Consider the following 72,089-nt stretch of genomic DNA (forward strand, 5'->3'; position numbering starts at 1 on the left):
CCGGAAGGCAAAATATGAATCGATTTGATGAACTTCAGCAATGGTATTCAGATGGGTTATAATAACTCGTGCCAAAGTTTGTGCATATCAATGCCAAATCTCAGGGATTACGTTCTTATAACTGTAAGATTTATCTTAATAGTTTTGTTTTTATGGAAGCGAAATTTTGGCACAAATATATGTTTTATGCATTAAGCGTTATGTTCGAGTATGGGCTGTATAGGACTCTCCTATACAGCTCCTAAGCTCCTAGGACTCTCCTAAGGCGTATTCAATGTCCGATTTTATTAAAGTTTGTTAAAATATACCATCGCAGTTTATATATTGATATAGCTACCATATAGATTCGGAGGCCACCTTAGCGCAGAGGTTAGTATGTCCGCCTATGACGCTGAACGCATGGGTTCGAATCCTGGCGAGACCATCAGAAAAAATTTTCAGCGGTGGTTTTCCCCTCCTAATGCCGCAGTGCGACACCCTCCAAAGAGTTGTCGCACTGCGGCACGCCGTTCGCACTCGGCTATAAAAAGGAGGTCCCTTATCATTGAGCTTAAAACTTAAATCGGACTGCACTCATTGATATGTGAGAACTTTGCCCCTGTTCCTTAGTGGAATGTTCATGGGCAAAATTTGCAATTTACCACATAGATTCATCTTCAGATTAATCATTTTTAGCCTATAAAATGCCAACATATCGAATATGGTCCATACCGGCCCAACTTTAGGTGTTTTCTCTAATTTACGATATTTTTGCTCTAAAACACACATTTCCAATTTGTCCAAAATTTGACAAGCGATTTTTCTAGACCTGACGAAAGTCTATTCCCATCCATGAACGAATCGACCAGTATTTTATAATAGCTCCCATTTGAGGGCACATTTCGTAAATAGAGATTTTTACACTGAATTTACCTTAGTCAAGATGGAATTTAGAATAGATAGACTCCGATTTGGGCTGGGCGGTCTCTCTCCATGTTCAATAGTGAAAAAAATACCCATATGAGCTTTAAGATAGCGGCGTGGTTTGGTATAAAAATTTGTCAATTTTGCACTTAAAAATTTTTCCTAATACCTCCCCTTTATGAAAACACAAAGAAATGATTATATCATGATGACAAAAGTTTACGAAAACGTGTAGGATATAGAAGTATCTTATTTAGAAAATTTTGCAAATGTTTCATAAAAAGTCGAAACGTCTACTGTTTGCACTAGTCGAAAAGACAACACTTTGATAAAATCGACTTTTGTCATTCTGATATAAGTCGACGTCTCGCCCCAAACTGGGATCCCTATACCACATATGGCATTGCATTCACACATAAGGATGCATAAGTAAAAACCAATGACATTTTGCACTGTTTCTGCTTCTTCTTCTTTTACTGAACACTAATTCCTCATTTTCAGTGCTTGTCTTTTCGGAAAATTTGTTTTCATACATCTTCTTCACATCTCTAAAACATATCTTTCGATTAATGCCAATTTCGTTAAAATTCATTCAACCATTTCGCCGTTATATATACCACAAACTCGCCTTCAAAAAACCCTTAACCGTTTAAAAATATACAGTGGGAAGCAAAACCGAGTGGATGTTCCACTTTTTGCACTCCTTTAGAATACTAACCAGCAAAGAAAGGCTAAAGTCGGGCACAGCGGACTTTATAATAGCCTACACCATCAAGTCTATCAACTTCTTTTGATAAATAACCTATGTTTAAATATTGTCAAACTTTAATTTTGTACATTTTCTGAAATATCGAATAAAACTGCAAGATGTGTTTGGAATAAGATCCAAATTCCGCAGTTTTAAAGGCAAATACAACACATACAAATCTGGACCGATTTTGATGCAATTTGACACACATATTAGCACCTCAAATTAAACACCTTATGCTAAATTTTGTAGAGAAAGAACAAAAAAAAATAATTGTTTGTGAACAAAGTATCAAATACAACCTATTTTCTTAAATTTATTGAATAGTGCAAAACTGAGTGCATATACCATTTTTGTTTCAGGTGTTTACGAGACCGTGTGCAAAATCAAGGCCGTAGGTGGTCCAGGCATCTTAAAATTGGTTACCGTGGCATTTTCAAAAATTGTTCAGGCTGTCGAATATATAAAAGAGTCTTTAAAACACCAAAAATAAATTCTGCCCGAAATTTTATACATATTAAAGTGAATCTTAATAAATACCAATCAAGCATTTTGCGCACAATACCACGAAATCTAGATCCACATGAAGGAATACTGCATTTGTTATTTTCCGTCATCAACGCCGTTTTCCTCGTCTTCCTTCTACCATGTCCTCAAATTTGTTTCGTTTGGAATGTTTCTTATATCATTTGTTCACATCCCAATTTTTCTGCTTTACAATATTCCAACATTTTCACTTTAAAATTATTATTTAATAAATTATTTTTATTTTATTGAGAGATAAATAAAAACAACCCATTTTATTTTTCTTTTGTATCTTTTGTCTACCCACGCCATAATGTGTTTGTCTACGATAGAAACCAGTATGCCTTCTATACCAATCACTTGCCATGATACAAAAACAAATCGGATTTCAATGTTAAAAATAAAAATAAAGCAATTAAAAGCTTGTTTGACATTTTTATAAGTCAATACCATGTTTAATCGATCAAAATTGAGGATTTTTGTCTTTAACGGGGGATTTTGCTTTGCGACCTATACTTTAATTTAACTCACTTTATATTTAAGGACACCAAACTTCCATTTCTAATTTCAATTGCTGACAGATCCTTGTTTATTTCAAAGATGACTCACAATTTAATTTGTTTGCAAAGATCTATTATTTAACTCAGAATTTTCACCTAGATAGAAAAAAATCCTCCTATTTGTAAGACTTTCTGTGTCCATTCATTCACCAAGTGAAATGTTTCCCTAAACAAATTTTAAATGATTAAGTTCGCCATTTCTGACTTAAATCTTTAAAGCTAGGACAATTTTGTGTTGGGTGTAATCTGTTCGATCTATTGTACAATGGATATTATTATCAGTCAGTCTTGAAACGTGTGTCTCTTACGAACATTACCGGATTGCTTGACCTTTTTGGAACACACGTATACATTTCAATTATTTTTCTCGTTTGTAATAGATCATCAGTTCTAATCACTTTTCAGAGTATTTTCCATGCGTCGGTTAAGTTACTGAGTCGACCCATACAAAAAATGCAAATTGTGCCCATGAACATTCCTCTAAGGAACAGGGGCAAACTTCTCACATGTCATGGAGTGCAGTCCGATTCAAGTTTAAGCTCAATGATAACGGGCCTCCTTTTTATAGACGAGTCCGAATGGCGTGTTGCAGTGCGACACCTCTTTGGAGAGAAGTTTTACATGGCGTAGTACTTCACAAATGTTGCCAGCATTAGTGGGGGAAAACCACTGCTGAAAATTTTTTCCGATGGTCTCGCCAGGATTCGAACCCATGCGTTTAGCGTCATAGGCGGACATGCTAACCTCTACGCTACGGTGACCTCCGACCCATACAGTACTTGAATAAAGCTGCCATGTAGATCGATCTCCTACGACATAATTTTTTAAAATGGTCCACATCGGACCATATGTGCATTAGCTGTCACATAGATCGGTCAACAGACATGAAAGGGGAATTTTTTTGCCCGATATGACTGAATTTCGGAGCAGTAAGTGGTTTGAGACTTGCTGAATTAAGTCCAGATCGGAACGAAAAATTCCTCAGTTCATTCCTCAGTACATTTTTCGTCCTTCGGGGAGGTAGACGACCAAAGTTCGGCCTGGATGAATGTTAAGCAGAACTAAGTACATTCATTGTTGTATTGTATCGACTTCGACTAAAATTTTTTTATGTAAGTGGAACCTCAAGTGACATCAAACCATATTTGAAGAAGACTTTGAACAAATAGGCAAGCAATTTTCTTTTCTTGCGATCGTTGCATACTTTTATCCTTATCCAATTAAAACACTCAAACATCTTTGATTTTGAAATATTTAATTAAATTTTATTTTGTTTATTTCATTGTTTGTGATGATTATTATTTTTTTTTTTTTTTTGTATTTTTTGTTTTCATTTTAAAGTTAATTATACAATTCGATATTACTTAGGTACAATATAACTACTAATTACAATGGTATTGTTGATGAGACATGAATTATGCTTCTTACTCTTATGCTTACGCTTAATAGGTAGTCAGTTAATAGCATTTTCTTAAACTTCGGTTCGATTTGAACTAAGCACAGCGGTTAGCCCCAGGGGCTGCACCACAAAGCGAAATAAGTGTTTGGCATTGGGATAATCTACAACCGGTGACGGTTGGAGGGAGGGGGGAGTAAGAGGAATAGTTGCATATGGATAGGGATGGGTAAGAGGGGTAGTTATTATCAGTCAGTCTTGAAACGTGTGTCTCTTACGAACATTACCGGATTGCTTGACCTTTTTGGAACACACGTAGACATTTCGCAAAATGTGACATTTGTTTCGTTTCGTTTCTTTGCGTTACATTACGTTACATACTAATTTGTATTTTTAGTTTCTGAAGAGTTGCATTTTACCGTACCTGTTAGTGGCTGTATTTACACTGTACCGCACAGACCAGTACTAAGTTGAACTAAATAAATGCTAATGTCCTACGTCGACACTATTGCTAGAGGGATGTTCAGGCGTGACATTTCGTCACATTTCTAATTTTACAAATACGTATTCTGCGAATATCTTTTGCTAATTGGAAGATATTTTTGATTTCTTTCATGGGCTTAGTTTATACAGGAGAAGCCGGCAAACAGAACCAACCAAATGCAAAATAAGCTGCGATTGGAGTAAAAATAAAAATAGTTGGAGAGCGTCCATCTCTCCCTTCCAGCACTGAACATCGGAGGAGTATAGGGTTGCTTAAATTAACAAACGAAAACTAAATCACATTCGTGCTCTCTGGATTAAGGAGTCATTCATCATTCATTCGCGCCAGCATTCACACCAAATGGACTAGATTCCTTATAGTCTAGTTTACACACTGAAGTCTCACTCACAAATTCGATGAAGTCGAGCCGGAGACCATTCCGAATCCTATGTTGGCTACACTTAAAATAAATCAACAAAAAGCTATAGGTATTCGCGTTCAAGTTAGCGCTGTCAGGTAACATGGGCAACAAGTTTGGCCCACTTCATTGTGCATTACACTTTACACGCCCTCGACGAATTGAAAGCAAACGCAATATTTACACAGGACTTAGGGGATAGGTATTTACAGGTGACCGCAGCGGGTTCACCGAGCTTATTTACATTTTGTACAGGGTTGCATTTAGCGTTCGTGCGCTGGCGAACACTTACACATGAAGAGTTGAGCGCTGGTCTGGAACAGCGGGCTTCGTCGCCGCTGGAGAGGATTGGTGCACTGGCGCAGGCTGCAAAGCCACTTGGTGTGGCAGGATTTCTGTGTGGATCAAAACCTGCTTGTCAATGGGACACACTACCTGAGGTACTTGTTTGCGGGCGGGACGCATTATCAGATACAGCGCGGCCAAGGCCATGGCCACAATTACAGCTCCTATGGCAGCCATAATTAAGGAGTGACTAGCAAAACTTAGAGAATCGCTACTCGTGGGCGCTGCTACCAGCTTGGTGCGTAATACGCTGTCATGGGGTGCCACTTCGTTCTCTTCGGCGTCAATTGTGCGCTGTTGTTGATTCACACTGTCAGTCGTTTTCACTTTAGCGTTTGCGCTGGGATTGTAGGGTGTCAGAAAATCTTTGGAGCTGTCTTTTAGAATGCGCAACCTCGATTCTGCTTCGCTTGGTGACGTCGGCATATTTTCGGCTCCGTAGACAACGGGCAGGTGCTTGTTGCCGAATTGGCTTTCCATGGAAATGGCCTGCATGCTCGTAGCTGAGCTGTCGCCCAGTTTGTGGGTATCGACGATTAATTTGAATGAACGTCGCATGCCACCGGTTTCCTGAAACGATACAATAACAACAACAAAAACAAAATTTCAATTATTATCAATCGTGTATGATTTGGAGCGGTCAAAGTCGCTAATCAAATTTGATTTGTGGAAAATATCAATTAGCGCTGACAAGGCCAAATGATTGTTTCGTTTCCACTTACATCGGGAGAGACCATAACAGCCACCTGTATTGCATCGTCTAGCCATGCCTGCGATGAGTCTCAGCTTACTAAATCATATGGGTAAACGGTTGCGTGTTCTTGTCTCAGACGTCAGCTCGCCAATCTAAAGCACGCATCCAACGGACGGACAGATGGATTCTCTGCCAACCACACTGAAGGTGATACTGATGTGGTAGCCTCAAACCTGGGATTAGCGTAAGCTACACCGGTCGAACATATCTGGCTCATATGATTGCATGCCATCATGCAATGTGGCTGGCCCAGCCTTTCATAGCAGGCCTTTTGTTGTTAGACCAGCTGTCCAGAATCATGTTATCCTTGGTTACTAACAAAATTGTCAACAGTTAGCGAAACATTGGTGTAATTAGGCAATTACTTGGACTTTCACACTAACTGTGCAATGAACGCGGCATGGGTGAGGAGAGGAGAAGTCCCATACGCCTCCTCGCCATTTCAATCAAAGCATGAACATCACGAAGTTGTGTTTCCGTGGACACACCCCACACACACCAAATTGCAGGGGACAAAAAGGTTTGCGATTGGCGTAGAGATGATCACGATCATCCGGCGGACAGACGGACAAATGGATAAGACAAGGCTAAGGGGATTTCAATCTGAGATTTCAATACATCAGCAATATCACATTTTGTTGCCTGGTGTCACTTGTACAACTTAGTGCGAATGCGAGTGTGAGCGTCCCAAGCTCAGCGCTGGGTGATGGGACGTCTATTCCAATGGAGCTGCCATTGCCGAAAACGAAACAACCTTATGACGTCCCTGTTGGCGCTTAGAGTGGATTTGCAAAATCCACATCCATTTCACAGAGGCCTGCTCTTGTCAATCTTTAAGAGTATGGTCAGCAGTTGGTTCGACCATATACGGACATAAGTGCGAGTGAGTGTGTGGTTTTGCGATAACTTACCTTGTGCTTGCACGTAACTTGTACGTGATAGACCGTATCTGACCAGAGGGATAATTCAACAGTAGAACTATCAGTCAATAGGTTGCCCATTAGACCGCCTCCAGAGACCTCCCAAGTAACCAAACATTGCTTGGATGCATTCGTGATGGCTTGATCCCAGGCAATGTCAGTTATCACAAGCGAACCTTGGCGCAGTGCTGAGTTGATATTCAAGGGAAAAGGACCCAATTGTTGATCGCAGTTGTTCCAGCACTGAAATTAAACCAAACGAAGAAATAGGGAGCATTCATAAATAAATCAATCATCAATCATTAGTAGAATAACTTCAAAATCACAAGCATAAGGCAAAAATATACTCCACGCATTAGGCTAACGAACTGAGTATGGTTAGAATGCAACGAAATCAGCCATAACCAAGTCTACCTTTTTAATGGCAACTGGATGGAAGTTAAAGGAACACGCACACATTCGCTCATTCGCATTCAGTGTCGACCCACCCCCACCCATCTAATGAGAAAATCAATGCCTGAGCCACTGGGCGACTGGGTGGCTCGGTACCTTGCACCACCATCAACTTCTCGACAACATTATTTATATTCACAATTTGGAAAGTTTGTTATTATTCCTTCACCGGCGGCAGAGTTTTCGTTTCATAAATATGCATGCATTTAGTGGCTGTTGTTGGCGTTGACGTCGCCGATGCCGATGCTATTGCCACTGCCGAGATGGAGAAGATGTCACCATTGAAAATGCGCATAATTTGAAAATCAGCAAACACTCCGCTCTACAAGACAGCACACAAATGGAATAATCCTTAATATTCAGAGCGACCCAAACTGCCACCCTCAACCCGCAGCGTATCCACTTTGAACATAGTCCACGCACACTTGTGTAGCAGATGCCTCATCGCTCTTCCTACTCTACCTCGTCAGCAGCACTTCAGCTGTCTGCCTGCTAGCCGACACAAACCATAAAAAAACAGATGAAGTACCCAAAATGTAATATTCCATAAGCTTGCAAGTGTACGTCTCACATCGAACGTTCGAAGCAGTTCCAAGGCAATCCTGTTGTCCCAGAAAAACAGCATCGCAAGGTGGTGGCTGTGCTACCTCCAACACTCCACCAACTCGACAGATATGCCCCAACACGCCCAAATAACATGATTTGGTCTATGTCTGAGCATCTGCAGCATACTCTTCCTTTCGACAATGTTCCATGGTGGCAACAGTTGTTTGTGATACCAAACACGGAGCATATTAAACTTCGATGATTCTTGGTTACATGGCTTACATTTACATGGGGCAGAATTATTCTTTTTTTTCCTCTTTCGGGGTTCTATGCAAATGAGAGTAGCCACCAACTAACAACTACGATTTGTTACCTCTACTAACTATAGCTAAATACCCATTCGGTCCTACTTGTACTTTTACCCTTCACCATAGAGTGGGCAGGGCGATGCAAACTGTGTCAGTTCCATTGAAGTAGCACCATAAGTTAATTCTGATCATTGTCTAGAAGTCTATGGGGTCACTGTAGCGCAAGCAGGCATGCCTGACAATAGCTTCGTATGCATGGGTTCAAACTCCATTGAGAAAATTTAATGCAGCCAATATTTTAAAGTCTTACGCAAGGTGCTTGAATCGACCAGCAATCAGTTTGCTTAGAGGCAATCTTTCCTAAATTTGGCTGCATATTTGCATGTTAATTATAAATCATGAAACAAGTTTTTTGTCAGTATGACTCTGAAAGGACTTAGGAAGTCTACATCGGACCCCATATATACTCGGATCTTTGGAATAAACTGTTATTTTTTACTCTGTGTTGGTCGCCTCAACATCTTAGACGATAGTACCATATCTTGATATAGATGCTACGTAGAACGTAGGAGTATTTGGGAATTAAGTAAAGTGAGATATATATAAAACCCTTGAACATCCATGGGAGCTATGATTCAAATAGTTCAACATATGCATATAACTGCAACATAAGTGATTTCAAGACCTAATTTCTCGAGCTCCTCAAAGGCTTTCATATGTGGTTATTGGTATGCTGTAATTTACGAACTGCATTCAAATTCAGACGAGAAGATCACCAAATTTCAGCGGTGGTTATCTCCTCCTATACTGGCGACATTAAAAGCTTCTCCCCAAAGACGTATCGCACTGCGGCACGCCGTTTAGAACTTCAATTGGACAGCAATCATTGATATGTGAGAAGCTTGCTCCTGTTCCTTAATGGATTGGTCATGGAAAAGTTGCAACTATACGGAATTAGTATTATATCCGTGGTGATGGGTAACAAACTTATTTTATATTTATGATATGTTCATCAGCATTTAGCATGGTTCGCAATGCGTGGGTTATGTGGAAATATGAAAACTAACGCCTTCGACATTTTAGCCCATTGTGATACTGTAGGAACAATATAAGGGATATAGATGCCTTAAGAAAAATCTGAAACCATTAGATTAGGTCGAGTAATCTTGAAACGTTCGCAGGCCACAAATGACAAGAAGAAGTCTACATATCTACAGAATTAATAAGAGCCAAACATTTAGTTTTCCTTAAGTTAGGCCTTATATTTCGTATAGTTGCACAGTTTAGAGGGAGCATGAGTATAATATGGAATTGTATGTACGCATATATATCCTCATTTTAAACGCTATTTGGACTCAATATATTTTTTATTACATGTTTCTCAATTTGGGAAAGCTTTAATTTTCATATGTAAATAACTCTAAGAGAACACAGCTAATTTGATACTTGTTTGTATCAACTGCAGCTATTTAAATTACAGAGGATATCGTAATTTGATATTCCTATACATTTGGATAAGTGTTACAGCATAGGCAGTTATACAAGAAAAACGTTGGTGTTGGGATATTCTTTGCCTAGGACATGGTTTTTGCGGTTCCCATGCCGATTTGTGACTATCGTCTATCAGTGTATTTATATGTTTGTGTGATTTTGGGTGGAGGGTGGTACTACTTGACGCTGTCATTTAAAATAAGGCCATTCAATGTGCTGGCAATCAAACAATGTCATGAATTGAGTTGGATTGAAAGATGAGATGGTGGAGGTGGTCTTTGTAATGCTTAAAGCTCTCTATCACCAAAACTTCGCGTGGCGACAGTTGTGTTTGGCATGGTTGCACATTGGGAATTTTTCGGGAAGGGAAGTAGGAAACGAAAATGGATGCTAGTTTTCAATATGGTACTCTTATTGTGACACTCACCAGAAAACTGAATGCTTCTGGGATATAACTATTGATATTTGGTGGCGTGATGCACATCTGTAACGTAAAAAAGAAGAATTGATTGTTTTGGTTGGTTAAGTCGTTTTCTTGTATATGAAAAAGGCTAAAGGATATTTAGTGCTATGTATTTTGGATTGTAACACATTCACACACATCCACACACTCACAAGCACACACACACACAAACTCACACAGAATAGGGAGAGGTGGGTGAGAGATGCAGAAAACTAAACAATAACAAAAACAAACACTTACAAACATAGACGTTAAACAACATAAACTCGTACACATGTGCAAAAGGAAACGGTTATTTGTTGTGTGGCTACCAACGAACCGAAAAATAATGTCGAACCATGAAAAGAGGATACCACAAACACCAAACAACACACACACACACACTCCCTTTTGCTCACATGCATATGTAGGCAAACAAGTCATGCTAATCTAGGGAAACATAAAAATTGAAAATCATTTTACACCAACACCAACAACAACCACAAAGGCACAGCAAGAAAATATCGAATAAATATCGGCAAATCTGACAGCCCGACTGATAAAGAGAACATCGAGCAAGCAATCATTCTTAGCTGACGATATGAGCCACTTTGAACATTTCATTTTATTTTATTTTCTTTCGTTTCTATTCGTTTTATTTTATTTTATAGCGTGTACCACATGTCAACACATCATAGTAATTTTGTTGGGACCCTTGTGCTTTGTCTCGAGCAGCATCTTCCCTGTATGTAAATCAATTTGGACGAATTAGAAATTGTGCCCCTTTGCCGCAGCTATCCACTCTTTCCCTCTCTCTCTATCTCTCTCCCTCTCTTTCTGTTGCTTTCGGTCTTTGGCCATGTCAGCAAATGGCCAATGTCAAATATTGGACGTGAGGCGATAATAAATACAAAATATCGGCAATCATGTAAAGCCGAACGACATCTCGAAATGGAATCGGTTCCAATCTATCTGTGTCGGAGGTCGACAGAAGCGTTTCCCACCATCTCTCATCTAAGGGCATTTTGTGATGTGATGTGATGTGATGTTGTTGATGTCGTTATTAGGGAGGGCTCTTGGGTATTTTGTAGCAATAATTTATGCAAATTTGATGGGGATTTGATCGTGTTTTCCAATAATTAACATGCTCGATAATCGATGCGTATGAATGTTGTTTTAAGAGTGTGCCTCAGTGTGCGTGTGTGTGTGTGTGTGTGTGTAAAGAATCGTACATGCGAGTGAGTGCGTCAACGAATGCTACGCATAAATGAAATGCGACAAATAGATACAAATACAGTATTGCCCAATAAATAGATGTGAATTGTTCAAGGAAATTAACATAACTGAGCGGGCGCTGTGGTTGTTGGACTGTTGTTGAAAAACATTAGAAAGTTTATAAAGCGAAAATAGCCGCAGTACTTGAATTTCTCAACAATTCATTGCGAACGAAGGAAAAATCTCTTCCAAACAGCAGCAAGTGACATCAATAAGCTACAATGAACAAAAATGTCAACGATGTCGTTGGTCACAAATGGTGCCAAATAATTTCCTATGCAGATGGTCAAACTATTTAAACATTATTGTAATACACACCGAGAAAAATGCTGAAAATGCATGGCTTGTGACAATTACGACTTACAAATAGTTCCACATTATTGGTGAAATTAGATAAAAACAATTAAGAAGACGCAAAGTCATTTTGATCAAATGGATGATAATATGGGGCCTATATTTAAAACTGAAGAATGTATGGCGTATGACAATTACAACTTATAAATAGTTCCACATTATTGGTGGATTTAGATAAAAACAATTAGGAAGACGCAAAGTCAATTGATCGAATGGATGATAATATGGGGCCTATATTTAAAACTGTTCAGATATTGACGCCTGATTTTGGCTACTTACAAAGATATCGGACACAAAATTTGGATAGGACTGCAATCAAATTGTGTGAGATATAAGAACATCAGATATTGTTTAGATAGAAGTTTAAAATTTTTATCGAGAACAAAAAGTGGAAACAGCACATGAGAATGTCACAATGTGCCGTTTGAAAATTACACAAATAAGAGAAATCTTATACAAGGAATGAATGTTAGGGAGGAGAAAGTTGACATCCTCAATGGCAACTACTGTTGAAAATTCAAAACAAAATGCATGTCGGCTGGCTGCTTTCCGTAACCCCTATACAAGCTTACGACAGGTTGTGAAATCAAACACAATTTTTTTTTTGTTTTTTTGCAAATTTGCCCATGAACATTCCATTAGGGAAAAGGGGCAAACGTCTCAGATATCAATGGGTGTTGTCCTATTCAAGTTTGAGCTCAATGATAATGGTCCTCATTTTTATAGCTGAGTCCGAACGGTGTGTCGCAGTGTGACTCCTCTTTGGGGGGAAGTCTTTGCGTGGCAAAAGTCGCCAGCCTTAGTAGGGGATAGCCACCGCAACAAATTTTTTCTGATGTTCTCGCCAGGAATCGAACCCAGACGACTTTTTTTAATTATTTAATATTGTAAGACCGCAGTAGCGATTTCCATATTTTTGTGTAGATCGTACCAAAAATGTGGGTACTACTGCATGGCGCATATCGGAAGAGAGATATGCATATAAGAGAGGCATATCCTAAACTGAACCCATGGTTTTTTAAGCAATTGCTCCTGTTTCTAAATGGAATGTTCAGGTTAAATTTGCATTTGCCCATGGGCCAATTTAATTTGCTACATTAAAACTTCTCCCCAAAGAGGTGTCACACTGCTGCACCTCGTTCGGACTCGGCCATAAAAAGGAGATTAAACTTAAATCGGAGAAAACTCAAATTTGCATTTGCAATCAAATGCAACCTACATCATGATTACAAGAATACCTGTATCGACCGACATACGTAAATACTTGCTGGCGTTACAAGCAAATGCCATGAATGCCTCTCCTTTTTAGCACAAATAATTGTTCCAAATGTTGGCTAAAAAGGATAAAGTAAATTAATTCCGTGAAATTTAATCCACTAATTGTCCTGTTACTTTTTATACAGTTTGTGTCGAAGTATAATTCAAAGCGAAAAATCATACATGCATTTGAAGTTTGCATTTGAATCGAGTGATTGGTCTATGATTGAGCTGTACCGAAAAGAGTGGTTAGATAACATTTCGTCTTCACATCTTTTATGAGCTCAAGAAGTTTAATCGTGAGATTGTGTTATCAGCAGGCTATATGGAGGATATAAGGTTTTAAATGTAGTCTGATAAACATCATCTTGGAACTTAGCCGGTCCATAGACGAAAAATTTACTCAAAAACGAAATGAACAGAAATATCCAAGAATTTACTAATTGCCACTACAACACCCAATGCAGAGATATGAATATGTAGTGCAAACGATTGGTCAAATATGTGTTTTTATAAAGGGTGATTTTTGAAGAGCTATGCGAAAGTTTTTCAAAAAAAAGAAAACACATAAAAATCAGAAAAATTCATGATATCTTTATTTGAATCGATAGTACGGGCCATATAATTTAATCGTTGAAGATTATTTCATGCAAATGTTGACCGTGACTGCGCCTCAAATGGCCCATCCGCTTAGTCCAATTTTGGCATACTCTTTCCAACATTTCGGCCGGTATCACACGAATAAATGCTTCAATGTTGTCTTCCAATGCGTTAATTGAAACGGGCTTGTCTGAATAGAAATGAGCTTTAACAAAGCCCGAACTCGCCTCTCAATAAGTCTATTATTACGTGTGCTGTGTGGCATGTGGCACCGTCTTGTTAAAACCACATGTCATGCAAGTCAAGCTCTTGCATTTTGGCCAAAAAAAAGTTGAATATCATCTCGCGGTAGCACTCACCATTCACAATTACGTTGCGATTCGCATCATCTTCGAAGAAGTACGGTCCATTGATGCCACCAGCTCATAAACCGCAACAAATTGTGGCCTTTTCTGGATGCATTGGTGGCTCTTCCAATGCTTCTGGCTGATTTCCACTCTAGAATCGACAATTCTGCTTATTTACGTACCCATTGAGCCAAAACTAAGCTTTGTCGCTCAATGGAAGAAGCGCGCGATGAACTCTCATAACAGAACACGTATTTTGAAAAAAAAATCAATAATTTTGATAATAAAACTCAATAATTTGTTTGTAAGGCGATTCATGGTTAAATAGACTAAACTGAAGATGTTTAACAGGAAACAAAGCACGTATCGTGAGGAAGCTGTTTAAACCAGAGTTGCCAAAAAGATAATAGCTAAAAAATCACCCTTATCAAATACGCAATATCATTGCTTTTGTGTGTTTTACATCTTTTGTTCCTTTATGTTTTTAACTATTTATGCTATCGAAGGCATATTAGGCAAGTTTTTTGTTTGGATGACATATTGTTTTCTGCAAGCGGTAATTCGTTATGTTGTCGAGACGGGTGTGCGAGAAAATTCAATTGTTGACTTGAATGAGAGTAGCTGAAATTTTTGAAAGTCAGTTTTTTTTTAATTTTGAGTAATCGCCTTTGTGGGCAACTTTAATGGGATATTTCGAATAAATTCCCAATTGATATCTTTGCAATCGAAAGGAGCTTTTCCCATTTTGTCGTCTCTTGCCGAAAAGAAATGCTTAAAAGCAAATTATCTAACAAGTTTTTGATAACAGGGCTGTTAAGTATCTGCTCCCATTAACTTTTATTCCGATATTTTTGATGTGGATTAATTTTGCTGTGTAGATGATGACAGCGACGAAAGTGATTTCATATGTGTCCACAAAAACAAAATAGCCGCAGCTCATTTGTAGTCGCCATAAGGGCACAATTTTACAGACCGTACCGCCCTGGAAAATTAAAAACAGTTCAGCGGTAATGGCCGCCACACCATGATGGGCATTTCCTTATGGTCCCACCTCCGCCAGAGTAAGAACAACGAAAATGCAAAGAAAGCATTTGTGTTTTGTTGTGACCAAACATGAGACCAGCAAAATGTTACACTTCTAATGTTACACTCTTGTCTGGCAATTTGTCAGTTTGTTGTTCAACTTTGAACTATTCCTCAAGTGTTCATTATTGTCTCTATTGTCTAAGCGCACGTAGGCAAGGAAACAAAAGGGAGAGTTGTTCTCCTACCATTTGGAAGGTGTCATCTTGCAGATATGTATGTATGTATGTGTGTGAATGGTAACATGTGGTCGACCATATGTCGGTGACTATCTAAATATGGGCACGACATCTTGAAATGTGACGTCCCTATTTGTGGCTGGCGTGGGGAAAGCCCGAAACTCCCATGGATGAAGAAAAACAAAAGGAAAAATTTATTCAAAGACAGATTTCGGTGCAAGGAAGTTTTTTTTTCGGTTTCCCCTCCGCCAAAGTTTGGTTTTCCATGTCGTCAGAGGTTAATATCACCGAGTTGCTTTAATTATGATGCCCTGCTATTGACAGATATCTCTCGGTAAGTGCCAGCTTCTCGTCTCGAGGGGACACCATCATTTAAAAGCTCATTAATAATTATGGGGCCGCAGCCATTAGAAAGCATGCATGCTCCATTATTGATGATGACTAGATACTCAACTTGAGTCGCAATGGGTCTAGGCTTCAGATAGAATACAAGTAAATAACTGTGTGTGTGTATGATGTTAACCCTTTTGCATGTATGGGGAAATCGATAAATTAGTAACCTCTCCCCTTCAAATACTGCATTGGGGAAGTGCCTAAAATCTTGTAACACATGAAAATAATAAGTGCTTCGCAATGATGGCCTTCCAAGAAATCCTCGTCTTCCACCCGGGCCACCACTTTGTGACAAATTTGTTTACAAAACAACCAAGCCAGCACACACGTACGCCCCCACACATGCACTTTCGCATACACTCCCAGGGAGAATTCAAGAGAAAATCCATCAGCAGGACCAAAAATTAAAAACCCAATGATGAAGCAATCGAATTTCGACTGGCACAACACTCCATGGGGGTTGTTGGCTGATGGAGAAAGAAGACATTCATCGCCGACATTGGCTGCGTGAATGTTTCACTTGCAATTGTGCGTTTAAAATTTGTTTATATCAGCCTTTAATAGTTCTTTCTCTCTCCCTCGATGCGATAATGGATCTGCTAGGAATTTTATGGCTTCCAAAAAAGGGGTGCTTGCCAAGGCATTTGTCGAACTATCGAGTGCAAATATTGACGCACGTACACCAATCCACCAATCTGTCTGTCAGTGGAGCTGATAATAAAACTCGTGTTTGTTTTGTACCACCCATATATGAATGTTTAAATGCCAAAGTAGTATTTGTATAAGTCAGTCTGTCTGTCTGCCTACCAGTAGATATCATCACCATCGCCATCGCCATCATCATCACCGTCAATAGGAGTTTATTAAAAACAATGATGCCTTGTGCGTGTGTGTGTGTGTGTGTGAATGTGTTAAGCAAATACACATATAGATATATTTTGGAAAGGCTCGCTGCGTATGCTCTTTGATTACGAATTCCCGTCACAGTGTCTAGTGCGTCGAGTTGGCAGTTGGGTCCGGGGCAATAAAGGTTTTTCGGAGAAGGAAAGTCAATATTTGTTAAATGTGACAGGGGCTTTGCTGTAAATCATTTTATCTGCCTTTCCCCAAAATTACAAAAATACTTTCGATTAATGACAAACAAAAGAATCCCAATAATTTAATCAATTTGCCAACGGGAAAGTCACGCGTCAATGGGGGCTAGACGGGGCGCTAGTCAGGCATAGATACAGCGGTGGACAGTGGCTCCGTCCCCCCAACCCACTCTCGCTGCCTGGCCGATTAAAATCTCGGACACATGTCAAAGCAAGAGTTTCTGGTCCGTCGATGGATGCCCGCATACGCCCAGATGCCTACGGCCGATTATGGTCCGTGATTAAGAGGAAGAAGAAACATTTTCATGATTGCTTTCTGGAAACTGCAATTTGATATTTTCAATAAAGCAATCGTTATTGGACACCAAACACCCAAGGAAAGGCCAAACGCTGAAAGGGGAGGGAGGGAGATGGCGATATCTTCGAACAGAACGGAGATAGTATCTGTCAATATGGCCTCGAGAGGAGCAACGCCAAGCAAAGCAAATGTAAAGTAACCAACATCAACGGTTTCCATTACCATTTAGCTATGACTTGGAGCCATACCGAGCCAGCCATATAACTATATTCGAAACGGGTGAGTAGCCATTATTGAAGCGAGTGGGCCTGTGTGTGTGTGTGTGATGAGGCCAATGCAAGGAATTTTAAATTTAAGCTGCTCGCTCGATTTGCTCTAGAAACGGAAAAGAAGAAACATAAAAAACAGAAAACAATCAAAGCAATGCCTAAAAAAGGTAGTTTATAGTTTCCTTTTGTGTGTTTGCGCCAGCAAAAGTCTTTCCTGTTACTCTTTTGTGCATAGTTAGCATTGGTGTGCTGCCCGGTGCTAGCTTTCGGTGCCTTTCCTTGGCATTGCGATGAATGCGACTCTCTTTTTCGTTCGTCCTTTCGCTGCAGCAATGTGTGTGAGTGTTGGTATGGCAAGGCACAGTACAATGCAGAGCTCATTTTTTTCGATTTCATCGATAAATTTTCAATTGACCCAAATTTATTTCCACGCTATTCGCCTTTGGCAGTCTTTGTTGCAATGCCAAACTTAAAGCCATTTTCATATTTGAGACAAATTGTTGGTTGTTCGTACTACAGATAGAATAAAATTCAGAAAGGCTATTCTTCCAACTTAGTCCCCCATATCCCGGCTCCTATGGAATTTAACGCATTGTCCCCCCCTCCCCCCACCCCGTGTAATTACACTTGCAAACACTCACACAACCATGATCTCCATTTTACATTAACATACAAATTGTGCACTGTGGGATGTTTGAATTTGTGGTTCTATTTTCTAGTTGTGCATTTGGTGGGGAGGGATGGGGTGGGGGGAGCGAGGCAAATGCTCGACCGATACAAATCTATTGTAAATCTACACAAAAGGATTTAGGATGCCATGCTCCCTGATTACCTAATCAGGGTCGATTTACGACGCATTTATTGCTGGTAGTAGGTAGTGGGTCCACAAGTGCGAGAGTGTGGGGAATGGGAGAGAGGCGGGCCGTGGTGTTGGTGATGTAGGAGCAGGATTAAAAACGAAAACCATGGGAGTAGGAAAACAACTAATGGGACAAAGGCAGACATTTAATTGTGGACAAATACTTACATTTTTACAATCCTCGAAATCCATGCAATGATGCCAATCTTGGACAAACTGAAACGAGAAAAACAGAAAAGAACAAAAGCCGTATAAATCATGTTGCCGTAACCTTTTCAAATCGTTTCAATGGAGCAGATAAGATAGACTAACACCAGCTGCTAAACATATTGTCAGTAAAAGTCATTGGGATGGCAGGGAGGACGTTGGAGGCTACCCCACTCCTCCCTCCGCCCACCCACTCACTCCTCCATCTGAAAGTAGGCCCACATTTACAAATTCCACAGCAGCACACTTTCGATGAAATGGAATTTGGAACAACTTGATATATGCCGAGTGGAGGAGCTCTTGCTCTCTATAAATACACGCATACGCTCACGCATATACACACACAGCGCTTTTATTTTATTATTATATTTTGTTTTGTGGAAAATATTAACCAAATGCGTTTATTTTGGGCATCCATGCTGCCGTCGCCGCCTGCGGGCGATGTCAACCCCACTTACCCCAGTGTGAGGCCTGCCACTTGGGCTAAAGAATAATATTTTCATTTTTATTTATTTTCGAGATGCCAGAAGTTAATGTGGTGATTATTTAGCCTCTTAATTGGTTGAGAGCAAACATTTGCATAACTTATCACTTCACTTTGATTAGAACACACCCTCCATGCGCTCCAAATGGAATTTGTAGCCTTCCTATGCACCCTGTATTAGGTTTATTCATAATGGGCTTACCATTTTGATGCATTTTTGCAGTCATCGACACCGCAAACCACATGACACCCCTTCGTTTCTATGAAATACGCTGACGATATACCGTCCGCCAGGATCGTCAACGATATTCTCCATCAGCATATTATTCAGTGTTTGTACCAGACACAACTTTCCCAACGGCACTTGTATTTGACTACTAGCATTTTAGGAATGTTTTATTTTAAATCTAAAAGAGACATTTGAGTCAGGATTCCTCTGGATAGTATTTCTGGCAATATCATCCTAGTTTTGCTGGTGGGGTGGCTAAACAATTGACCAATTGAATTTTTACAGTTAATAGAGGTTATTAATATTTTATAAACATTCATTTTTGTCCGGAATATTGGTCAGGTTTTGCGATGGCATTTAATGGTGAAGTTTTGCGATAAGCTGCATGGAACATCTGAATTCATTCCAGAGTTCGAATAAATATAAAAACCTTGACTTTAGATGATTGGAAGCGTTTCGACCCCTTGTTAAGGGAGGCCAAATCTTTGGTTGTGGAGGGCCTCGAAAGTCGTACTTTGGCAGGTTGTATTTATCTCAAGGGAATTTCAAAAGTGCATCTATTAAATGAATGCAAAACTAACCAATTTCGACAATTCGTCTTATTATCTGTCACTTTTCCAAATGCATGTTTTTGTTGTAGCGATGGATTTCTTGTCCACACATATACAATTGCTTGCAGCAAGTTGTGGTGATTGTTTTGAATGCTTGGAACCGCCCACATCAGCCCGAACGTTCTCAAGTGAATTGTTTTATTCTCAATTTGTTTGACTGTTGGGGCAAGGATTATCTTTCGAGATGAGCTTAATGATCACAAATGTGTATGCATTCGAAAAATGAAAGCCTTAGCGCACATCAATGTTCTTTGCGAGCAGAATGGGAACTATGCAGAACCGTTAAGCGAATTGCGGTATATCAAGGATGAGCAAACTAGGTGCCACGTTCTTTTTCACTCAGCAGCTTACACGGTTTTGGTGATTGCGAAAGCTATTTTGGTAGTTTCGCATGTTTGATTTGCCAAAAAACAGTTCTCTTGACAAATCAAAACACAATTCAATATCCAAAAGGAAGCAAACATTAAAACATACATACTTTGTAGCCGTTGCCCTTGCTAAAAATGTTTATTGTTTTACAATAAATTACGCAATTAGCATATATGAAACCAAATTTGAAGAAGAAAATATTTCCGTACTGTTTTGCTTTTTTTCATGTGTACAACAAAATAATTTTATTCGCAGTCGGCAGCTTTCGTATTGTATTATGCCGTCACCGATAGCACTATAATTCTAAGTGTACAATATTTCTGTCATGGATACATGCTGTCGTTATCGGAAAGTGCGTTATAGCTCGTGCAGTCTTGGTAATATTCCTTTAGATAGACTGTTTGGTGCAATACTAACGATTATGGGACATTTACTGCGATTTTAGTTGTCAGATTCATAATATTCTGGGAGAAATACCTAATGTTTGGTTGCTGATACGCAGTTCAGCTTTATTTCGTTTAACCAGTTTTTGTGTTGTCATTTCTCTGAGTGTATAAACAATGAAACCATCTGTTATTCATTTGGATTATGAGACGAAGATCCCAGGAAAGATTAGGATTTCCCTGTTCTATGGCTAAGGGTTAATGAATTCAGGCATTTCATTGACAAAATCTGACAAGCGGCATTAATAAGGACCTACCGCATTGCTCGCTCTCTCCCTCTGCAGCGAGAAGAAGAAACCTTGAATGACTGGTCGATCTATTGTTTGCTGTCGCCTTTGGCTTCGTTCGTTATGTGCTTGGCTCATTTCGAGTTCTCAGGATTTCTGGTTTTATTTTTAATTTATTGTCATCATATCCGCAGAGTGACAGAGTTTTTCATAACCAATTCAATTGAATTGAATCATTACAACAGCCAACAGCCGAAACAAACAAAAGAGATGCGAGGACAAAAAAAGACACACTCACACAAAGGAAACACATTTTGTCATTATGCTATTGTGCGAACAAGAGGACACAGCCGCTTGAAGCGTCTTTCCTTAAGGTGTTACAGCGGTGAATGAAGGGATCGGCTGCCTGCTGCCGCCAAACAGTAGCTTCACATGTAGCACTTATTACAGAGCCAAGACGATAGGACCCAGTCAGTCAGCCATCCAGCCAGCCAGCCATTTTGCACCACGGTGACCTTATTCATTCGATAAAAGGTTCCCTGTCTTTGTTGGCCGACAATCACCACCCTTGGCTTAATTCAGCAAAATGACAGCATTCTAGATTTCACAGCTCACGGTTGGGCCACATTGATTAGCTAGCTAGTGCTGCCGACGCTCCTGCTATCCATCCTTTCCTAATCGAAGAAAATTTGTTTTCATCCATCGTATGATCCATGTCCCTTTGTCGTTTGTCGTTTGTTTTTTTTTTGTTTTTTTTTTTGCTATGGCCCTTTTTTGCTGGTCGTCCCGATGCCAATGAAGCATCCCCGGAGCTAAATGCTGAAATTGCCTTTTTGCACAGAAAATTAATCATTCGCTATGGCTGACATTCATTTAAAGTAGGTCTCATTTTTATCATTTACAAGGGTAAATTGTTTTGTCGATCTGTCGTTTTGGCTTTGTTGTCATTATTATTTTAAAATATGGCTTTGTAATTAATGACTTGATAAGTCGTAATGTTTCAATTTTTTGCCTGCCTGCCTGCCTGACTGCTTGCTTTGGCTTGCTTGTACAAACAGAGCCCAATAACCTAGGGGCCTCTCGAAAACGTCAAAGAGTCCCAGGCACAGAGTCTTTTTGTGTTGTTTTGTTGTTGTATTACTTTAGTTTGTACCATATTGGGGAGCCTAATTATGGGGGGCCAACAACATCGCCATTGTCAGATAAAATACAGCCCAAGCAAGTACATACATACGTATGTACACTTATACTTGTGTGTGTGTGTGTGTGTGTGTGTGTATGTGGACTCTACAAGGGTCATCATTTGGTATAATTATCATCGTAAAATATGACTGCTGATTTACCAGACATCGAAACAACTCCAAAATCGGCAGTACAGACTTTCAATGTTTGCCCTTAACTAAAACAAACGACGGTCATGTAAAACATTTTCGGCATAGAAATGGGAAAGCTGCCGGCTCCCATGGAACATATGCCAAGTGTACATATAATTTGTAAATACACACACTCATGTGCACATATGTATACTTCAATGTGTATACACATCGCCATTCGCACACATTTGTGTACATACATTCGAACTGAGTATGAAATCAGATTTGTCGATTATTGATTTGTCCTGGTTTCTACTGTCCATGTCAATACAACGAGCAGTAATCATAAATAGTGGCATAATCTGTTCGTGCTCCATCTTATCTGTTCTTTGAAAGCACTGGCGTGGGTATGAGACACGTTTGCTCCTGCTGACATCATGACGGCACAGTGGGATACATTTGTTGTTGCTGCGTGTGGGAGCAGAGAAAATGTGTTAGGCAGGATTTAAAGTCTGTTTTATGTTAGCGCAACTGGATCCGTTTATTCTCTACTTCATGGAATCTATGGGAAACGGTATGCTCTTTAACCACGCTTAAAATTTATCAATTTAATCTTCTTTTGTTATGCGCTTTTATTTGTTTGCTCCCAATTTTTTTTTTTTTTTATACCCTCCACCATAGAATGAGGTATACTAATTTCGTCAATCATTTGTAAGAACTCCAAATATGCATCTAAGGCTGCTTAAAGTATATATATTCTTCATTGTCTTGACATTTTTAGTTGGTGTGCAGTTCTTATCCGACTTGGCTGAAATTTGCACGCGGTGTTTCGCTATCACTTCCAACCAGCGTTGCCGTTATGTGCCTTTTCTATATGATAGGATTTACATTCAATTTTAAGGATTTGGTCGGATAGACGCCCCATTCCGATTTTGATAGATTTTTAGCAAATATTTGCAATACATCAAAATATCCATTTCCGACCCTACACAATATATATACTCTATATCGTCGTAAAATTCTAAGACGATTTAACGATGTCCGCGTGCCTGCCCGTCCGCTGGTGTGTCCGTCTGTTGTAATCGCGCTGGAGCCTTGAGATACTGAGCTAAATTTTGCAACAGATCCATATGTTATCCAGGTTAAGTTCTTACATGAGCCCAATCAGATTATTTTGGATATAGCATCCACATAGACCGATATGCCGAGTAGTGTCCATAACAGCCGCATTTATTATGCGATTTTGCTGAAATTTGGAACAATGAATTGCAATAGGCCCCATATTGATATTCGGACTGAATATGATCAACATCGGACTATATATAAATATAGCTGATATAAAAACGGATCTACGGCGTTAAGCCCAAAAAGCCTATTTTTACCCAATTTTGCTGCAATTTGGTACAGTTAGTTGCAATAGGCCCCTCGGTACCTGTGCCGAGTATGGTCAATATCGGATTATAGTTGGATATACAAATATTGTATTAGACCCTAAGTGTTGTGTTAGACCCTCATAAGGTCATGGGCACAAAACGGCCTCTGTTATTTCCTGAAAATAATATAACTATGAATAGTGAGTATATATATGGGCTAGACCTAGGGGTCTCAATGTTAACCCAGGGAAGACTGAACTCTGCCTGTTCACGAGGAAGACGAAGTTGGACAAATTTGACGAACCACGTTTGCTTTATAGACCAATTTCGATATCTGCGAAGGTCAAATATTTCGGTGTATTCTTGGACAGGAAACTGAATTGGAAGTGTCACATTCAGGAGGGTACTCAGAAACCTCACAGATGTTGGGCACTATGTAGAATGGCCGTAGGCTCTCAATGGTGCTTGAATCCGAGGATAGTCCACTGACTCTACAGGAGTGTGATTAGGATAGGATGCAACGTAAGGATAATACACTAAGTTCAGAAAACATGTTGTCTTAGCATGGACGGATCGATGAGGACCACGCCCACTCGAGCACTGGAGACTATTCTAGATATCCGACCTATTGACATAAATTAGAGATTAAGTGCAAGGCAGCCACTGCGGCTATGAGACTTTAGGCGATGGGAAAATGGATTGGGGATAGAAGCAGCTCAAACATGGATCCATGGGTACTTGTGAAAGCAAACGAGACAGAGCTTGGAGTGTGTGAGAGAAAGATTGTTCGTAAAATATGAGCTGTATGACGACGTTAGCATAGTTAAACGTATCAAAATACAATGGTTCCGATGGCTAGGTCATGTTGTCAGAATGAATGAAGAAGCTCCAGCAGAAAAACTCTTTTGAAGGCGATCACGATGGTACACCCATATCGGGACGACTAAAAGCCGGATAGAAAGATCAACTGCTGAGAGACACCTCGAAACTTGGTGTCAGAGATTATAGAAGGAGAGCAGAAGATCGAGGCGCTTGGGACGCTATTCTAAATTCCCCTAATGGGAAAACTGTTCTGTCATAGCCAATTAAAGTAAGGTCGTTTCCAAAATAAAAAAGATTCTAAAATAAAATGAAAACTATTTTTGACCTAGGGTTGGTATTCTATTCTGCTTTCGGAATAATCGCGGAAATTTTTAATTGTTACATGTGACAGCAGTCAAATGTTTTTGTTCCCATACTAAAACACGTTTTATATTTTTCGCGAATAAAAAAAGAAAAACGACCCATTCAAGCCAATAAAACATACAAAAATGATGCCGTAAATGGTTTAAAGTGTTGCCATAACGATCTTTTTGACATTTCATTCACTATAAGCAGAGGGCTACTTTTCCGCCTAGTTTTAGCTAATGTTTCGCCGACGTTTTTTTTGTATTAAATTTGACAGCATTCCGCTTGAAAAGCTGAATAGAATCCTCAGCTATAAGTACAAACTATTTTATAAAAATATTTTAAAAGATTTTCATCGGCTACATAAGCAAGCAACCAGTTATTTTATTAAGATACAACATTCTGCATGCCCCATTCTGCATGCCCCCTCATCTACACGAAGTTTCAACAAAAATTAATAGTCTCAGCAACGGAATGAGGATGGTGATTGCCGAGTTCAGAGGTGTTTAAAGCATGGTACTATATTCACTTTTAGCGAAATTTGTTCATGATTACTTTTTTTAGATAACAGATTCATTGAAGCAAAAAAACTTGCTGATTTCATTCAGAAGGCCATTTCCGCAAATATTTTTGTAAAAGTATTATTTCATTGAGACTTTTATAGTGTTTCAAGAAAGAAACCTTGAAAAACATGTGTCTTCACCTGCGAAAAACGAGTTTAGTGCCAGCCTTAATGCCTTAAGTGGTAATGTGTTCCGTTTATAAAGCCTGAGCTCTGAGTGATTTTGCATTCTTAGTGGGCCTTCTGTCTGGAACTAGTTGTAAGGCCTGTAAACAGGCATTCTGAATTCTATCCTTTTGCAATACACACGTTCTCTTCTCCATATTAAAGTGAGTTGTAATACGTGTACACATTGCCTTTCACTTCCTTAAATCAGGTGTTTAGAACACCAGAAGGAACAAAAAATATAACGACATTTACCGCATATCTGTAAAAAAACAAATAAAAGCGTGCTAAGTTCGGTCGGGATGAATCTTATATAGCCTCCACCATGGATCGCATTTGGCGAGTTCTTTTCCTGGTATCTCTTTTTAGGCAAACAAAGGATAAGTAAAAGAATTACTGTGATATTGGAGACCATAGACATTGGGTTAAATTTCAGCCATTTCGAATGAAAACTGGGTCTCTAGAGGCTCAAGAAGTAAAAAAGGGAGATCGGCTCCATGAGAGCTGTATCAGGCTATAGACCGATTTAGACCATATTTGACAGGTATGCTGTAGGTCTTAGGAGGCGTTGTACAAAATTTCAGCCAAATTGAATAATAATTGCGCCCTTTAGAGGCTCAAGAAGTCAAGATCCCATATCGGTTTATATGGCAGCTATATCAGGTTATGAACCGATTTGAACCATATTTAGCACAGTTGTTGGAAGTCATGCGCCCTCTAGTGGCTCAATACGAATAAGAATTGCGTCCTTTAGAGGCTCAAGAAGTTAAAAAGGGAGATCGGTTTATATGAGAGCTGTATTAGGCTATAGATCGATTCAGCCCATATTTGGTATGTGTCCTCCCCCCATCCTATGGTGGAGGGCATATACAAAACACAACATCACATCAAAGACAAATAAATGCCATCTCTTTGAAAGGATTAATTTTATAGTAATTATAAAGTGGTTCTTATTTACATGTTTGCCCTATTTTTGGTTGAATAAAAAAAGGAGAAAAATATGAAAATATTCAATTTAAGTCAATTTAATGAACGAAAATCTCTTATTCGGTAATAAGGACAAAAGAAATCTTTGATCCTTTGCTGAACCCCTTCGTATCAATGCGACTATATGCCTTATAAGCTGCTCGTGTTTTACTGCATTCGTTATTTTGAAAAAAAAATGCCGCCTTTGATCACAATATAGTTGCTGGGCAATTTTTTTAATCAAGATTCCTAATTGCTTTCGATGTCAAATATTAAAATTCCTGTGCTCAGTGGCCGCCTGATGATTGCCCCTTTTCGAATTTAATTTCCAACAAAACGGCTCTGATAGCGTCAAGTCATTGGCCGGGCACAGTTTCACGTGAGTTGAGAATGCTGCAACCCCAGACAAATTGAATTCGTTCTGCAGTCGAAACATTGTGAAAGAGTCAAGATTGAGAGAAGGAAACACCAAAAGCCGAATCATTTGAATCTACTCTTTCCGGCAAGTCACCCTTTATCATGTGCCTACCCGAGTAAGCAGAAGGGAAAGAATGGGAAGATGGGAAGATGGAGTGCGGCTTCGCCTTTCAGAGTATACCCCAAAGTAAAAAAAACGAACACAAGAAATTTCATTAGTTATGCAAATCTTAAATCTCTTAATTCAATGGAATACCATGACAGAAACTTTAAAACTGCTAAAGATTCTTTAAATGTTTTCCACATTGAAAAGCGCACAACTCACAGCTGCCGGGATGAGGCTAGGGGTGGCATTGCCTCTGTGGCCATGGGCTTGCCATGTGAAAGTTGTCTTCCAAATGGGCTGCCATTAATAATAGGTATTTCGCCTTGTTTTGGATTAGTTTAACTTTATTTGTGCCTTTGGCCATCGTTTATGGCACTTATTTCGCACACTGCGAAATGTCTGCCCTCTGCCAGCTTTTTGACTAAAATGAAAGCGTTGTTCCAAAAGGCGGTACTTGACTTCCGCCGTTCATACAAACAACGGAAATGAGGGAAATTCTAATGTTGCAAAGTCATACAAAGGGAGTTGGGAGGGGGGCAAATAAATATCGCCACTGCACTGCACTCCACTGCTGAGCTGGGCTCGTTGCCTTAATAATGGGTTGCATTTCACAGAAGGTGCACTTCTCTTTTTTCTTTTTTTGCGCCAAGCAAGTGCCAGCTACGCCACAACTTTTCCCTCTGATGCCGTGGAAAACTAGAAAGGCAAATTGGATGGATGTTGGCTGTTTGACGAGCAGGCTGGCTGGCTGCCTGCCTGACTGCAAGGCTGGATGGACTGGATGGATGAACGGAGTGGATAGGTGCATGGATATATGAGGTGGACGTCGCTTTAAAGGGTACTAGCAGCCCTGCTTGTTGACTGCCATGTGCGCAGATGTGCAGTTGTCCACGCAAGTGAGTGTGTGTGTGTGGGGAGTGCGGGGAGGGGGGCCACATTCATAATTGCTTTCTGGTTGATATTGCTGCTGCTGCTGATACACTTCAAAATGTTTATTAAAAAGACGGTGGCAAGACCGTGCCTTCGATTATTTAGATATCGGTCTATTGCAATTCACAGCACGTACATGCCAAGCATATAAAAATAAAAACAAAATACAATTATTTCGATGCGCTTAACACAAAATGTACGATTAGAACAAACATAAAAACATGTTCATATGTACGTTAGTCTGTTGATAATTGACCGGCCCAACGTCCCAACGCCCCACCGTCCCACTAACCCATCGATTCCCAATATCGCACAGTCAGAGACATACAGACAGACGGACGGACAGAAAGAGTGGCTGACAGCAATGCTACTCTCTCACTGCCGAGTGGCTTCTTATTATTATGATAAACTACCATGTTTATGGCCGATACACGTCCGCGTGGATAGAGATGCCTGTCCGCCTGGCAGTCTGTATGGTTGTTTGGCTGGCTGACTGCTTGTGTCTTCAACTCCAGCCAACCAAGCTATTTCGACATCATCAGCCCCATAATGATTATTATGGGCAGTACAAAGCAAATACGGGTATTATTAATAATAAAAGCTAAACAATATTTGTTTAGGTGCTCATTCGCTAGCTGCCTTCTCCAAATCGGCCTGATAAGGCACTCCAGCCACTGAGCGAATGAATGATACCTACAATGTAATCGATTCGATTCGAACCGGGCGGGACACATATAACGGAAGAAGTTTTTGTCTTTGGACCTGCGACTATTTTTGTGGTGCTTTTTCTACTATTGCCATGACTGACGACTTTGCTGCTTCTTCTTCTTCCTCTTGATGATCGCCTTTCGACCATATTGTGGCTGAATAGCTAGCGATAATGTGCCAGAGCAATCCACACACAAACACACACACACATACGGCCGGTGGTGAGGAAATTTATGACCGCAAAATTTATGGCCCCTAATTAGCAGCCAAAAACGAAGCAAACCAGAAACACACATTCCCACAATCGGTCCCCTACCAATGCGAACGGAATGTAATAAAAAACAAATTATTTATCTATTTGACCGTCCGTCCGTCCGTCCGTCCGCTGTCGAGAGTTTACCCGATGGCATGGATATCATTATCATTAAAGAAGCCTCTAACCGACTGACCTTTGAGACTCATAAATCCACCACCATTTCAGACCCCCCAACAACCCATCGCGCTCCTCTGTGAGGGTATGCAGCGCAGCGAGGACTGAAAGAGAGACAATCTGCTAGCTGTCTGTCAGAGTCGAGTGATTTGTTTTTAATTAAAATCAGATCGTATCGTCAATCAACCGCGTATACTACTCCAACCCCCACTCTGCAAGCTCCAAATACTCTGGCATCGCATACCGAATCCCGACAAATCAATTTAAAAATTGCTTCTCGTTGTCGAGCGCGGTCGATGAAGGGAAGCCTAGATTGGAAAATAAGGCATGGCAAAAAGTGATCACCAACGGAGAGGAAAATTACATTCGTGATCTCCGTTGAGCCATTATCTAGTCAGTCGTTTTGCTCGTATTCCGATCTGCAAATCTTGTTCTCTTAACGGACAGGTTTTCGTTTTAGCTGGAAATGGCTCTGTGCAGGCATGCAATTGGGCCTTGGTGTTTTATGGTCGTCGTTGATGACTATGACGATGGTCATAGTCATCAACGACTATGACCAGTCATATGACTATGACGACTATGCCAAAGACCGACCGTTCGTTCGGTCGGTCTTTGGCACAGAAACAATTATCATTGTACGCAGAGAAAAAAAGAGAAAATGCCAAAATAAGTATAAGCCCACACTCACTAGTCTGCTGACATTTGGCTCCAGGGTCTTACGAGATCGCATGAAAACAAATAGTCAGCGCAATGGTCTGCTAATGCTCCCTGAAATTTCTCGAGCAAACCACCAGCCAACCACCTTGCACCTCCATCGCCACACATTTGTTTGGAGGCACTTTAAGTCCTGCTAAACTGCTGCTCTTTATACTGAGCATCGTTTCTATTGCGCCAATGTAGGCAACGACCCAATATGCACATTAAGCCATCAGCCTCCCACAGTGAGCTAAATATGAATTTGTGATAATTTCATCCATGGCCCATTAGAGCTATTCTCGTGTGGCGAAGGCAGCAGTAAGGGATCCCTGTGGGCCATGTATGTGTACATGTGTTCCCCGTATAATCCACTTAAATTCATCTCATCATTTACATTCAAATTTACTCCTCCAGTGAGAATTTTTGGCCGAGATTGCCTGTCAAAAGATTCAAATGATGGAGGCAGGCACGGGAAGCCATGCCGAACAATGCCCCAACAAAAGCGGGTGCAGGAGAATGGCATCGTACTCAAAGAACGGCTGGGACAACTCCCACCCCTATGAACACCTCTTTCTGGCCCTAGTATTTAAACTTTCTCCCAAACTTAAGAGCTCCTCCAACTGGATAGGAGGTAACAACAGTTCAACTATTTCGCAGTCATTTTGCCATTGTCGTGCGTATTTGTTGACGATATCGCTTTTAGTGATTTCGTGTGTGCTTTGGCGCAGGAAATAAAATTGTTTACGACCGTAGTTGGTTTGGCTGTAGTTACTACGGCGACAGGCTCGGCGGTCATGTAACCCACTGCAATTGTCATTTTTGCGACGGCAATTGGCAACTCATAGCTGGAGCTGACTTTTGCCATGGCATGCTAGGAAATATGGCTAAAGCCGTACAAAGTTGCCTTTGATTTTCACTCTTCCAGTTTATGATAGGCTCGAAAAGTTGCCAAAGTCACGTGCAGATCGTAATCTGATTTTACGTTCACATGGTCCATGGGCCAGCCATGTAGGAAAGCGAGGAACATCCATCCCATGCAAAATGAAGAATACGCCATCGAGTACGTGTGTGTGTGTGTCTTTTTCCCTGTTTGTTTTAGTTGGTAACGTTTATTCCTATGAATGTCCATATTTTTTATTGTTTTCCTTCGAAGAGAGTTTTATGTGCTTCTTTCGGAGACAATAGGCACGGTAATCCTGGTATTCATGTGTCATGGCATAGAGTTGCGTTTGCCTGTGTGTGTGTGTGTTTTGCTGGGCTTGGATTTTTTAGTTTCTGAATCGATTTTTGTGTGTTTGTTTGTTTAGAGTTGGGAAACGACCTACCTTTTGATAACAACTTTGGCGGCATCTGAATAGATCTTTGGACCCCACCGACTGTGCAGATATAAATCCAAGCAAGCCGAGCGCTGCGAATGCCACTTTGTGCACTTGGATCTTGACGGAGTACATTTCGTTAGCGTTTTCTTCTGTGTTTAGTTTCCACCCAATGAAGTTTTGAATAATTCTTTTGGGTGTTTTCTATTTCGTTTATATTTTTTTTGTTTTGGTATTGGAGTTTGCACTTAATTTTTTTTTTGCTTTGTATTTGTGTGTAATGGATTAAGAAAAATCACAAAATTTGTTTCTTTTAACAAACAGGGGGATTATCGTAGCCGTTAGTAGCAAACCGACAATTCTGTTAGGGGGCTTTTTTGATTATCTTCACTCGATACACGAACGTTATAACATTATAATAGATTTCCCGATTTCTCCGATGGGCGATTCACCGCGTACAACCTTTCCGCTCTAGGCCTTCACTGATACTGATTTTCGATGCTCCGCTACATCGCAGTTTCACTGTGGCAAAGTGTAATGGTTGGCCGACCTCTTGCCATGGCTGCAACATGTCGAGAGACGACAAACACTTCATACAAGTTAACAGACCATACATCGTACCCGAAACAAAGTCGTAATTGAGAATCGATGCTTGTTCACAGCGGCAAAATGTAGGACCCATAAGGCCATGTAAAAGGCCTGGTCGGTGGTGCTGGAGGCCTTCCATGTTTTTTTTTTTTCATTTAAAATATATAAATGACATTGGGAGGCAAAGCCCTCCATGTCATTTACTATATCAAGGCCTTAACGAAACCTGTCTGATAAAGGAGTTACACATGTATGTTCAAAACAGACCTTCCAATGCTGCGAAACACAGGCAGTAATAACTGCTACTTAAATAAAGCCTTTGGGAATATGACATTCAATATGCAATTAGTACGTGAGGCCTAAATATAGTTCCATTACTAGAGGCCTTCGATGTAAGGCTTCCAGAATGTTTGTAAAAGAGGGCATGCTCATGTCGTACGTGCAAAATATAAAACCACTTGAAAATATATTTTCAAATTTATATTTAACAGAAGTACAACTTAAAAAAAAAAGAAATAAAATCATATAGCAGCAATACATATTATTAAAATTAATTTTTAATTAAAAAAAATACTTATTATTATATTTTTTGACTTAAAATTAAAATGTCAAGAAATTTACAACGATTGTCATTTTTATACTTTTCAGTTGTTTCTGTTTCTATTATGACTTGTTGTCCTTTCTTTCCAAGTTCAGTATTCGGGAATGAAATTTAAAAAACGATAATATATACGTTTTGATAAATACATGCTCCTGACTTCTTTAATAAGGAATGTGCTTTCATTCTAATTTATTTCTTATAAGAAGTCTAAAATAAGGCATGATTGTTAAAATAGAAATATTTAAAAATTACAACCTTGTCACTTCCCAAACACCTTACAAAAAGAAGTTAAGAGGTGCTAGTTTGCATTTTTTCCACTTTTTATTGTGTAAGCCAATCAATAACCAGTACAGCCAGAAGAGTAAAAAAAAAACTTTTACATATCTATTTTTGCATTAAAACTAGGAATACATTAAAACTAGGAATAAAAGCCCAAAGAGAAAATATTTTGAAAAAAATGTAAAAGCAACTGTACTGGAGACCATGAAACTACAACAACAAGCCATGTGGCTACAACAAGTGATGAAGAAGATAACATTAAGCAAGAAATAATTTTTCCAAGTAATAATTCTGTGTCTGAAAAAAATTATAGAAGTATATAAGAAAAGGTAGCTGATTGGTATCGAAAGTTTTATACCACCAGAACGTCTGTACAGGGTTTGTTAAAAATTCTTCAATTGAGTTACATCGTTTTCCTTATCGGTAGCAGAACTAAGGGCAGACCAGAACTTCTATATCAGACAGCAAAAATATTTCCATAAGACTACAGTACACAGCTTCCTGGAAAAATTAGGAATTAAATTGGTTTCTCAGTTTCCCTTGGAGCATTTAGGTAGAATATAGAAATTTGATTTCCAAAAAACTCAAAAATTTTTTCCAATCGTTTGTTAGAAATGTCATCTAATGTTACAAAGGAGTTTCAAAGAAAACTCCGAGGTATCGACGAAATAAAAAAATTAGAAAGCAACAGAATTTCATCAATTGTATCTTTACTACAGACCCATAGTTTTAAAGGATTTAGTAAATGAGGATTATTGCTATGATGAAAATAAATATGTAAATATATCAACAACAGAAGAACTATTAAATTAATTTGAATATGTCTTCGAAAAACATATTTGTGCACCGGACATTTAACGAGGATATCCCACTTCACATGCCACAAAGTGCAAAGGAGTTTGGAGTAAATTCCCAATATTCTGCTTACTGCCTTTTACATTTTTTGCAAAATTAAAAAAAAAAATTAAGGCCAACAAAACTTTAGGACAAGTTAGCAATCAATTCCGCGATGTTCCCATAATTGAAAGGACAGGCTCTAAAAAAATTAAAAAAAAAACTTCTCAGCGAAAATTGTTAGTTTTCAAAAAGGAGATTTTTTTCTTTCTTTTACATACCCCAATAACTTTTGCTTAGTAGAGAAATGTGTTCCTATAGTAATTACTGAAATTAAGGATCCCAAAAGAGGGTATTGAAATGGAAAAAAGTTAAATATTTAAGACATTTTTATGATCTTCCGGTTGAGTCGTCTTGCTTGGAAATTTATTTGGGTGACTTATTTAGAGAAGTAGAAGACTTACCTCAGGAAAAGATTTATTGCAAGCTGACAACCTTCCCTTTGAAAGATTCAATAGTCTTGTTGCCACAAAAATGTTTCCAGTTTTACCAATTCAACTTGACCCACGATTTCCATGCCGATTTCGACGAAATTTATATAATTTATTTTGATTTTTAAATATCATAAAACAAATTTTAATTTTTGAAATATAATTACAATTTTGTTTTATGATTTTATAAGTTTAAACAGAAAAAAATATTGTCTTGGCATTTTATGATCATTTAGCGCAAAACATTGGATTTTAATTTCCATGTTTGTATTTTGTAGCTTTGTCAAATTTCTGACTTTTGTCGAGTCAAATATAATTTTATACGACCACAAAAACAATATTTATTAGTATGTTTTTTTTTTGAGTTTGAGGCAGTTCCATTTTTTTATGAATTTTTCTACCCATTCGATGATGAGAATACTAAATCTATCCTATCTAAATTAAACGGTAAGACTAATCGAATGTATTTGCATCGCATAGTAATATTTTTTGCATATTAACAATTTTAAGTACTTATTTATTTATTTTTTACTTTTGAGATAGGTGAAAATACTATAAAAATTTTTAATTATATCAGTTTTCAGTGTGAGATATCTTTTAATTCTTTTAAGTTATTGTTGATTTATTTTTGAAAGCTCCCAATTCGGAAAGGCTTTCAAGCAATTTAAAGATATTAATAAAGGAATTGATTGGTGATTTCTCTAAATTGTAATTTTAAATCCAAGCTCAAAAAATAAATTTGCTAATCTCAAATATTTTAGTATTAGTATGAATTTCTGTAACATTGCAACTATATAGGCCTTCCTTACTTATCTTCCCTACTTATTGCATTTTGAATGGCAGAAATATGTCTTCTTTTAAACAAATCTCTTTAGGTCTTATTGTAGTAGCAGTTACTACTAACTGTGTTTTGCAGCATTGTGGAAGGTCTGTTTCGATTACACAAGTGCAACTCTTTCGTGAGACAGGTTTCGTTAAGGCCTTGATAAAAGAAATGACATGGAACGCCTTGCCTCCCAATGTCACGCTATGTTAAATAGAAAGAAACGTTAAATGTGTAAAAAGGCCTCCAGTACCACTAGACAGGCCTTATAAGTCCTGAATTTTGCCGCTGGAAGAGGCAACAATGAATCGAGCAAGTTTGACATCACACTCGCGCACGCACCCATACACACAGAGAAGCATTAAACCAAACGCCGATGATACCGCACTGTTGCATGGGACTCAGATACAAAACATTATCTGATAGATACAGCTATGACAACGAAAGAGGGAGTTTGGTGTTAACTGAAAGAAGAGAGCCACACATATTGTAAAACAGACAGTCAAGCTGGCAGCCGGCAGCAGCCGGACTGTCTGTTTTACTGTGTAGGATGGATGGATTCAAAGCGATGGGACGTTGTGGAAGTTATTCATTTTGATTAGAGAAAAGTCATAGCGATAATGTTGCCAAAAACCATTGAAAATATTTCATATTGGTAGAAAGAGGCCCGCAACACAATCTTGGTCGTTTGGGAAACTGTTTTTTATTCCAACTGTCAATTGCCATACAAAATGTTGGGACATGTTGCGTTTGCGAATATTTTAGTGGCATGGCGACGATGTAAATAAAACACGTGTGGTTTTAAATTGTACCGGGGGGATGGCTATGCGCATGCGCCTCAAACGTAAATTAGCCTATAGATGGAGTATTTCTTGCGACCATTGTCAAGTGGAAAGCATTTAGCAATTTGTTCTCAACCAGACATGTTTTTCAAACATGTTGCAATGTATCTACGTTTGAGGGGAATGGATAGAATTCGGAAATTACTGCAACTTCTCATGGCTGCAGATTCGAAAAGAAAACGCACACACACACTCATGCAGGTAGCTATTCGAATGCAACATGCTCGACATCAAACTGTCATACGAGTTCCTACGTTTGAAGGTCACTACCTTTTTTGAACGTGCGAAGAACCTGCAGCCGAACCTGGGAATACGCAACAAGGATGATACTATGTTGGCAATATGATACAGCAATATGCTGCCACAACCAAAAACGCCCAGGAATTCAACTTGCTCTGGACATCTGTACACTTTCACCCACACACACACACACAGCTTTTGACAGGATGATATTGACATTTGTCCAAAGAGAAACACTTTATGCAATCTTCTTCTTCTTGTATCCATCAACTAGGGCTTGGGCGTTGTTGTTTCCTACCTGCTTTCTTTAAATTATCCCAAATAGCCAAATCTAAAAGTATCCTCTTCTCCTCCTTTGTGCGGACATCTACCCTTGTTTGTGTGTGAGAACTGTGTGTCTACCTGATCCCTTGAAACGTTGCATGTCATGTTCTTTATGCCAATTCAACGAATTCGTCGAACTCATTCCACAGGTTTATGCAATTGAACACCTACACATGTTGTGTCAATAAATACCACTTTCTTGCTGTAGCCGCATCGATTCTCAATGACTTTTATAATAATTCTAACTATTGGGTTGCCTAAAAAGTAATTGCGGATTTTTTAAAAGAAAGTAAATGCATTTTTAATAAAACTTAGAATGAACTTTAATCAAATATATAATTGCAATTTTGTTCGAAAACCTTTTGCCATCTTCCTGGCAAATTTAGTATTCCACGCTCATAGAACTTCTGGCCTTTATCTGCAAAAAACTGAACCAAGTGCGATTTCATCATTGCCGAAAGTTTTACCATTTAAGGAGTTCTGCAAAGATCGAAATAAATGGTAGTCTGATGGTGCAAGGTCAGGGCTATATGGTGAATGCATCAAAAGTTGCCAGCCAAGCTCACTCAGTTTTTGGCGAGTGACCAAAGATGTGTGCGGTCTAGCGGTGTCCTGGTGGAATATGACATCTTTACGATTGACCAATTCTGGTCGCTTCTCCTTGATGGCTGTATTCAATTTGTCCAATTGTTGACAGTAAACATCCGAATTAATCGTTTGGTTCCTTGGAAGCAGCTCAAAATATACCACACCCTTCCAATCCCACCAAACAGACAGCATAACCTTCCTTTGGTGGATATCAGCCTTTGAAGTGGTTTGAGCTGGTTCACCATGCTTGGACCATGATCGTTTTCAACTAACGTTGTTGTAAACAATCCATTTTTCATCTCCAGTTATGATTCGTTTTAAAACGGATCGAATTCATTGCGTTTAAGGTGCATAAGGTGCACAAGCGTTGATTCGGTTTGTTAAATGAATTTCTTTCAATACATGTGGTACCCAAATATCAAGCTTTTTCACCAGTCCAAGACTTTTTATGTGATAATGAACGGTTGATTTTGGTATATTTAACTTCTCTCCTATCTCACGCTCAGTTACATGACGATCCAATTCGTTTAATGCTTAAAATTTGCTTAAAATTTGTAAACGCCTACTATATGAAAAATTAGCAATCACTTTTTGGGCAAACCAATATTTATTTTCAGAGCAAAACGACAGTGATGTGACAGTGGTGAGTTGCAAATATACCAACTTCGGTAAATGTTGATCTTTCTAGTACAGATGCATTGTTATACTGAACCCGTTTAATATTTAATTTTCGCTCATTTTAGGATAATTGTAATCCTAGGTTGGGAAAAGTTCCCATCAGTTGTGGGAGCCGCGCTTTAAATGGACTTGGGGAAAATTGTCATATAGAGTCATGGTGTACATTGTTCCAAAAAGGGGTAGTTCCGAGTTTATTGAAGTCTATGTGGAATTTAGGAGTTTGGGGAATGTGATAATAATAGTTTGATAGGTATGCAAATTTCCTTTGTTTCCTTTATTTTAGTCGTATTTCGTGCTTAATGTTGACGAAAACATGCAAACATTGGACAATTCGACTTTTTTGAGAAATTTACTTTTAATTTGACGTTTACATCAAATCGAATAAGAGTAAGATATTGTCATGTTTCATGTGCTTATAAAGTTATACAGAATAAAAGGAACTCATATATTGTACTTGGCTTTTGACAAAGAAAAAAATACTAGTTGAAAACCGACTCACTAATGGGTAGTATATGACTAAATGACTAACTATATGTTGATGGGCAAAGTTTCACAAGTACCCATGCTTCAGAACCATATAACAGCACGGGTAGTAGCAGTGTCTTGTATAGTGTAATCTTTGTCTGTCGAGAGGTGGCCTTGTTTCTAAACTGCTTACTTAGTCCAAAGTAGAATCTGTTTGCCAGTATCATTCTTCGCGTAATTTCAAAACTGGTGTCATTCGTTTCGGTTACGGCGGTGCCGAGATAGATAAAGTTACTAACTGTCTCAAAGTTGTGGTTCTCAACATTCTCCATTTTCTTTATCTGCTCGGTTGTGCAAGGCTTTTTGGGAGTTGAAACCATCCATTTCGTCTTATCTCCATTTACTGCCAGACCCATTTTCACTGACTCTCTTTCGATTCTTTCAAATTGTTTTGTAGTTTTGGCAATATTTGAAAGAAAATATTTTTTATATTGGGAACGCTGCTATTTTTTTGCCGCTTAAGATGACATGTTTATTTTTTATTTTGCGCATACATATACTGCCACAATTTAAGTGAAGTTTCCGGTTCATAGCTTACAAATTTATGGAGTTATTAAGAATACGGAACTCTAAATTATGCAAAAAGTTGTGGACTTGTTTTCACTTTTTTCGCCTTTGGGACCATTGTGTGCCATTGTATCAGCTCACTGAAAATGGCTGGAGACCACCATAGCGCAGAGGTCGGCATGTCCGCCTAGGACGCAGAACGCCTGGGTTCGACGCCGAATAGACGCTGAAAGCCTGGTTCTGGCTTACTTTCATGGCACTACTTACTCAGTTTTATGTTATGATACATATATCTGGAACATATTCATACTGTGGTAATTGATACAGCTTTCATAAATGTGTATTTTATCGGTGAAGTCCTAATGCTGAGAATTGATAAACGTCGAAAGCACTTTGATTAGTGCATAATTTAGGATCGAACCCTATATAAGTCATTTATATAAAGCAGATTGTCGCATTGAAGAATTTAAAATTGAGTATAAATCCTGTACTAAAGCTATTGGAACAATTTGTGACCGACATTATTTCTCTACACTAACGAATCTTGTGTTGATAAAAATTAGACCTTGTGGGTTTCAGCCGTTTTACTAAAGATCATTTTGGATATAGGCTTAAAATGTTAAAAACTCTTTTAAACATTTTATCTTGTCACAGCCCAATTTTCTGATAAAATGTCTATTGAAATAATTTTATGTAGCTCCAGCAAAATTTTGGTCGCCATGAGAAATCCATTGACATATCCTGCGTTAAACTTTTGATTTGCGTTGATGTTATGCACAGAAAAAAAATCTCATTTGAATTAAGAAATTTGTGTATTCAATTAAAAATGTTGCTGAAATTGGTCCTATAAAGTAGATTGTGTTATTAATAATCGATTTTGCAATTTGGATTTATGAAAATCTGAATAATTCAATTAAAGCGATTATCAACTCTGTAAACCAATTGTTTTGAATATCTTTAAAATTTTCTTTCTCTTTTTAAATATATGATTTTTTTTAATAAATAAAAAAAAAAATACTTCAGATGATTAATTGCGTATAAAAAATTAAATATTTTCATTGGCATACAATATTTGTCTTTTATCAAAAAACAAAAATTTTATTTTTTAAATAATGTGTACAAATACGTATGTAGATGGAATTCGTTGTTCCCTTCGGTATTTAGTATTTTTCCTTGTCGCCTCCTCATACACGCCGTCTCTCTAAAGAGTAGGTATGTAATGAATCGAAATGAATACCAACCTCAAAATTTCGAAAACAAAATATCGAATTGAAAGGATGTAGTTAGGTAGTTGTGTTTCTGCCAGGCTAAGCCTAATTAATAAAAGGATAATTAAATACTGTAATAAAATGGGGTGATATTGATATACATAAATACCTCATATTTTTTTCTCTACAATGTTCTCCTTGTTCGGATGCGTTTCGTATATACGCAATTCGTCCATTTGCAATTTCACATCCTGGATTTTTCTGTTTGCACTGCTCCAGTTCGCACTATACATTAATTTTGTTATTGAATTTTACGGAGTCGTAAAAATATATCTTCCAGTTTCTAAAGTTGTAGGCAAATTTATTTTGGTCTGGCTACGTGTTTTCTTGAATTACATCAGGTATGCTAATGCAAATTTTGGTCATGAATATTCCACTAAGGAACAGTGGCAAACTTCATATCAATGAGTGCAGTCCGATTCAAGTTCATACTCAATGATAAAGGACCTCCTTTTTATTGCCGAGTTCGAACGGTATGTGTGTGGGTAAAAAGGAACGAAATATTGTCTTTGTTATTGTATAAACATATACACAATGTTTATGCTATTAAAAAGCAATTTTAATTCGCGCAATTAAAAATTTGTTAAATATACGTCCTTTTTATCAACTAAATGTCATGATTCAATGGAAAATAGAATTTCAATCTCAAAAATTATCAAAGCAATAAATCACTTTGTTAAAATTGTTTTTATACATCAATACCAAGTTTTATTGATAAAATTTAAGTCAATATTTTTGTTTGTGGATGATATTGGAGATTTATTTTCGGTATTATTGAACGAAAACTGATGAGTTTATAGTGTTTTGCTGCATGAAATGTTTTATTTGTAAACATCATCAGTTAATTACGACAAATGTCTACTGCATAGGGATTCCAAGTTGTGACGAAAAGTCGACTTTTAGATTTTTATCAAAAATAGCAAAGTCGATATGATGAATTTTTGACTTAATCAAAAAGTTTACTTTGCAAAAATGTAGACGCTTCGATTTTTGTCAAAAAATTACTAAATAATATACTCCAATTTCCTACAACACCAAACATTTTCTGTTTGGTCTATAATTTAACCATGAATCGTCTTACAAACGAACAACGCTAGTAAATTATTGAATTTTATCATGAAAATGCGTCCTCTGTTAAGAAAATTCATCGCGCGCTCATTTTTTTTTTATTTTTGGATCAATGGATAAGTAAATAAGCAGAATTGTTGATTTTGAAGTGAATAACAGCCAGAAGCATTACAAGAGCTACCTATGCATCCACAAAAAGTCACAGTTCCGTACAGTTTATGGGCTGGTGGCATCATTGAGTGGTACTTCTTTAAAGATGATGCGAATTGTAACGTAACTGTGAATGGTGAGCGCTACCGTGAGATGATTTCCAACTTGTTTTTTGGCCAAAATGTATGAGCTTGACTTGCATGATGTGCGGTTTTAACAAGTCGGTGCCACATGCCACACAGCACACGTAACAATGGACTTATTGAGAGGTGAGTTCGGTGAACATTTTATTTGATGTTCGGGACCGCTCAATTGGCCGCCTTGATCGTGCGATTTAACGCCTTTAGACTATTTTTGTGGGGCTATGTTAATGCTCTTGTCTATACAGACAAGCCCGCTTTAACTGACGCATTGGAAGACAACTTTGAAGCATTTATTCGTGAGATACCGGCAAAAATGTTTAAGACGTAGCCACGATCAACATTTGCATTCAATAGTCTTCAAACATTAAATTATATGGACCGTACTATCGATTCATGCATTTTTCTGCATTTATGTGTTTTTTTTTTAAACTTTCACTCTCTTAAAAAAACCACCCACCCTTTATAAAATATTGTTCGATTAGTACATGGATTGGAACATACTTTTAACAAAAATGCAAATATTGCCCTTGAACATTCCACTAAGGAACAGGGGCAAACTTCGCATATATCAGTGAGTGCAGCCCGGATTTAAGTTTAAGCTCAATGGTAAGGAGCCTCCTTTTTATAGCCGAGTCCCAACAGCGTGTCGCAGTGCAACACCTCTTTGGAGAGACCTTTTTACATGGCAAATCATTTCACAAATTATGCCAGCATTATGAGGGCAAACCACCGCTGAAAATTTTTTTCCGTTGGTCCCGCCAGGATTCGAACCCATGCGTTCAACGTCATAGTCGGACAAGCTTACCTCTGCGCTACGGTGGCCTTTTTTTATCATGCCGATAAAGTATGGCTTGCAAAATTTCAGACAAATTGGAGCCAAAATGTGAGCTTAAGCGCAAAAATACCGAAAATTGTGGGTACGTTAGTATGGAACCTACATTTGCAAGTTGTACCCATATGGATCATGTTTGCATTTGAATGGCTTAAGATTTTTAATTTCGAACTTTAAATACGTCTTTTAGAAGCTGAAGATTTTAAATGTGGACTCCAGTCTTTGCGGGGGCAATGCAAAGATATAGTCCTGTGCAGCCCATCCTCGAACATGAGCGTTTAGTGGATAAAAAATACGATTGTGTCATAATTCAGCTTCCATAAACATAAAACTGTAGTTTACACTTAAATGGTCGTAATCCCTAAAATTTTGCTTGACACGATTACAGCTTCCGTCTGCCTAGCGTAAAAAAAAACACATTTCAATAACTATTGAATTTGAAAAAATTTATTTACGGCATCAGGGGTAATCCAAAGAGCAATGAATCTAGGCACTTGAGAATAAAGAACCCAAATGCATCTCAGATAAATTGGAAACGTTTCTTACCTAGCAACATGGCAGCAACATTAGCAAAGCAAAACCTGTATCTCGACTATTCGACTTCAAAATGGATTATTCGACTTTTTAATCATTGAAAGTAGACTTCGACTTTTTTAAGGCTGGTACTATATTCGTTTTTCACAGGTGAAAACGATTACTACTTTGAAATTCTACAATTCTCAATAATAACTTTATACTTTTATGAAAAATTTTCCATGTGTAATGTGGAAATGCCCTACTGAATGAAATCGTCCAGTTTTTTTTGCTTCAAAATCTATTATCTAAAAAAAGTAATCACAAAAAAACTTCGTTAAAATCGATCATAGTACGACACTTTACACAAAAAATCGACTAATCGATAAATTTGGGATCCCTAGCACTGAATCAGCATCACTATTTGACAGATTGGCCAAACCAATGTTAGCAAATCACAAATTTCGCCGGAGTTACGTAAAGGATTTTAGACAAAATATATCCACCGAATATGCAAATGTATTGATTACCTTCTAGTATTGAAAAATCTGAAACTCTAAAAGTTAAAACATCGACCTTTCCTAAATCGTGGCAATGGAGGACACTTTAGGCAATATGTCGTCATATTCGAATCAAAATGACTTCACTATGGCGAAAGTGAATAGAATTGTATAAAATATCCATATTTTCTTTGTCTTACAATTAAATATTGCAATTGGGTGTCATGTAAAACTGTGAATTGTTTTTAAGCATGGTGTTCGGAAAGGATTCCTTTGTATCATCGACGTTATATTGGATAAATAGAAAATGCTTAATGGGTTGCTTTGCTTTGCAGCAATCACCTTTAAAGCAATGCATTGACATTAAAAATTTCAAAAGCAATCATAGTGAACTTTGAATTCACCGGACCTTTGTCAATGATTTACATACTTTAAATTTATGCGTAGAAAAAAATGCAGATTTAAATTCACTTTTACATTTGCTGGGACACACACACACACACCTGGACAAATTTGTGCAAGAGAGGATGAGCCTCCAACGCTGGAGTTGCGTGAAAGGACTCGTGTGTGTGTGTGGATGTGTTGCATACACAACTACGAGTATTTTAGACAATATACAATTAATTAATCGTATAAATCTGCTTATTATCCATTTTGCTAACAAACACAATTATCCCATGCCACACCCCATCGAGAGCGGCTGAGGGTATGGGGGCTTGGATGAGCGGCGGGCGGTAGTCAGCAACGCCCACAAACCATAATTAATTAATAAATTTGCAAATACAAAATACCCGTGTGCATTTGGTCTTGGCGTTCTCCCCTTTCCCCTCACCGCCGAGTCCCTTTGATGGTCTGGAACAACACAGAATAGCATTGCTTTCCAATTGAATGCATCGCCATGCAAATGTGCAATACCTGAGCAGCAGCCATCAACTGGCTATTGTTCGTGTGATGCGATTTTTAATGTTGTGGTTCCTTTGGTGGGACATGCGGTGGTGCTGGCATCCATGGAAGTGTTTACAGATACTTACAGTTAATAGGATTTATCGAGTGCATTGTGATGGCGTCTACCGGCAGTGACAGTGGCAGAGGCAGAGGCGGAGGCTGTGGCGAGTTGTTTAATTACCGCTCTCGGCTAACTAGCGATAACAAAGAATCGGCTAACGCGGACGCGATTACCAACTACAATGGGGCCAAAAGTATAACACAACATATCCCATTCCCATGGCCATATTTTGATGCATCGCAATCGATATGGCCGCAGTCAGTCGTCCATTGGCGTGTCGATGCTTTTGTCCAGATTAACAGTGCCACCTAAAGTGTGAAGTTTCGCCTATGATGGTGTCTCTAGGCTAACTGCAGTCCTCTGGAAAGTTTGTAAACACTACTGAGTGGTGGACGCCCCGCCATAATCCATTTTAAATTATAGCCTGCCAATTATTTTCAGAGTGAGTAAATGCCCGCTTAAAAGTTGCCACTGTAAATGAGTCGTGTGAAAAGTCTAAAACACTAAACAAATAGTTGTCCATATCTCCATGCACTACATCTTTACATACGACTATCAATCGATTACAGTGTGGGGTAAAACTTTACAACAATAGAAAATTGTATTCAGATTATTTCGTAGTGCAATATCGTTCTCAGTTGGCGAGAACGGAAAGCCAATGTCGTCCATATGCCGATATAGTTGATGCACATAATTATAGTTGCATAGATATTGACAACAGCGTAGTTTAATTTGCACGAGGGTCGATGTACGACACGCCACATGGGTCCCCCTTAAGTAGGAGGATCAGCCGTACTTACTGGAAGACCGATGGATGGGGGACATATATCGCTAAATCATGTAAAATTCGGAGGCCACCGTAACTCATAGGTTTGCATGTTCGCCTTCTCTCCAAAGAGGTGGCACGCCGTTCGGACTCGACTATAAAGAGACGACTAATCGAGCTTAAACTTGAATCGGACAGCACTAATTGATTTGTGAGAGGGTTACCTCTGTTCCTTAATGAAATGTTCATGGACATATTGCATCGGGAATTCTATCTCGATCAAGGATATGTGAAAAACAATATTTGACATTCCCATTCTTGTGGTGGTCAGTTGGAAAAATGTTGGCCCAGCAAAGATTTATTATGAAATGTTTTTGTTTTTTTTTTTGCAAAGGCCGACTTCAATCTTAATACAAATGTTAGTTTTCTCCTTTACTGTCGTAGCTCATATATGTCTGAGTACACAGATTTGTTAAAAAAAATCACATTGAAATCAATTTTAATACCGTCATGCATACGCGTCTCTCAAACGTCCAAATTACAAATGGTGATCTGGCGGTAGACAATAATAGGGGTTATTAACAAGGCAATGTGCCCTACCGTTAATATAGGATTCGATACACACGGTCTTAGAAAAAGGCATCAAGCCAGCTACTAGACGTTAATGGTGGATGGTGGTGCATGGCAAACGCTGCTCTAATGCTAAATAGTTCACATTGGCCACGGCTGCCATGCGTTCTTCTGATTTCCAAAAGAGGGGGATTTTTTTTATTTATTTTTGTATACGAATTTGACTTTTTCCTCCGAGACTTAATCATAATCTTCCCATTTCAAATTTTTTATACACAGTATTGCTATGACCAAGGTGATGTATGTGCGTGTGGATATGCAAGAGGAGTAAATCACGGGGCATTTGTCACGGATTCTGTTATTAGACAAATTTAAATGATATTTAAGCTGAATGGAAAACGAGGGCCAAGGCGAATGCTGCCAAAACTATTTTTGAAACAGTTGCTCGAGCCAAGATTTTATTTCTTTCCACCAAATCGATTTTTCACGCCACACATAAGACGAAATATTGGCATTGGATACATTTGGATAACGCGAACGAGGGCGAATTTTATACCCAACAATCTCAACCATCTGCCTTAAAATGTGCTTTACGGGACCAAAGTGACTGCTTTATTATGGTGATTAGGGACGCTGTTCCATCAAGAAACCTATAACGGTAGGTAAGTTTTTGCACACAACTTCAAAGCGTCTTTAAAAAACATGAAAAAAATTTAATTTTTCTAATATAAGCAAAAATTTTGACTTATCAGAAATTTTTTGCGCTACGTGTTCATTTAAATGAATATACTAGCTGGCCCGATGTGCTTCGCTACACACTTCAGTGTTTGCGGTCCCCTTTTGACATGGTTAAAATTTTAAAAAAATTTATATTTGTATTTAAATTTCAAATTCCTTTCATAATATGGGACCTATATCCAAATATGAACCGATATGGGCCATTTGCAATCCCCAATGTTGTATATAAATCCATAAGAAGTATTAAACTAACTAAATTTCCCATGAGTATTCGATTAAGTATCAGGAGATACACCTCTCATATCAATGAGTGCAGTCCGATTAAAGCTTAAGCTCCTTTTTATAGCAAAGTCCGAACTGAGTGCCGCATAGCTACACTACTTGATAGAAAAGTTTTAACATGGCAAGATACCTCACAAATGTAGCCAACATTAGTAAGGGGATAACCGACGCTGATCATTTTTCCGATGTCCATGTCGACCTGCTGAAATCATAAAACAGTCCCCCCAAGATAAAATCCGGGCTACGTCCATGGTAGATTCATATTTCGAGGTGATACAAACGGGATGACGAAATTAGTATTCCTTTGCTGGTAGGAATAGACATGTTGTCTGTCTGTTGAAATCTAAAGTTAAATTCGTTGGATACACTCATAGATAAAAGTTTGCTGAAAATAGCAAACATTGTCTGCTGAATATAAGTAGTTAATTTTTCTGCTATTGTAGCAGTAGTTCTGCTATTACAGCAATACTACTGCAATTTCAGAGAAGCAAAAACGACTGAAAATGAAGAAATAAAACACAAATGTAAATGTGTGTCTCAGTGGATGTTTATAATCACCACTGAATGTATACTTTCCATAGCGTTTTTTCTTTAAATTTTGATACAAAAGGTCAATCATGTTCACATTAGCAGAGCAATAACAAAAATGCGAGCGAGCCCAGCCTCATTTCGATATGTATACCAATGGATGGATCAGGAAGCCAAATTAAAATCATCTCTTCCAACAAAATTTCTAAAAAAATACCTAAAGTAATCAAAATAAGTAACAGGCAAACATAAACAAGTTGGCCGGTCTGAATTTTGGATATCCACCATCTCCGCTGTATATGTAAACCCCCTTTTGCCACCATCTGGTGAAAATTTGATAACTTATACACCCAAATTTGTCACGGACATGGAGTGGTCTAATAAATATAAGCCACAGTTGAATTTTGTATTTCAAATTTCAACAAAATCGGGTAATAAATAAAGCTATTATGAACTTCAGACCCTTAACCGGCATATCGGTCTCTATGACATCTATATCCAAATACAATCCGATATTTACCATATTTGGGTCGGATGGCGGGTGGCCTAAAACTACTCACTGTTTAAAATTTCAGCAAAATCGGATAACAAATAAAGCTTCAGACCTTTTATCGGCAGATCGCTCTGTATGGAAGCTATATCTAAATAATGTCCGATACAAACCATATTTGGGACGGACGTCGGGAGGCTTAAAATTACCCACTATTTCAAATTTCAATGAAATCGGGTAATAAATAGAGCTTTTTTGGGCTTCAAACCCTTTATCGGCAGATCGGTCAATATGACAGCTATATCTAAATAAAGTCCGATCAGAACCATATTTGGGTTCTTTGTTGGGAGGCATCAAACTACTCACAGTTCCAATTTTCAGCGAAATCGGCTAAAAAATAAAGCTTTTATGGGCTTTATCTGGAGATCGGTCTATATAGCAGCTATATCTAAATATAATCTGATCTGTACCATATTTAGGTCATATGTCGGAATGCTTAAAATAACTCACTGTTGCAAATTTCAGCGAAATCGGGTAATAAATACAGCTTTTATGGTCTTCAGACCCCTTATCGGGAGATCGGTCTATATGATAGCTATATCTAAATATAGTCCGATCTAAACCATATTTGAGTCAGTTATCGGGAAGCCATTAACTAATCACTGTTTTAAATTTCAGGATGAAAAATAAAGTTTTTATGGGCATTAGACCCTTTATCGGAAAGTCCGTCTATATAGCAGCTATATCCAAATATGGTCCGATTTGGCCTGCTCAAGAACTTAGCCAACGTGCATCAAAAAGACGTATCTGTGATCACAACAGACGGACGGACAGACACACGGACAGACACACGGACATCGTTAAATCGTCTTAGAATTTTACGACGATCCGAAATATATATACTTTGTAGGGTTGGAAATTGATATTTCGATGTGTTCCAAACGGAATGACTAAATGAATATACCCCCTATCCTGCGGTGGTGGGTATAGAAATAGCAAACAATTTTTGCAGCAGATTTTTGTAGATAAAACAGCAGATTTTGTTTGCTTATTTAACTGACCGAAATGTTTGCAAATACGGCAGGCCTATGTTTGCTAAAACAGCAGTACTGACTGCTTTCCCATTTCAGCAGACAAAAACTGCCGTTTTAGCAAACATTTTTGCTGTTTTTGTATTTCGGACCATACCTTGATAAAGACCGATCTCCAGATCTAACCGATCTTCTTGAGCTAAATTCTTATGCAAACCAAATATAGTGTCTTAAAAGCAACAGGAGTATTAGAGTTCATTCTATTTTCGATTTTGTTGCCAAAAGTCATCAATCCACAGTTAATGATTGTTACGGCGCATTGCCTTTGTACCACTAAGCTCACATTGAATTTATGCATGACTCCAAAATGACTCGTCTCCTTTGGTGCTGTACGAGTACTTGGCCCCGCTCCGTGAGGGAAAATGCCACAACTGTCGCTTCGAAGCTTCCAAGAGGGCGACGAAGCAACGTGCAAAAGAAAAATGACCTTAGCAAAATGGCTGCTCGGCGAAAAGCTTAGGGTTTAAGCCTTCACAGTAAGAACGTCGACCGCAATGGCGGCTTGACGAGTGTAAAATGATATCTGACATATGTTCGCCATGGCTCAAATGGGAAAGACATTGTCATGCACTTACAGTATAAATTACACATAGCCATACACGTACACTCAGACATACCTTTGATAAAAAGCGTACTTCCACCCGGACCCATGCTGCCACACACAGCAGTCAATGAATGCAAGCACCTCCTCCATTAGGACCGCGAACCAATTAAAAAAAGGTCCGGACACAAATAAATCTAGTAACATATACTTACATGCGTACATACATACCTACAAAGATATGCATAAATATGCTATATACTTGTGAGTGGATGTGCTCATGGATAATTATGTTGCTGGGATATATCCGTCCACTGACATATGTACCAAAAGCAATGGGTATTCTTCCGCTCCAAATGAGTCATAAAAGTTTTTATTATTTTTCACATAATTTCACATTTATGCGTATTTGCTAAAGTTTATGAACTTCGCAAGATCTCCATGTTTGCATTTTTGGGAGTCTGTTGTAGCATCTCGTCCGCTCCTTTCGATGGCGGGATGCCGACGGAGACGAATTTTATTCAAGTCATAAATCAGGTCATTTATGGCCATTTTAATAATACGCTCGCAGTTACATTTTACGCCAAATTATTTAGAATTTTATCATTTGAGTGTACACAAGTAATTAAAGATGTCGACATTTGCTAGTCACATCCTGCCGCATCGTTTGTCGAAGTGTCCTTGTACTGTGTTGTCTGGCTGTGAATGTAAGCGGAACATGAGTTCGTCCATATGTGAGTTGCTTTGTGTCTACTGGCATTCATTACGAAAATAAATTTTGGTTTTGCTCTACAACAAGTTGTGCCCCACAACCTCTTGTCACAGGGACGCGCAAAGTCTATTCTTTGACTTTTCGAAAGAAACTTTGAAATTGTTTCTATGCATTGCATACACGTATCACAAATATTTTAATTTTTGCTTCTATGAGCCAGTTCGTTTCGTGGTTAACTTCAGATTATATTTAACATCTGTTGATTTCATGGATTTGAGGACCACTTGAGGACCGAATGATCACCACTTGCTATACTCGATCTACAAGGTATTGCTCAAAGGACTTGATACACAATTTACTGTAAACAAAGCAATCTGAATTATTTAGCTATGATTCCAGAAAACAGATACCAGCGTGCTAAGTTTGACCTGGCCGAGTAGTATATAACCTCCACAATGGAGAGAATCTGTCAAGTTCGCTATCTCTTTATAGGCCGATTCGGGCCATTCATGATTTGGATATTAGATACCATAGTATACTCATAGAAATTTGTTAGAAAAAACACCAAAAATGTTTGCTGTGACAGCAGAAAGTCTGCTGAAAATGGGACTGCAGTAATTTGCTGCAAATACAGCAAACTTTTTCTGCTGTTTTAATTTGGTAAAAGGTTAAAAAAAAACTCAAAAGTGTAATAAATATTTAAATTTTATCTTATCATTTAATTCTACAAGCATATAACATAAAATTTCTTTAAATTTTCGACATGCTTATTTTTGAACGAATTTAAATGACAACAGACAAAATAACTACTAAAAGTATATTTATGTATGTTTTTAAAGAAAAAATGTAACGCCTAAAATTGACAAATGTTATTTTTATTATATTTATACCATAAGTGGCATAAAATCGTCGTCCTTTGGACTGGACAATATTGATCCAAGATTTCTAAAGATAATAATACCACATATTCTTTCTTATGTTACTAATTTATCCAATCTCGTCTTAATGACATTTACCCTCCCAAGGAGCTGGAAAAGGGCGAGGATTATACCGCAATAGTGTCAGTTTTGTCAAAGGCGTTTGAAACCATCCTTCATGAACAAATTAATGAATTTATAACTGACAACAATTTGCTGACTGATAGGCAAAGCGGGTTTAAAACACAATGGCGTTACACCACGGTTCTTCTGGATGTCACAGAGAATATAAGATTTGAAATTGATGACAATAGTGTTTGTTTTTTGGTTCAAAACTTTGGTCAAAAACTTCCTTAAATATTCCTGTGCCAAAATTGTTTTGTGTTTTTGCCCACTGGTCAATATCTCACTCAAGAATCTTTCTTAAACCATTAACGCCTTACCCTCGATTATCCTGTCCGATTTTGATGAAATTTCATATTATCACTATTTAGAGCATTTGCATTGACGTAGTAATTTAATTTATGAACTTTTAACGAAGACAAATGGATTTTATTGACGTTGTCATAAAATCGCACCTGCTGTCAAAAGTAATACTCTTTTCGCCATATATTTTTTAATATAAATACCATCAAATCCAATAAGACATTAATACGATTTCCAGAAATCTCACTCCTAAGAATTTCGAGAAAATTTTTAGTTTGACACGATTTTTTTACAAAAGGTCCATTCATCTACTTTACGCCAATCCAAATTTCATTAGGATACCATTTTTCTAACCCGAGCTAGAATTTTCCGAAGACAGCTCTATTCTTGGTTATTTTTCTACCCTTTAGTCGTTAATGGTTTACATCTGCCTTTGCCAACATTTTTTTCCTCTTCTGCAAGGAAACCCAATTATTTCTGATATTTTGCTTTTATCCTTTTCTCATGTGCAGCAAAGTAGAATAACAACAGTCTAAAGGTATTTTAAACAGGGAAGTATCGCATAAATGCTTCTAACAGCAGAACTACTGATGTAATAGCAGAACTGCTGCTGTAATTGCAGAGCTACTGCTGTAATAGCAGCAAAATTATCATTTTCTGATGTGCAGCAAAGTAGAATAACAACAGTCCAAAGGTATTTTAAACAGGGAAGTATCGCGTAAATGCTTCGTAATAGCAGAACTACAGATGTAATAGCAGAACTACTGATATAATAGCAGAACTACTGCTATAATAGCAGAACTGGGTTGGGTTAAATCGTTAGATAATTTAATTGAGATTTAAGCTTTTAAAGTATTTATGATATTTTCTGCCTACTTTATACCATCTGAAAACAACAACAAATATCTGCTGTTTCAGCAAATAATTACTCTATGCTGTTACTACCAAATTTCTCTGGGTGTATGGGCATCAAGTCATACTTTATATATTTAAAGTAGCTGGACAGAGACCGCTTCGCTGCGTCTTCTTTCACTCTCTTATTTTATCTGAGCCCTATACTGACACTGGCGGGAAATAAGTCCTGTTTTGGGTTACTGGTACGACCTTTCAGATATATCACATTCGTGATCTAGTCTCAAATACCTTTCATTTGAGCCACACATTGTCATTATAGTTTATATTTACAATTGGCGGGTTTTGGAAGTGGCGCTACCCCCTAAATAAGAATACCAAATTTATGTTTTTGAGTTATTTTAAACAAACCAAATTTCGCTTAAATCGCTCCACTCATCTCCGAGAGGACGAAGGAATAAATTTGTATGTAAAATTTGCACTCTACTTTTAAAGCGGTGAAAGAGTTCTGCTGGGGTGTTTTTTTTGGGGTAGGGGACCCCCGAATACTTTGGGCGAAATTTGTATACCAAGTTCGTAACCTACTCTTAAATACATTTCGTTTGATACCCATATTGTCCTAATCGGTAAACATGTACGTGCGGGGGGAGTTTTGGGGGACACCATGGGATGCATTTTTATGCCAAATTTGCCCTATACTTTTAGATACCTTTCATTTGATACCCATATTGCCCAAAGCGATGAAAGAATCCTGTTGGGGTTTTTTTGGGGTGGGGGAGCCCACCGAACACCTTGGGCGAAATTTGTATATCAAGTTCGTACTCTACTTTCAAATACCTTTCATTTGATACACATATTGTCCCAATCGTTAAATATGTCCGCCCGGATGGGTTTCGGGATGGGGCATCCACCCAAGTTATTGGACCCAAAAATTGTATACCAATTTCGTGTTTCTGGGTTACCATAAGGTGGCATAAAAAATTTCGTTTAAATCGGTGCACCAATCTCCGAGATCTGGCGTTTTTGAAATTTGGGGAATGGGGGAGGGTCCGCCCCCCTTCGGATATCAAAAAATGTAGTAGAAACAGAAACAATTAAACAGCAATTTCCCGGCATTCGCAAATATAATAACACACTATCTGAGGAAAAGAAATTCGGAATTATGGTGGTGATGATATCAGTGGGACAGTAGAGCCAAAGCCCAAAGAGCATTGCATTTCTCCGGACAAATTGATGTTAGAGCTTATATATTGGGTTGCCCAAAAAGTAATTGCGGATTTTTCACATAGTCGGCGTTGAAAAATTTTTTCACAGCTTGTGACTCTGTAATTGCATTCTTTCTTCTGTCAGTTATCAGCTGTTACTTTAGTTCATTCTAAGTTTTATTAAAAATGCATTTACTTTCTTTTAAAAAATCCGCAATTACTTTTTGGGCAACCCAATATATAACCTTGAACGAAGGCAAAGTATTTTGCGTTATATCTGAGATGAGTAGGTGAGTTGCGGAATGACGGGCATAAACTCATAGGAAAAGTCTGGTGATTATAGCAAACACTGTCTGCTGACTGTTCAAAATAAATGTTATTGCTAAAGGGAATAAAATTGCTCAAAGATCAAAACAAAAGAAGCTTTTTCATGTACCACATATATTTCAGTGGAAATTGCCTTTTTATCTTTTTGCGACTGCATAAAAAATGTTTTTATTGTATTTTTTTAAATAGCTTCATTTTGTAGCTTTCTTTGGAACGGAATAATAAAAACGCTATAAGCATTGAAAATCAATTTCATTTGTAATTTTACATATTACATAAGAAGGTCTGAGCTGCACAGTTCCTACCTGCTAGTTTTAATTTCCATTAATGTTTGCCTATTGAACCTATGCTATCGTTTTGGGACATCTACGTAAGGATGCGATTCGTTTGAACCCTTTTTAAGGCAGGTGCTCCGGGAAGCTAAATGACATTGATGCTGAAGACAACAAAAGATGAGGCATCCTTTCCCACGATGTTAGACCATTCCCAACTCCGTTTTGTTATACCATATTTATGGATAGGTATATCTCGAGCGCACATCAAATCCAGGAGGAGATACTCTTGCGATAGAATTACACAATGTCCTAAGGGACGACAAGAACCTCTTCTTGTAAATGACAACACATGAGATGGCATACATGCCAGTCTCTAAGACACATTCTATCATACAGGGCACAATGCTGAATTTGCGTTTCGTATATTTTGCGGAACAGGCCGGAAGTTTGACCTTACGCCGCTGCGACGTCCAAGAAAAGAAAGAGGCGGCTGGCAGACAGGCAGAGATGTTTGTTTCCATGGGAGATGTTGGTGCAATAATTAGGGGTCTCATCTATTGTTTGCGTGTAAATTATGTTCGCCGGAAGTTATTTGTTACCAAATGTTTGGATGTTTTGTTTGTGACTTCAATTTGGCACATTTGTTGCATGTTCGAAGAAGGCACGGATGGGCTGATAGATTGACAATCGGACAGACGGACGAACTGGTATATTTGCTGTGTGCGACACAAAGGAAACAATGTTGTGCAAGGATTCGCCTTGGTACCGTCTGTACTTAGCTTCTCATTTATTTCTTTCCATTTAAAATATCATTTGTGTCATTGTAGTTGATGTTGTTGTAGCTGTTGTCATTCCTTTGGTTCTGGTTGTAGTTGGCCATAAAACAATGAACAATGTAACATAGTATAGCCGGGCTGGGAGTGAACACGGGGTTTATGAATGAAATGAACGAGTGAATGAATTCCACTTGGGTAGACATGAATTCTCCGAACCGGGAACCGCCAGCCCTAATGACAATTGCTTTTTCATTTATTTCGAAATGATAAGTGTGCGAGTGAGGGAGAGTGGAAGGGGGGTGGGTGTTGAACACATCGACATCAGCTCGGCAGGGTGGCGGAAGGCTCGTACCAATTGTCATAAAATTTCATGCCTGAACTATTTGCAAATTGATTTGCATTCAGCAACAAACATTCTATTCTTGGAGTCAGAGCTAGCGATAGACAGTGTAAATGTAGTGACAGTTGATACTCGGTGCTAGCTACTAGTGGTGATGGTTGGTGCTAGCGGACAGAGGATTGGCGACGTAGTTAATGTCGTAGAACCCGTCCTTCGCCAAGGTGCGATATGCAGGTGCAAAGTCAGTCGGTTTCCTCGCATCCAGGCACGGCTAGCGAGCTCTATGTCGTTGTTTATTCACCGAATGCTTAACAAAGTAGCCCATATCACGCTCACTCCTTCCACTCCGTCGGTTGTCAGCTACAAAGCAAATGAAATCTACAACAGTACCATTTGTTGTTGCAACAGTTAAGGAGACAGCATTAAAGCCATACGTTTGGCACAACAGAAAAAAAAACAACTACAACTCACCAACACTCGCCCATCTCCATGGGCAACGCCGCTTGCCAAGTTAAAGCTCGAAGAAAAGTAATCGTCACGTGCCGACTAATTTTGTCCTGCAGCAGCAGCCATGCAGGCAGGCTTGAAGCATACGAGGACAAGAGATTACAATGTGATCAGTTTTCCATAGATAGCTGCATGGCGAGAACGACATTTGGTTGACGTGTAGGGTGAGCCTTCTAATGCAAGCATGTGTGGTGTGACTTTCCTAGCTAGTGTTACATTCAACTCGATGTTCTGTATCACGTTTGCTCATGCAAAATGTCACATGAGGTTCAACACTACAACCCACCACAACGTCTAAGACAAATACATTGCTTGCCACTCGGACGGTCGGAGGGACAGACTGACATTTAGATTGACTGGCCAAGCAGCGATGCACCTTGGGAAGATATGTAAAAAAATTGAGAATGATGCAACATACAAGCAAACAAGGCGAATCAATAACGAACAATGAAATGAATGAACCCTACACAACTACAAAAATATTGACTTTACATTGATCAATTAATAGTGGTATTGATTATTATACTTTATTCCCCATGAACATTTCATTTTTATGCCGAGTCCCAACGGCTTGCCGCATAGCGACACCACTGGGTAGAGAAGTTTTAACAATTGAAAGGGGATAACTCCAGCTAAACATTTTTCTGTTGTTTACGCCGGGACTTGAACCCAGGCGTTCGGCGTTATGGGCGGACAGGCTTAACTGTGCGCCACGGTGGCCTCCATTTATTTTATTGATTATTAAACATGTTTTTAACAAAGTTAATAATTGCATTGAAATTTTTTTTAATTTTCATTCATGTTACCAAAACAATATTTTAGTGCTAAATACCAACGCATTTTCATAATAAAAGAAATCACAATTTTGATTGTGTATAAAAATCCGGACTCTATTAATGGCATAAACAGTATGTATCTGTTTCTATGTTCTCTTCCTACACGCAGTTTATCTGAACGGAAGTGCCGATGAGACAAATATATTTACAAATATACCACGGAATGCAAAAACAACATTTCTTGCTTCTCACTTTGTGCATCCCTGATGGGAATTCAAGAAAACACGTGGCTAGACGAAAATAAATCTGCCAAAACAAAAAGTGGAAAATATATATCAACGATGCGCTCCACCAATTCACGATTGTGAATTGGTGGAGCGCAAACAGAAAACCAAAACGAAAGAATTAAATTGCGAAACGCATTGTAAAAATTGACTAAGGTATTTATATATTTTAATGTTACACTATTTTAGTAGAATATTTAATTGTTTCTTTAATTTAAGCGTCTTAATATCTACCGACAGAAGTATATCTTTCAAACCACATCTCTTCAATTGGATTGGCGAAATGCTGAGGTTTGCAAAACACACAAACAGCCACAGAGCATTTCAAGAATTGAACTCTTCATTTAAAAACACAACATTGTATGAGAAATGAGTAGAATAGATAAAAAGACACCAAAACAACGAGATGAGTGAATGCAAAAAAGAGCCCTTCAACAAAAAATAGATTGATTCAGATTTCAGTGAGTGCACGTTGTACAATGCATGTATTCGGTTACATTTTGTTTCAGATAAAGTATTTTTCTTGTCGTCTGCTCTCGTAGTACGGAATTTGTACGAAAGCAACGAGGTTGAATTGACAAAAGCATGGATAAACATACAGATACACGCATAGGTTTTTCATATGAGAAAACAAACAGTTTGCAAACCATTTGTGTGATCCGCTCATCTTTTGAAAATGACAGCGGAGACGCTTTCATATCTCACTAAAGCGGCGATTAATTCGAGATAAAAATACTCATTTAATGGTGGTATGTTTTTCAAAATTATCTACTCTGCAGCAACTTGCTCGTTTTACTCTATATTCAGAGTCTCTCTCTTCACTAGTCTTGAAATACAACATCATGTGGGTTCAGCGTTCATGAGTTCAGCAAAAACAGCCACCAATGAATGGTTTTATGCAGGTCTTTGGTTCGTATCCATTGCAGTTTATTTCAATAAAAAATTATTTATTTTCATTACACAATTTACAGACACGACAATTGTATATGACGTAAAAGGAAACATACAATATATACAATGTACATAATGTTCGTTTATTGACATTGGTTTGAAGCCACATTTTCGAAAAAGTTGTTATTAGCGCAGTAAAACAAAAAGTAATTACGGTTGAAAAAAATTTACATGGATTATTTTCGTCATCTAGTTAGTGCCCACGCAACAATATATGCACCCAGGGAAAAGTTTAAAGCACTTTCGTCATAAACCGGCGAAAAATGCATAAGATATGCCCCCATAGCTACTATATCGAAATATGATCAGATTTGGACCGAATTCGGCACGGACATTGAGGGGTCGAATAATACAAGTCATTGTTCAATTTTGTTGACAAAATATTAGTCTTTTTGGTAGCCATATCCAAATATAGACCGATCTGAACTATATACGACGCGGATGACGAAAAGTCCAGCATAAGTCACTGTGGCAAATTACAGCGAAATCGAATTATAAATGCATCTTTTATGGGCCCAAGACATTAAATCGTGAGACCGTTCTATATGGCAGCTATATCCAAATCTGGACCGATCTAGGCCAAATCGAAGAAGGATGTCGAAGGGCCTAACACAACTCCCTGTCCCAAATTTTGGCAAAATCGGACAATAAATGTGCCTTTTAGGGGCCTAAGACCTTAAATCGAAAACCCCCTAAAATAGGTGTTTTGGATGATCATGACAATATAGGACTCAAATGAAAGTATTCGGGAGTAGATTGCGAATATGGTTAGGAAGGAGAAATAGGCTTTAGGAGATCACCTCTAATCAAAAGTGAACCTATCGACAATATGGGTATCAAATGAAAGGTATTGGAAATAGAATACAAATATGTTTTTAAAATTTGGGTCTAAGTACTTATCGGGACGCCTCAACCCCGAAATTCCCCCAAACAGACATATTGGTATTCGGGACAAGATTACAAATCTGGCATACAAAATCAAATCGAAGAATTAGGGGTCACCCTACGCCCCAAAAACGCATTAAATGGGCATATGGCCATCGGTTTTTTGTTTGCTCCCTAGAATCAAAAACTGCTGAACCGATTTTCTTAAAATTTTCACAGATTGTCTTGAAGGAAACATAGGCTATATAATTTTTAGATATCGGATGGGGGCGGTCCCTCCCCCTTACCCCAACTACACCATCCAAAACCAAAAGTTGGCCGATAGGCACAATATGCGTATCAAATGAAGGTATTGGAGACTAGAAAACGATTATCGTATTAAAATTTGGGTCTAAGTACGCAGCGGGCCTTCCCCCAAAAACTCCTCTAGACTGATATATTCGACCTTTATATCAATATGGGTCTCAAATGAAAAGTTTTCTACAGTAGATCACAAATCTGGCATAAAAAATTAGGTCCAAGTATATATATATATATATATATGTATATATACATATATATATATATATATATATGTATATATACATATATATATATATATATATATATATATATATATATATATATATATATATATATATATATATATATATATATATATATATATATATATATATATATATGTAAAATGGATGTTTTGGGGACAGAAAAAACCTATGAAAATTATGGCATACATCGCTTCGTTTTTATTTTCCCATGCGACGTATGCCCATTTTTCCACTCTAACACTTCAAAATGTCAACATATATCAGATTTATTATAAAACGTATACTATAAGGACACTATTATATAAAATGTTTACTTCCGGGACATGTCCTCGATGTATACACTTTATTAACAAGTGATAAATTTGCCACATTTCACTTATACATTCTGATTTTCAAAAAATCAACTCTGCCTTATCAGTTAGTCTAGTCTGCAACCATACATCATTGCATATCCATTTAGTCAAGTTTTCAGCCATTGTATTATCAACTTTGCGTTCTAATTTATTCTGCCTTTCAACCTTTATCTATCGAAAAAGTCTTTTATGGATAATTTAAAACGCAAGATGGCGTTGCACACTGGGCCAAGCGGCAAAAAAAATTTAAATAAATCAGCTACTTTTTATTTGTTGATCTGAGCGGTAAAAAATGTTCTAGACATTTGAGTATATAGGGTACATAGGCTTTCAGGAAAATGGAAAATATAGGTCAATATATTTGAAACTGGGTGAGATGCAGGTTGTCAAAATAAACCACTTCCACTTCTCCAACCTTTCAAGATTTATAATTTTTTATCTACTGTACCGATATGCATGGTTTAGGACTCTGGAGAAAGAGTTTGACGAGGTCTAAAAAAACATGCAAAATGTCCTATGCCATCGCTTAGCGTTGGGGAGATATGAACAGTTTAGTTTTAAAATATCAAAATTTTGCATTGGTTTCTTCAGTGTTGTTTCTTTATAACTCCGTCAATTTCTTAGCTATATACTGAAAGTTTCACCCAAATTGTGCCAGTATAGTATAGATAATATAAAAAAATTATCATTCCAATATATTTAGCGGTTTAAATATGGCATCGTTTTTAACATGAAAGACATTTTGTTTTTCTAAAACTAGCAAAATTTTCCATAAAATATACTTCTATTTACTTGAAGTTTTCGTAAACTTTGGTTATCAAATCATTAACGTTTTTATTTTCCATTTTTATAAAGCGGAGCCAATTGGAAAAGTTTTAAATGCTAATTTAAATCTTTTCAAAATCAAACAACCCCTTTATCTTAAAGGCAATATGGCCATTTTTTATACCTTACACCACTACTATGGTACAGGGTATTATAACTTAGTGAATTTGTTTGTAACGCCCAGAAGGGCGTTGGTTATCAAATCATTAACGTTTTTATTTTCCATTTTTATAAAGCGGAGCCAATTGGAAAAGTTTTAAATGCTAATTTAAATCTTTTCAAAATCAAACAACCCCTTTATCTTAAAGGCAATATGGCCATTTTTTATACCTTACACCACTACTATGGTACAGGGTATTATAACTTAGTGAATTTGTTTGTAACGCCCAGAAGGAATAGAGATAGACCCATTGATAAGCATACTGATCGACCCAGAATCACGTTCTGATTCGATTTAGCTATGTCCGTCTGTCCATCCATGCATGTTAATTTATTAAAATCGGTTCAGATTTCAGATCTTTTTTAGCTCCCATATATGTTCGTCCGATTTGGAATGATGTTGCAATAATGTGGTCATTTGCTATACCATTTTCCCAAAATGTTGGCAAGTAGTTTTTCCTTATAACTCCTGACAATGTTGTTGTGTTTTAAATAAATCGGTTCAGATTTAGATATAGTTAACATATATATGTATCACCCGATTTTTATACCCTCCACCATACGATGGGGGGTATACTAATTTCGTCATTCTGTTTGTAACTACTCGAAATATTCTTCTGAGACCCCATAAAGTATGTATATTCTTGATCGTCGCGACATTTTATGTCGATCTAGCCATGTCCGTCCGTCCGTCCGTCCGTCTGTCGAAAGCACGCTAACTTCCGATGGAGTAAAGCTAGACGCTTGAAATTTTGCACAAATACTATTAGTGTAGGTCGGTTGGTATTGTAAATGGGCCACATCGGTTCATGTTTTGATATAGCTGCCATATAAACCGATCTTGGGTCTTGACTTCTTGAGCCTCTAGAGTGCGCAATTCTAATCCGATTTAAATGAAATTTAGCACGACGTGTTGTGTTATGATATCCAACAACTGTGCCAAGTATGGTTTAAATCGGTCCGTAACCTGATATAGCTGCCATATAAACCGATCTTGGGTCTTGACTTCATGAGCCTCTAGAGTGCGCAATTCTTATCCGATTGGAATGAAATTTTGCATGACATGTTTTTTTATGATATCCAACAAGTGTGCCAAGTATGGTTCAAATCGGTTCATAACCTGATATAGCTGCCATATAAACCGATCGGTGATCTTGATTTCTTGAGCCTCTAGAGGTCGCAATTATTATCCGATTTGCCTGAAATTTTGTACGATGGATCCTCTCTTGACCATCAACATACGTGTTTATTATGGTCTGAATCTGTCAATAGCCCGATACAGCTCCCATATAAATCGATCTCTCTATTTTACTTCTTGAGCCCCCAAAGGGAGCAATTCTTACTCGAATTGGCTGACATTCTACACAGGTCTCCAACATATAATTTAATTGTGGTCTAAACCGGATCATATCTTGATATCGCTCTAATAGCAGAGCAAATCTTTTCTTATACTATTTTTTGCCTAAGAAGAGATGTCGGGAAAAGAACTCGACAAATGCGCTCCATGGTGGAGGGTATATAAGATTCGGCCCGGCCGAACTTAGCACGCTTTTACTTGTTACTTTTAAGGCCATGGTGAGCGTATTTCTTGACAGATTTTTTCAAAATTTGGCACAATGCATACTTTTATGACTGTGATCGGTGATCTTGATTTCTTGAGCCTCTAGAGGTCGCAATTATTATCCGATTTGCCTGAAATTTTGTACGATGGATCCTCTCTTGACCATCAACATACGTGTTTATTATGGTCTGAATCTGTCAATAGCCCGATACAGCTCCCATATAAATCGATCTCTCTATTTTACTTCTTGAGCCCCCAAAGGGAGCAATTCTTACTCGAATTGGCTGACATTCTACACAGGTCTCCAACATATAATTTAATTGTGGTCTAAACCGGATCATATCTTGATATCGCTCTAATAGCAGAGCAAATCTTTTCTTATACTATTTTTTGCCTAAGAAGAGATGTCGGGAAAAGAACTCGACAAATGCGCTCCATGGTGGAGGGTATATAAGATTCGGCCCGGCCGAACTTAGCACGCTTTTACTTGTTACTTTTAAGGTCATGGTGAGCGTATTTCTTGACAGATTTTTTCAAAATTTGGCACAATGCATACTTTTATGACTGTTTTTTTACTATGTGTGCCGATTTTGTTCGATTTAGATTTAGGTATAGCTCCCATATAAAGTTTTGTCCAATCTTGACTTATACTGCAATAATTTGATTATTTGTGTTATTTGCAACTCTTCGGATCACTAGTATATATAATAACAATCGGTTCAGATTTAGATATATGTGACATTTATATATATCTCCTCATTTTCAGTTTTTGGGCCGTTGCAAGCTCATTTATGAACCGATTTTCAAACAAAAGTTTGGTCGAAATTCGTCACTTCAATTGTAAGCAAATTTAAATTTCGAAGACTTCGCCTATACTGCATACCCCATGTGGTGTATGGTATCAAAAGGTCGTTTTTGGACGACTTTAGACCGTCCTTACTTGTTTTTACTTCATTTCAAAAGTTTCACGGTGATTTTCTTATTTTAACTTGAATGTTAATATGTTTCCAACAATTTAAGAAATGTTTCGCCATAACCCAGCCATAAATGAGGTCGTGGTAACTAAAATACGTTATAAATAAATTGTCACTGCTAAAAACCAAATAAAGGGTAACCACATAAAGGGTAATTTTTTAAGAGCTTTAGTTTTTCAAAAAAAAAATTCTTGAAATCTTTATTTGAATCGATAGTACGATCCATATAATTTAATGTTTGAAGATTATTTCATGTAAATGTCGCCCATGACCGCGCTTCAAATAGACCATCTGCTTAGTCTAATTTTGGCATAATCTTTCCAACATTTCGACCGGTATCTCACTAATAAATGCTTCTATGTTGTCTTCCATTGCGTCAATTAAACCGGGCTTTTCTGTATAGACATAAGCTTTAACATAGCCCCACAAAAAATAGTCTAAAGGCGTAAAATAGCACGAAATAGGCGGCCAATTGACCGGTCCCGAACGTGAAATAAAATGCTCACCGCATCGCCTCTCAATAAGTCTATTGTTACCCGTGCTTTCTGGCATGTAGAACCGTCTTGTTGAAACCACATGTCATGCAAGTCAAGTTCATGCATTTCTGGTCAAACAAGTTGGGTATCACCTCACAGTAGCGCTTACCTTTCATAGTTACGTTACGATGCGCTTCATCCTTGAGGAAGTACGGTCCAATGATGCCACCAGCCCATAAACTTTTTCTGGATGCATTGGTAGCACTTGCAATGCTTTTGAATGCCCTTCACTCAAAAATCGACAATTCTGCTTATTTACGTACCCATTGAGCCAAAAATTATCTTCGTTGCTCAATCGAAGAAGCGCACGATGAACCTTCTTAATAGAGTATGGATAATAAAATTCAATAATTTGCTAGCGTTGTTCGTTTGTAAGACGGTTCATGGTTAAATTATAGACCAGTTAGTTTTTGTTGCCGTCATCATTACACATAAAAACCGACCGCATTATTTACGCAATAAATACCATTAAGACCATATTCGGCACAGTTGTAGATAGGTCTCGCCGTTCCAAATTTCATTCTTGGCTATTGTTGGCCAAAAAACTTTAATATAGGTAGAGATACAGCGTGTCAAATTTTGTCTCTTTTGTCCTTCGATGAAGGACTACTTATATCTTGATGTAGACCGATCTCCCGATTTAATGACTTACATAAAAGTAGCATTGATTTCCCACACACAGTGAGTTGCGGTACAATCTTCAATTTCCTTACTGAGTATGGTCTAAGTCAGACTGTATCTCACTATAGCGCCCAAACAGACTGATCTCCACATTAAAGGTATTTTGTTCAAAAAGCCGCATTTATTGATAAATTTCGCTGAAATTTGGCACAATAAGTTGCATGGAAATCTGCGCCCGATTTGGGTCTTGAGTTAAGATTTTTTATTTAACATATTCTGAAAATCAAATGCAATTTTTGAATTTCAATTGAAATTTTTTGAGTTTCAAATGGAATATCTGAATTTTAACAGAAATTTTTTGTTTGTTTCTCTTTCGAGACGAGATGAATGGTCAGAAATTGAAAGTGGAAAAGGAAAGCCAAAGATAGCAACACACACCAACCACTATGGGACGCGTTTCGTCTTGCATGCATAATTTTCCCAACGAATTATTCAGAATTTATGGAGTTTCTGAATTTCAATTGGCATTTTCAGAAAAACCCTTGAAAGTGGTGTAGTTTGAATTTCAATAGAAACATTTGAACTGAATTTCAAATGATATATTATGAATTCCAATGTAAATATTTCAAATTAAGATATGGAATATCTGAATTTCAGTTGAAATTTCTGAATTTCAAATGGAGTATATGAACGTTAAATGAAATATCTGAATATCAAATGGATTTTCTGAATTTCAAATAAAATATTCAATTCAAATGGTGTGTCCGGATTTCAAATAAAATATTCTGAATTTCAAGTGGAATATCTGAATATAAAACGGAATTTTTGACTTTCAAATACAATATCTAACTTTCAAATGACATTTCTGATTAATAAATGCAGTTTCTGAATTATAGTTGGTTTCTTCGAACTTACACTTGAAAATTGTGTCAGACCACCCCATTTCGTTGCAATATTCTGAATTTCAACTCAAATATTCTAAATTGAAATATGATGAATTTCAAATGGAATATTAAATTTTAATTAGCATATTTAAAATTTCATGAAATAAGTGAATTTCTATTGAAATATTCCGAATTTCATATGAAGTATATGAATTTCAAAAGAAGTATTCTGAATTTCAACAGGAATATCTGAATATCAAATGAATTTCAAAAAAAATATCTGATTTTCAATGAAATTTCTGAATTATAAAAGGAATTTCTGAATTTCAATTAGTACGTGGAATATCTGAATTATATTTAAAAGTGTAGTCTGATTTTCAATTGAAATATTCCTAATTTTAATAGAAATATTCTGAATTTCAAATGGAATATCTAAATTGCATTTACATATCCTGAAAATCAAATAAAATTTCTGAATTTCAAATAAAATATCTGAATTTCAAATACAATATATGAATTTCGAATAAAATATATGAATTTCACATGGGGTGTCTTAATTGAAAATAAAATATTCTTCATTTCAAATGGAATATCTGAACACCACATGGAATTTCTAATTTTTAAATTGGTATTTTCTGAAATACTCTTAAAAGTGGTGTGGTCAGAATTCCAATTGGAATCTTATAAATTATAATTGAACTTCGAATGGAATATTTTCAATTGAAATTTTTTAATTTTTAATATTTCAAATGGAATTTATGAAATGCAAATAAAATATCTGATCTTCAAATGAAGTATTTGAAGTTCAAATAAAATATCTGAATATTATATGGAATTTCTGAAATTCAAATATTTACTACCTGAATTTTAAATGAAATTCTTAATTTAAACGGAATTTATCAATTTCTGTAGGTTTAATCTGAATTACATTTGAAAGTTACACCAGTCTGAATTAAACTATTCTGAATTTGACTTGAAATATTCTGAATTTTAGATAAAATATTCTGAATTTCAAATAAAATATCTACCTTTGAATTGAAATATTCTGAATTTCAAAAGAAGTATCTGAATATCAAATGAATTATTCTGAATTTCAAAAGGACTGTATAGATATCGTACGGAATTTCTGAACTTCAAGCGAACTTCTGAATTACAGATTGAATTTCTCAATTTCAATTGGTATTTTATGGAGTCTGAATTTCAATTGAAATATTCTGAATTCTAATTGAAATTTCAAATGGAATGTCTGAATTTTAATAAACACATTCTGAATTTCAAAAAACTATCGCAATCTTAATTGAAATTATTAAATATAAAATATAATATCTGGAATAGAATATCAAATGGAATATCTGAATTTTTAATAATATATTTTGAAATTCAAAATATCTGAATTTCAATCGAAATATTTTGAAGTTCATACAATAAATGGTGATTTTTTAGCTATTATCTCTTCGACAACACTGGTTTTCACTGCTCATGCATGTTTCGTGTTTTGTTTCACTGTCAAACATCTTCAGATTGGTCTACAATTTAACCATGAATCGTATTGCAAAAAAACAACGTATATAACGTATTATAACAACTGTTATAATATATAACGTATTATAACAACTGTTATAATACGTTATATACGTTGTTATAATACGTTATATACGTCATAAGCAGAATTGTCGATTTTGGAGTGAAGATCAGCCAGAAGCATTGCATCCAGAAAAAGTCAAAAATTGGTGCGGTTTATGGGCAAGTGGCATCATTGGATCGTACTTCTTCAAAGATGATGCGAATCGCAACGTACATGTAAATAGTGAGCGCTACATTTTTTGCCCAAAAAACAAGAGCTTGACTTGCATGACATATGGTTTCAACAAGACGGTGCCACATGCCAAACAGCACGCGTAACAATGGACTTATTGAGAGGCAAGTTAGGTAAGGACTTTATTTCACGTTCGGGACCGGTCAATTGGCCGCCTATATCGTGCGATTTAACGCATGTCATGTCTATACAGACAACATTAAATCATTTATTCGTGAGATACCGGCCAAATGTTGGAAAGAGTATGCCAAAATTAGACTAAGCGGATGAACCATTTGAGGCGCAGCCACGGTCAAGGTTTGCATGAAATAAATTATATGGACCGTTCTATCGACCCAAGTAAAGATTTAATGCATTTTTCTGAACTTTTTTTAAAAAAAACTTTCCCACAGCATTTAAAACATAGCCCCTTATAATAATACATATTCTGAATTTGAAATAGAGTGTCTGAACATCACATAGAATTTCTGAGTTTCAAATAAAATATCTGAATTTTAAATTAATTTTCTGAATAAGAAATGGGTTTCTGAATTTCAATTGGTATTTTATGAATTACACTTCAAAGTTGTGTAAGCTGAATTTCTGTTGAAATATTCTTAATTTTAATTCAAATATTCTGAAATTTAATTGAAATATTCTGAATTTCAAAAAATATATTCTGAATTTCAAATTGTTAGTTTTTGAATCACTCTTGAAAGTGGCATAGTCTGAATTTCAATTGAAATATTCTAAATTTCAAATGAAAGATTCGGAATTTTAATTGACATTTTCTGAATTTCAAATAAAGTATCAGAATTTCAATTTAAATATTTTATATTTCAAAAAAAAATTTCTGAATTTCCGATGAAATTTCTGAATTTCAAATGAAATTTCCGAATTTCAAATGAAATTTCTGAATTTCAAATGAAATTTAGAATTTCAAATGAAATTTCAAAATATTAAATGAAATTTCTGAATTACAAACGGAATTCTAAATTTTAATTGGTATTTTCTTAATTACACTTGAAAGTGAGGTATTCTGATATTCAAATGGAATATCTGAATTTCAAGTCCAATATCTTAATATCAGATAAATTATCTGAATTTTAAATGAAAATATCACAGTCCTTTCTGGTAATCAGCTGATACCACATGTTAATTTTTCTGCGCTAAAAATGTTTTCCTTAAAATATTAAATTATGGTATTTCTAAGAAATAATAAACGTAGAGTTGCGTTTGTTTCCAACGAATGCCTTTCAAATATCTAAAAAAAGCTACAGTTCTCGATTCGGCCAATAGATATCAAGCGCTCTATAGAGATGATATGGAATAAGCAAGTAAAGAAGATGGTGAAATTACTATAACATGAGATACGTTTTCACCAATTGTTGTTGGCCAAACTATGATCTTTTCTAAAATAATCGCTTGGTTGAGGTCGCAGTACTAGCTCCAAAAAATATCCATTGGAACAAAAGTAATTTCAAGACGACGAGATATATATGAATGAATACGGCCGTCATCAAATTTCAAAAAAGGAAATCCGCACAATTAGATTTTTCTATGGAATCGTTGTGAAGTGGCCCAATTAAAAATAAGAAAGGTCCCACACAATTTGCGAAATGTGCAATGTTTGGTCATGGCTCTAGGAATTGTCACCGAACAGTTGTCTGTCCTGCATGCGCCGGTAACCATGATCTCCCAGTTTGTACTTTAAATCAGACTCAACGCGATGGTCCTGTTGTGTATAAATATTTTAACTGTTCCAAGAGAAACCCAAATAATGTGAACCATAAGGCTGATGATCCAAAATGTCCATGTAGACAAGATTACATGCAAATGCGTAATCGAGTTAGGATTAAAATTTCCTGTGGTACACGATGTGTATGAATATTACATAGAACCAGATGATTTCCCTCAAGCTGGTTACAAAAACAAAGGTTTGTCTTCTCGATCAGCTGTTGATAGTCCAACATGTTAATCTAGAACACAGGGTGGTTAAATTTTAGTGGGTTAAGAACCCCATATGTTCAAACAGCTGGCCGTCAATCAGCTAGAAATTTTAGTACTCAACCATTTGGCAATTGCAACCTATACTCTAACGTTACAAGGCAAGGCAGTCAAGTAGACGATGCGGACGACTTAACGATGATGAATTTGTTATGATGATATTTACTTTGAAGCTTTTGATCGCCTACAACAGTGCAGAATAGGTATGATAAATTCAGAGTTTTAGGAATGATGTTGCGTCATGCTTTATAATTCATTCAACATAAATCAGATTCATATTATACACAGAAATTGCCAAGGCATAACGACAAAATGCAGCAATTAAGCAGCTGAATTTTGCTTTTTACAACAAAATCATATGTTTTTCTCTTAAATGAAACATTTCTCAAACCTCATCATAAATTCAAGATGGAAGGCTACAAAATCTACAGTAATGATCGGTTAACTCATGGCGGCTGTGTGTTCATTGGAATTAGAGCACAATTTTTTGGCTAAAGATACATTTAATTAATGGGAACAATGTTCTAATAACATCTGCTTATACCCCACATTAGAAGCCTAACATTAAAGATGACTTAATAAAGTTAAATAGCAAAAAAATTATGTTTTAATTTTTGGCGACTTTAACGCACAGCATACAAGCTGGAATTGTGTAATGAATAACACCGACGGGAACGTACTTTATAAATATCAAAATCAGTCCTGTGTATATGTTTATTATCCTCCAAATCCTACACGGTTCGCCCAGAATTCTATTCCAACAATATCTCATCTAGAGACTCACTCAAACGCCCTTTCTTTCTTTAGACCACGTTCCCATCACTTGTTGCATACGAGGGTTGTCTTTTATATTTCGGGATTGGACAACCCTTGTGGTGTAATCTCCCAACTGACAGCTCTATCGTAAAGCTTGACATTTTTGAAGATATACGTACTCAGAACGTTTCGACATACGAGCGATATTTGTGTTGTTTAGAGTAACTTGAACGATTTTTAGCTTAATTTTTATTTTGATGCATGATTTGAACTGGTGGATTTAAAATTAAAATCAAAGAATATGATTTTTTTGCGTTTTTTTTTTTTTGGTCATAAAAAGTATTTTCATTGATTAGTCTTTATTAAAAAAGCATATTATAGATACGTTTCAAGTGAAACTTGAACAAAATATGTCAACCTAAACGGGTGCAATATATGCCTCAAAATAGGCAAGTTTTTATTAAAACAATTAGAAAAACCCCGCGAGTTTTCAGCTAAGTCTCCCGCAGGGCTAATATTTTTTACTTCATATGTTTCCTAAACTCATGGAAAAAATTTTTTGAACCAAACCATATTTATAGCCTCCACAGAAAATTTACTAAAAAATACCGATATGGAAACTATTTTTGCCCGAAATGGGTATTTTGGGTATTTCTGTAAATAGTTTTGGCCAGAATTTATTTATGGCGAATTAGCTTCAAACTTTAATATAAGTTTCGTTTTCTACTCCCAAATACCGTTAATTTGAGTCCAATATTATTACAATCGATCCACTTTTAATTTATGGTAGTAATTTTTGGGACAAGGTTCCGACCCGCTTCCGATATCAAAAATTTATGTAGCCTATTATTCCTTCCAGACCATCCAACACAATATGCGGAAAATTAAAGAAAATCGGTTCGGTCGTTTTCGAATCTCAAAAAAACGCACAAGTAAACACACTATGACTTTTGTATATAGAGAGATATTTCTTTCTATGTTATAGTTATAATGGGACCAAAAAAATTGACCCGCGTTAAAGAGTAGATGTCGTGGTACTAAAATATCTGAATTCGTTATAGCGCTCTGATTTTATTGCGGCGAGTACATGAACTAATCCGATATTAAATCTGTATGACTTTGGCAACATTGCGGCGATACTCTGAACTAGTGCAAAAATCAACTCTGAGGTAGTAACATTAAAACGGTATTTTTAGATTGATTTTCATTTTGATTTGGATTGGTGACAAAATTTACAATGACTTGCTGCAAAAAGTGTCCACATGCGATAATTCAGTTAAAAGTTATACAGCTTAAAAATCAAAGAATGCGCAAAAATAGTTTTTTGCATTTTTTGGTCAAAAAGAGTATTTTCATTATTTATTCTTAATTGAAACAGGTAAAAGTGTGCTAAGTTCGGCCGGGTCGAATCTTATATACCCTCCACCATGAGTCGCAATTGTCGAGTTCTTTTTCTGGCATTTCTTCTTAGGCAAAAAAGGATATAAGAAAAGATTTGCTCTGCTATTAGAGCGATATCAAGATATGGTCCGGTTTGGACCACAATTAAATTATACATGTATGTTGGTGATCTGTGTAAAATGTCAGCCAATTCGAATAAGAATTGAGCCCTTTGGGGTCTCAAGAAGTATTTAAAATATAGAGATCGATTTATATGGGAGCTGTATCGCGCTATAGACCGATTCAGACCATAATAAAAACGTATGTTGATGGTCATGGGAGGATCCGTCGTACAAAATTCCAGGCAAATCGGATTAGAATTGCGACCTCTAGAGGCTCAAGAAGTCAAGATCCAAGGTCGGTTTATATGGCAGCTATATCAGGTTATGAACCGATTTGAACCTTATTTGACACAGTTATTGGAAGTAAGAATAAAATACGTCATGCAAAATTTCAGCCATATCGGGTAGGAATTGCGCCCTCTAGAAGCTCAAGAAGTCAAGATTCAAGATCGGTTTATATGACAGCTATATCAGGTTATGAACCGATTTAAACCATACTTGGCACAGTTGTTGGATATCGTAACAAATACTTCGTGCAAAAATTCATTCAAATCGGATAAGAATGGCGCCCTCTAGAGGCTCAAGAAGTCAAGACCCAAGATCGGTTTATATGACAGCTATATCAGGTTATTGACCGATTTGGACCATTCCTGGCACAGTTGTTGGATATCAAAACAAAATACGTCGTGCAAAATTTCATCCCAATCGGATAAGAATTTGGCACTCTAGAGGCTCAAGAAGTCAAGACCCAAGATCGGTTTATATGGCAGCTATATCAAAACATGGGCCGATATGGCCCATTTACAATACCAACCGACCTACACTAATAAAAAGTATTTGTGCAAAATTTCAAGCGGCTAGCTTTACTCCTTCGGAAGTTAGCGTGCTTTCGACAGACAGACGGACGGACATGGCTAGGTCGACATAAAATTTCACGACGATCAAGAATATATATACTTTATGGGGTCTCAGACGAATATTTCGAGTAGTTACAATCAGAATGACGAAATTAGTATACCCCCCATCTTATGGTGGAGGGTATAAAAAAACAAATAAAGATATCTTAATAATTCTGTTTGATATTTCCAGATATAAGTGTATTTAAAATATGGTATGGTTCAAATCGGTCCATAACCTGATATAGCTGCCATATAAACCGATCTTGGGTCGTGACTTCTTGAGCCTCTAGAGTGCGCAATTCTTATCCGATTGGAATGAAATTTTGCACGGCGTATTTCGTTATTATATCCAACAACTGTGCCAAGTATGGTTCAAATCGGTCCATAACCTGATATAGCTGCCATATAAACCGATCTGGGGTCTTGATTTCTTGAGCCTCTAGAGTGCGCAATTCTTACCCGATTGGAATGACATTTTGCACGACGTGTTTTGTTATGATATCCAACAACTGTGCCAAGTATGGTCCAGGGCGCAACTCTTATCCAATTTGAATGAATTTTGGCACGTAGTATTTTGTTATGATATCCAACAACTGTGCCAAATATGGTT

General features: G+C 37.4%; 1 protein-coding gene across 2 annotated transcripts; it reads right to left on the bottom strand.

The window, feature by feature from the left end:
* Nucleotides 1–4,049: 4,049 nt before the first annotated feature.
* LOC106091341 (transmembrane protein fend) lies at nucleotides 4,050–31,492 on the bottom strand. Of its 2 annotated transcripts, XM_013257832.2 has the most exons (5): nucleotides 31,030–31,492; nucleotides 18,470–18,517; nucleotides 10,279–10,335; nucleotides 7,045–7,296; nucleotides 4,050–5,949 (listed from the first exon to the last, which is right to left on the bottom strand). In XM_013257832.2, exons 1-5 carry the CDS (start codon nucleotides 31,153–31,155, stop codon nucleotides 5,323–5,325), a joined length of 1,110 nt encoding a protein of 369 aa, XP_013113286.2. In that variant the 5' UTR covers nucleotides 31,156–31,492; the 3' UTR covers nucleotides 4,050–5,322. The 2 variants fall into 2 exon arrangements, with proteins under 2 accessions (XP_013113286.2, XP_013113287.2); XM_013257833.2 differs by lacking the exon at nucleotides 10,279–10,335.
* Nucleotides 31,493–72,089: the final 40,597 nt, after the last annotated feature.

This window comes from Stomoxys calcitrans, chromosome 4 (assembly GCF_963082655.1).
Source record: "Stomoxys calcitrans chromosome 4, idStoCalc2.1, whole genome shotgun sequence".
NCBI lineage: Eukaryota > Metazoa > Arthropoda > Insecta > Diptera > Muscidae > Stomoxys > Stomoxys calcitrans.

Coding starts and splice junctions, on each gene's coding strand:
- LOC106091341 (XM_013257832.2), bottom strand. CDS start 31,155: ATGTACTCCGTCAAGATCCAAGTGCACAAAGTGGCATTCGCAGCGCTC. Junction 18,518..31,029: donor GCCAAAGTTGTTATCAAAAG/GTAGGTCGTTTC, acceptor TTCTCGTTTCAG/TTTGTCCAAGATTGGCATCA. Junction 7,297..10,278: donor CAGAAGCATTCAGTTTTCTG/GTGAGTGTCACA, acceptor GTTTAATTTCAG/TGCTGGAACAACTGCGATCA.